General features: G+C 39.1%; 2 protein-coding genes and 1 long non-coding RNA gene across 3 annotated transcripts; 1 reads left to right on the top strand and 2 right to left on the bottom strand.

Annotated features, from left to right (window-relative positions):
* Positions 1-17,594: 17,594 nt before the first annotated feature.
* On the bottom strand, positions 17,595-35,856 carry LOC124605769. The gene is made up of 4 exons (XR_006978678.1): positions 35,689-35,856; positions 29,125-29,227; positions 17,902-17,994; positions 17,595-17,812 (listed from the first exon to the last, which is right to left on the bottom strand). It is a non-coding gene; the product is annotated as an uncharacterized LOC124605769 (long non-coding RNA).
* Positions 29,865-34,282, bottom strand: LOC124605767 (dynein regulatory complex protein 11). Its single transcript, XM_047137652.1, has one exon. It carries the CDS (start codon positions 34,055-34,057, stop codon positions 31,628-31,630), a length of 2,430 nt encoding a protein of 809 aa, XP_046993608.1. The 5' UTR covers positions 34,058-34,282; the 3' UTR covers positions 29,865-31,627.
* Positions 35,390-54,431, top strand: LOC124605768 (glycerophosphodiester phosphodiesterase 1). The gene is made up of 6 exons (XM_047137653.1): positions 35,390-35,970; positions 36,147-36,322; positions 36,433-36,538; positions 42,905-42,997; positions 49,509-49,738; positions 54,084-54,431. Exons 1-6 carry the CDS (start codon positions 35,641-35,643, stop codon positions 54,232-54,234), a joined length of 1,086 nt encoding a protein of 361 aa, XP_046993609.1. The 5' UTR covers positions 35,390-35,640; the 3' UTR covers positions 54,235-54,431.
* Positions 54,432-72,089: the final 17,658 nt, after the last annotated feature.

Here is a 72,089-nt window from a genome sequence, read left to right as displayed (position 1 = left end):
AGTATTAAAATTTCCACGTAGCCTTAGCGTTGGAAACTGTGGATAGCCTACACCTCTTGAAGCAGCACAACTCACGACACACAAATACCCAGACTACATTGATCCAGTGTTTCATAATGAGAGCGCTTGGCAGCTTTCAACAAATTTTAAACATACGGTACTTTCAAACCTTTTTTAAAAGTTTTTCTTACTTACATGCTTAACGCCAGTTACTGAAAAAAGGAACTCATTTGTAAAGTTATCAGAAATTTGATACAATTTTATATACTGGAGTTCAATTTTTAAATAATCGGGAGATTACCAGTTTGATTAGAAGCCACTTGCAACGTATGGTGCCAAAAGCCTTCTCGAAATACAGACAGAATGAACGAACCTGAGATTTTCTGTCACTAACACTCATTAATTTGTGTGAATAAAGAGCATATTGTGTTTCACAAGAAATATATTATCTGAATAGGTATATAGTGTGTACTACGAGCACCTTAGGTCTGAATACTCCAAGCTATTGCCATATATAGCAATGTGTGGTGAGGATCCGGATGGTGATAATCGTAATGGAATAATGTAGGCAGCAATTGCTTATAACGTGGACTTCATTACCAATCCTGCTGTGGACTAGAGACTGCAAGTGCACACACAGCTATAGTGCAGAATGAACTGTAAGCAAAAGATAGCGCTGTAGCAGAGCTCTGCCCTGCTGATCAAATAGTTTGCCAAGGCTGTCGGTGATGAGTCGCCACTTATTCACATTTAATACCACCAAAAGCACACTTTCTAACTTGCAGTTTAGCGTAAAATCCACGACACCTCCGCATTTCATCATTGCACTTTTATTGTTGCAATATGATCTGAACAACAAAACCAAAAGGACTGTAAAACTAAAACCACAACTACTCATAAAAGTAATCGTTGTGCAGTTTCTTTTGGAATTCGTGGATGTTTAAAAAGAATATTATGTTTGAATTAACGTTAGAAGTAGGGAGATGGGGATACCACCCCAATTTTGATATCAAATTGATATGCAAATTAATTAAATTGATCAACTAATCCTCCCTAACCACGTCCCTGGATGACGTCTCAGCGTGCACATGGGCCCCAGTCCCCTCACCGCCACCCTTCACCCTCCCCCAACCTACCCTATTGGCATGAATTTCAAATTTTGGCAGGAATTTCGAATTTTGGTGGGAGTTTCGAATTTTGGCGGGAATTTCGAATTTTGGTAGGAATTTCTTTGTCCCACCCCACCCACCACCCAGGAATTGGCGGGACATTGAAAATGGCGGTACTCTTTCCAGGACTCGAACCCTGATCCTCCTGGATGGACAGCTCGAGTGCACCTCCCTAACACAATTATACCATCAGAGGCGCTTGGAATTGATGGCGAATTAATAATGGTGGTGCCTTTTCCAGGACTCGAGCACTGGTCCTTCCAGATAGAAAGCCTAAGTGCACACCCCAACATGGAAACTGTCCAGATGCGGGAAAGGAAGGTTAGGTTAGTGTACTTTATTCATTTTGTTTGGGAAACTGACGTAAAGATCGGTCCTAATTACGCAATTAATCATAAAGACTGGGCCTAATTACACAATTATACGCATAGCACTACACGAGGACGACCTAAAATCGCAGTACAGCTCTAAATTGGAGATGCCATACATCTCGAGTTATCCTGCTGGGAAAATTTTTACAATACGTCTTGAAACTAGTGACAGACACATTCAAACTGTACCCTTCACCTACAAGGTGGCGAGAAAAACAAGGCTTGGGTTTAAGGTACTGTCTTTATTCTTTTCGGCAGGAAATATGTTCAGCTGACGAGATGCTGGTGTTGGACTGAGAGGAGTTAATAAGTGTATTATCTGTAGGCATGCAGCTGAGGACAGTATCTATAGTTATTTGACGTCAGAGTTCGCTACAGACGCCTGCTCAAAAACCACCCTGCAGGTAACCAGAACACTAACGGCCACAAGACAGAAAATTCCAATGGTGCACTCAGACCAAAATAGTTAATTGCACCGCATGGTGGCTAAATCTCAGCAGTAGAACCACACAGTGTTGCTCACCGGAAAAACTCCCCAACAGCAAACAATCAAAGTGAACCACCACAACATGAATAGACGAGGCTTGTTTAGTTGAAACCACTACTCAACTTGGCCGTCCTGAGTCGGCGAACCACAAAGCTCATGGCAATCGGACAGCTCCACACACACTCTGACACTGCACAGGGACTGCCAGTGGCCCCAGCCAACTGCACCGCGCAGAGAACTTCCCTTGTCCGCAACAACCGACCGACTCCTCAGAATGCCGACAACATCTAAAATCATCGTCAGTGGAAATAATGCCAACTACACATACAACCTGATAACACTTGCTTGAAGACCTGAATGATACTCAAAAGTAACTAAGCACGCATGAAGACAAATTTGGAGTCGATGTGCGCGCGCACACACACACACACACACACACACACACACACACACACACACACACAGAGCTGACTCATGAACAATCGGCGAGCCAAAGTGTGTCGTCCAGTAGGACGACCAACGGACGATCCACCAAGACTGCGGCCCAGCTCAAGTGATGCGTGGCGGCAATGGTTGGGCAAGACATGTTGATGCAGACCTCACTGCTGCTCCAACCCGACGGCACTAGTGCGCATTGCAACTCCCTGCCTGGCAGGTCCGGACTGCGTTCCAGACGCATTCCAACTGACTGACAGACCCGAACTCGCAACCCGAACTGTGACCAACCTTACAACAGACAATGAGCGGGAAGTAATAGTAGTCGAGCAAAGATACTACGAGAGGGGATATATCGATACGCGCTGCTAATGCCGCTCATGGTCAAGCAAAGCAGCAACTCAATGACAGTTGTTGTTGTTGTGGTTTGATGCAGCTGTCCATGCTACTCTATCCTGTGCAAGCTTCTTCATCTCCCAGTACTTACTGCAACCTACATCCTTCTGAATCTGCTTAGTGTATTCATCCTTTGGTCTCCCTCTACAATTTTTACCCTCCACGCTGCCCTCCAATGCTAAATTTGTGATCCCTTGATGCCTCAAAACATGTCCTACCAACCGGTCCCTTCTTCTTGTCAAGTTGTGCCACAAACTCCTCTTCTCCCCAATTCTATTCGATACCTCCTCATTAGTTATGTGATCTACTCATCTAATCTTCAGCATTCTTCTGTAGCACCTCATTTCGAAAGCTTCTGTTCTCTTCTTATCCAAACTATTTATCGTCCATGTTTCACTTCCATTCATGGCTACACTCCATACAAATACTTTCAGAAACTTAAATCTATGCTTGATGTTAACAAATTTCTCTTCTTCACAAATGCTTTCCTTGCCATTGCCAGTCTACAATTTATATCCTCTCTACTTCAACCATCAACAGTTATTTTGCTCCCCAAGTAGCAAAACTCCTTTACTACTTTGAGTGTCTCATTTCCTAATCTAATTACCTCAGCATCACCCGACTTAAATCGACTACATTCCATTATCCTCGTTTTGCTTTTGTTGATGTTCATCTTATACCCTCCTTCCAAGACACTGTCCATTCTGTTCAACTGCTCTTCCAAGTCCTTTGCTGTCTCTGACAGAATTACGTCATCGGCAAACCGCAAAGTTTTTATTTCTTCCCCATGGATTTTAATACCTACTCCAAATTTTTCTTTTGATTCCTTTACTGCTTGCTCAATATACAGATTGAATAACATCGGGGAGAGGCTACAACCAAGTCTCACTCCCTTCCCAACCACTGCTTCCATTTCATGTCTCTCGACTCTTATAACTGCCATCTGGTTTCCGTACAAATTGTAAATAGTCTTTTGCTCCCTGTATTTTACCCCTGCCACCTTTAGAATTTGATAGAGAGTATTCCAGTCAACATTGTCAAAAGCTTTCTCTAAGTCTACAAATGCTAGAAACGTAGGTTTGCCTTTCCTTAATCTTTCTTCTAAGATAAGTCATAAGGTCAGTATTGCCTCATGTGATCCAACATTTCTACGGAATCCAAACTGATCTTCCCCGAGGTTGGCTTCTGCCAGTTTTTCCATTATTCTGTAAAGAATTCGCATTAGTATTTTGCAGCTGTGACTTATTAAACTGATTGTTTGGTAATTTTCACATCTGTCAACACCTGCTTTCTTTGGGATTGGAATTATTATATTCTTCTTGAAGTCTGAGGGTATTTCGCCTGTCTCATACATCTTGCTCGCCAGATGGTAGAGTTTTGTCAGGACTGGCTCTCCCAAGGCCGTCAGTAGTTATAATGGAATGTTGTCTACTCCTGGGGCCTTGTTTCGACTCAGGTCCGTAAGTGCTCTGTCAAACTCTTCACGCAGTATCGTATCTCGCATTTCATCTTCATCTACATCCTCTTCCATTTCCATAATATTGTCCTCAAGTACATCGCCCTTGTATAGACCCTGTATATGCTCCTTTCACCTTTCTGCTTTCCCTTCTTTGCTTAGAACTGGGTTTCCATATGAGCTTTTGATGTTCATACAAGTGGTTCTTTTTTCTCCAAAGGTCTCTTTAATTTTCCTGTAGGCAGTATCTATCTTACCCCCAGTGAGATAAGCCTCTACATCCTTACATTGTCCTCTAGCCATCCCTGCTTAGCCATTTTGCACTTCCTGTCGATCTCATTTTTGAGACGTTTGTATTCCTTTTTGCCTGCTTCATTTACTGTGTTTTTATATTTTCTCCTTTCATCAATTAAGTTCAATATTTCTTCTGTTACCCAAGGATTTCTACTAGCCCTCGTCTTTTTACCTACTTGATCCTCTGGTGCCTTCACTACTTCATCCCTTAGAGCTACCCATTCTTCTTCTACTGTATTTCTTTCCCCCATTCCTGATAATTGTTCCCTTATGCTCTCCCTGAAACTCTGTACAACCTCTGGTTTGGTCAGTTTATCCAGGTCCCATGTCCTTAAATTCCCACCTTTTTGCAGTTTCTTCAGTTTTAATCTACAGTTCATAACCAACAGATTGTGGTCAGAGTCCACATCTGCCCCTGGAAATGTCTTACAATTTAAAACCTGGTTCCTAAATCTCTGTCTTACCATTATATAATCCATCTGATACCTATTAGTATCTCCAGGATTCTTCCATGTATACAACCTTCTTTTATGATTCTTGAACCAAGTGTTAGCTATGATTAACTTATGCTCTGTGCAAAATTCTACCAGACGGTTTCCTCTTTCATTTCTTACCCCCAATCCATATTTACCTACTATGATTCCTTCTCTCCTTTTTCCTACTCTTGAATTCCAGTCACCCATGACTATTAAATTTTCGTCTCCCTTCACTACCTGAATAATTTCTTTTATCTCATCATATATTTCATCAATTTCTTCATCATCTGCAGAGCTAGTTGGCATATAAACTTGTACTACTGTAGTAGGTGTGGGTTTCATGTCTATCTAGGCCACAATAATGCTTTCACTATGCTGTTTGTAGTAGCTTACCCGCACTCCTATTTTTTTTTTTTTTTATTCATTATTAAACCTACTCCTGCATTACCCCTATTTGATTTTGTATTTATAACCCTGTATTCACCTGACCAAAAGTCTTGTTCCTCCTGCCACCGAACTTCACTAATTCCCACTATATCTAACTTTAACCTATCCATTTCCCTCTTTAAATTTTCTAACCTACCTGCCCGATTAAGGGATCTGACATTCCACGCTCTGATCCGTAGAATGCCAGTTTTCTTTCTCCTCATAACAACGTCCTCCTGAGTAGTCCCCGCCCAGAGATCCGAATGGAGGACTGTTTACCTCCGGAATATTTTACCCAAGAGGATGCCATCATCATTTATCCATACAGTAAAGCTGCATGCCCTAAGGAAAAATTACAGCTGTAGTTTCCCCTTGCTTTCAGCCGTTCGCAGTACCAGCACAGCAAGGCCGTTTTGGTTAGTGTTACAAGGCCAGATCAGTCAATTATCTAGACTGTTGCCCCTGAAACTACTGAAAAGGCTGCTGCCCCTTTTCAGGAACCACACGTTTGCCTGGCCTCTCAACAGATACCCCTCCGTTGTGGTTGCAGCTACGGTATGGCCATCTGTATTGCTGAGGCACCCAAGTCTCCCCACCAACGGTGAGGTCTATGGTTCATGGGGGGGCAATGACAGTAGTAATTTAAATTAACGTAGTGAGATGAAAGTACGTTAAAAACAGGGTGTAAAATACATGATGGCGGGACACGAGCCATGCACAGCTCAGGTAGTCTTGCTCACATAAGATAATATAGTAATTTCATCCTAACACCACATCTCTTGAGTAAACGTCCCTCTCACTCTTGAAGGTGATATATGTGGCATCGACCCACTCTCCTATAGAACACTCTAGGGAATGGCTTAAGTCTGATGCTCACTCCTTCAGAGAGTTGGAACAGGCACGCCCCCAGTCGATAAAACAACATGTCAGATGCCACACAAAAATCTTGTGTCATATTAGAGTGACCCAATATTCCTGTGTACACCAGTGCATATTTTATATCCTCAAATCCTTCTGGCACTGATGTGACCAAACCTGTTGTTTATCTTTTCCAATAACCCCAATAGGGCATCACTGTTTAACAGCATGTGTGGAAGGCACTTTCAAAAAAAATAGCATAATCCCAGGAAACCCTTTAAGTGTTTTCTCATATGTAGGACGGTTAAGTTGCAAATTGCAGTTAGCTTGTCCAGATCAGGTATTATTCTCACTGGTAAGATAGCATGTCCAAGAAATTTTATTTCACCCTTTACAAATTCTGATTTTGCTAAATTAACTGTTACACCTGCTGATGAAAATTTTCCCAGAGCCCTTTCCAGCAGTTCTACATGTTCTGGCCAAGTAGATGCAGCTACCAAAATATCACCTACCTACATTGTGATATGGTCGAGTAGATCTGTGCCATGCACCATGTTGAGAGCTGTTATAAAGACACCAGTGTTGATGTTCAAGCCAAATGGTAGAAAACAGTATTGATAGGACCTACTAGCAAGAATAAAGGTGGTATACTTACTACATTCTTTTGTTAGAGGTATTTGTCAATAAGACCAGTCAGAGGTCTATAGTAGACATGTACGGTACTCCATGGAATTTGTGCAATTTTACCTGTAGATTGTCTGGCTGTGTCTGTGCCAGTATTATGATTCTGTTAATCTGGCATGTTTTGAGCACAAGGCGTACCATTCTGTCTGCTTTGGGTTCAGCTAGCAGCAGAATAATGAATGGAGGTTCTGGTGTCTCAATAATATTCAACATAGACATATGTTTACCAGAATCTCTTTGCCTACCATTTCCCACTTTCCCCATGGTACATAGTCTTAAAATATGTTTAGTGGGGATTTAACCATCATGTTACATCAATATGTTCTGATCATTCCTAGTTTCTTATTGAACACCAATTTGTACTTCAAAAGGAGTTACCTTAACTCGCACTTCTGTTGTGAAATTTCCGCACATTAGAATACCTTATCATCAATATCACTGCTGCTCATTCCTTGACAGAAGTGTTCAGATGCCTCATTAGGGTTGGATTGCTTTGCTTTTATGCGCTTAATCTGTATACTACGACTGAATTTCCCATATATTCCCTTTACTTCGATCAGATCCACGGTACTTTTATGCCTGTTAACAACTAAATGGCATTTCCCCATCTGTAGGTCAATCTTCGTGTTCTTTTCATGCAATATGGAGTTTTCGATTAATCCTTTGGCTATCAAGAAAAATACATTTGAACACCATTCTTTGCAACCAAACTTCAATTAGAGACAGAATTTTACTGACGTTTGATTTCCCTCCTTCTGTTCCTACCATGTCACAATTCTGTTCTGGGTATATTGACAACTTTTTAATTTCATTAATTTCCGTGAACAAGTAGTGTGAGATCAGAATCATCATTGATCCTGTGTTGAGTAAAATGGTTATGGGTATAATCCCTAGCACTACTTTAATGCTAACTTGTACAGTTCCCTGTAACTTCACTGAATGTTCATGATGTTCATTTATCAAATCTTCTCTAATACTGATAGCACTGTTATACCTTAACAGGCTACTCATCACATCTGGAGGGCCCCCACTTCCATTCATGGTCAGCATCGGAGGGTGTAAGGTGATCAATTCCAGTAAAATGTATCCGTAGCCATCAAATGTGTATTATTGGTGACCTCAATTTGGATTTCTGCATTATGGCTCCCCATTCAGTTTCTGGGCTGTATTCAATTGCTGGTGTTTCGTCCCTGATTAAATTGTGGCTGATTTACCTGGTGGTATTGCCGAGGTGGATTCTGAAAATTCCTACCTATTCATACTGTACTGCGAGTGACTATTTGGCGATGGTCCCCACTGACATCTATTGTTCTGATCACTCCAGTTGCCGTTAATGAGTATCTAATAGCCAGGGTCATACTTATCATCATTCCTATGTCTCCTTTTATGACTCAGAGAGCTGCCGCCAGCCGGGCCAAGCACTGACATCAAGATAGCATGCTGTGTGTCAACAATTGTGGGATGCTGTTCAGGTGCTCGCTTGTGATTGTTGCCATTATACTGCACCGAGTGGGCGTAGCCAGTCCCCTGCCTCCACCATTACGATACCCATTTTGGTTATTATTGTTGTTACTAACCTTGATATCTTCATTTTAGAATCAAGGATTGACAAAAAGTGTTCTGGGTTAGTTTCTGGGATCTGTACCAGATTTTTCTTTAATGTGAAATTGTATTTTTCCTTTCAGAATGTGTAGAACACCACAAAGAGCTACAGGTTCATCCCAGAAATGAGTCTTATTTATGTACTTCTTGAAATATTTGCTTAACATTCCATGCCTGATGTTGTATGGCTCTGGCCTAAATACTTCTTTTCTTAATCTTTTGTGCTTGCAGCATGGCCAATATTTTGCAAGAAATGTGTTTTCAAGTTGTGATAATGTGTGACAGCTCTCTGCTGTCTCAGATGCCCAAAGCGCAGCCTCACCTTGTACAAAACCTAATACCTATGTATCACATTGTTGTACAGACCAAGCTTTAGGCAACATGCTTCTAGAAGCTGTTATGAAAATAAATGGATGAGCAGATTTCTTTTCTGGGATGAACACTCGGAATTTTTGTTTTTTGAAGACTATCTTCTGGTGTAACTGATGAAAGTGTGGTGGCTGCCTCCCCCCTCCCCCCCCCCCCTTCCTCACATTTCATGTAAAGCGTTTTGTGGTACTACTTTTGTGCTGGCTACTGTTCCTTGTACACATACATTTTCGTGAAAAACTGGACTACGACGTTCTTCATTACTCTTAACTGTATAGCTACTATCATCCCTTACTTGCTCCTTAATGTTATTCCATTTTTCTTCTAATTTCTCCAATTTTGTTCCTATTTTTGATTACACATGATCTTTCCACTTACAGTAGCTAGATACTGTGTAAATGTTCTTTTTATCTCACCTAGCTTAGTTTGTATTTTAAATACTGATGTACTGTGCTCTGTGTACACATCAGTAATCATTTGCTCAACAGCCTTGTGTAGCTATTTCTCTAACCTGTTATCAATTCAAGTCTCTTTCGCTCATAAAAAATAATCAACTTCTTTTTTGTGTTTTGTTGTTATGTCGTCTATTTGTTTGACTACCTGTTGAACTGTGCACTGTAGAGTTGTGTGTTCTAAATGCATTGCATCAAAATTATTTCTCAGTTTTTAATCTGTTCCGATATGTCTTTTACTATAGCTTTCAGTGTTGAAATGTCATTAGTTTTTCCTTCTAAGTTGCCATGTATCACTTCAGTGATGTGATATGCAATGTCTGTTTTCAAAGTGTAATGCATATCAGTAAGATTACTAACATCATTAGTAAAAGCGTCTAATTTTACTGACATCTTTTATCAAGTTTTTGATGTTCTCATCAAGTTTCTGATTGAGTAAATCTTCTGTCCATTGATATAACTGTACAAAAGGATCAGGTGTAGGGTTTGCTACTTGACTGGTTTGGTTGATTTAGGGAAGGGGACCAAAAAGTGAGGTCATTGGTCCCATCAGATTGGGGAAGGAAGTCAGCCATGCCATTTCAAAGGCATTTCCCTGAAGTGATTTACGGAAATCATGGTAAACCTAAATCAGAATGACCAGATGCAGATTTGAACCATCTTCCCCCTGAATGTGTGTCCAGTGTGCTAATCACTGCGCCACCCCGCTCAGTGGTTTGTTACTTTGGAACTAATATTGCTCTCTGGCTGTGACGTTGCGTCACCTGGCAGCATGACCACAAATTATGTTCACTATGTAAACAGTTCACAGATGATGGTTAGCTGTAACTTACTGCTGCTACTGAAAAATATTTCCTCGCAAACCAATTGCACCATGCTAAACATGTTTGCGTGCTTGCAAGAATATGTTTGCTTTCTTGTCAAACATTTATGTAATGACAGATTACTACAAAAATAAAAAATTGTGGAAGTACTAGAAAATAAACCAAATTCTGTGCATGTCACACAGTGGGTCTCATAAAAAATAAATTGTACTCCCACATTTAACTGTAACAAGTGCTATGAATGAGTACTGATGTTGTTTACCTAACGTGCTGTTTTGCTGCCATCGGAAAAATATTTCATAGTTGGATTATTTCCAGATTTTTCTGTTCTGATTTTACTGCTCCAGAATCTTGGAAAAAATTTCCGTATTACTGTAACTTGCTTGGCATCATGCAATCAGTAGCATATAGCATGAAACAAACATACATTTATGTAACAGTAGTATTGTTGCTTTGTACATATGTATATGATAATTATGTATACATTTACATTGTGTAAATGGTACCCAGTGTAAAATCTCCTTCTGTCTAATTTGACTTACTGACAAGGATTGAAAAATTGTTGACTGCTTTGTTAGAGAAAAATAATTTAATAATTTTGAAAATCAGATATGCCCACAATTTGAAGATTATTCTCGAAAGAATTGTTAGTTGCAGTACATGAGGGATTTACATTAGTGAGAGAGGTATGAACAGGTTATTTCCTAGTGCCATTTTTCATGATTATGGTTAATTTTACAATCTAGAGAAAATACCTGTCTTGCTTCAGAATGGTATGCAAGAGGCAGAGGGTTTCTCTGATGAGCTGACCTGCAGAAAACTATTATTTCCTTTTATGTTCTGACCATGAAATCAGAAAGTTAAAGACTGCAAGCTACTGAAAAGGGTGAGAATTCTACTCGCTTAATTTTTACATACCATGCAATTGGGCATTTTGGCACAGGGCAAGCCAGTCAGGAGTTATTCCGTTTTCACTTACAACTTTTACAACCTCAAAGAACATTTAAACTCCTTCGCCATCTCTTTAGCAAAAGATGCCACAGGACAATAACAATTGTGTACATCAATTTCTTCACTTGAATGGTTGTTATTAAATAATGAATGGATATACTCCCATCTGCCCAAGCTCTATTCAACACTAAAAATGTAAAGATACCAGAATGTGACAAAATAAGACCAACCTTAACATATCTACTGTTTTCTACAGAGATCATAATATTCCATCTGGCACCGTAATTATGTGTTGTAACTCTTCGCATGCTGCCACCACATGGGTTTGCTGGTTAAAATAATACGTGACCCACTAACAGAGTTCCTCAAAGTTAGTTTTCTCAGCACTATTGGACAATAAAAAGGCATTCTTATCAGCTTAACTGATGATACCCATTATCTGACAGTGAAAAGAATCAGCGCAGATAATTCTCCCATGTTTCCGTAGACTCATCAAAACTGGCAAATGGTAACCGGGGCAGCTAGAACAAGGCTTCTTTGCAGGTGCCTGACCCATCACCAACGTGGCATGAGAGCGGATCAATTCTGAATTCTGTTTGTTCCTTTTACAGTTGATGTTGGTGTTGCTTCTGGAGGTACAACTCCTCCTGCCAGCATTGCAGAAATGGCCACAAATTAATACCAAGAAAAAAGCGGTACATGCATAAGAACCTCTTTTGTTGGCACCTTTGTACCAGTACAGACCTGACAACATCATGAAACTGTCCTGTCAGCACAGATATCACTAATCTAGCTGATGGTGGGTGCTCAATCGGAAAGCTGGGGAAATGGACCTCAAAAGAGAAAAAAGTCAATGTGCTGGTCCGACACGGAGAAAATCACACACACAACCAGCTCAAATGACAATCAGCGAGTATGCAGAACCAAGAGCACTGTTCGATGTGGAAGCCAGATCTGTGTTAGCCATATGAAATGACTTTCATAGCCTGTCGTTGCTGGTAAATAAACACGTGGGTCAGCAGTTCTGCTCACACAAAGCTGCATGCATACAATTTGTGTTAGCTGTCCATTCTACTCTAATGCGAGAATCACACCAGCTCATCTGCATCCATATGTATGTCTGCTGGTGGGTATACTGATCACTCAACATCTTTCATCATTACACAGCACGATGGAATTTCATCACATCATGAGCATCAGCAGAGCTGAAACTCGAGTAGTTACGTCTCCAAGCAGTGGTGGTGTCGTGCTGTCCAATGGTTTTGGTTGTCCTTGGTGAAAACATGCAATGGTTTTGTGACATCTTCTTGTACTGACAATTTGGTCATAGGTGTGATCCACACACATTGCGCAGCACACATGTGCCAAGTGCATGCACTTGCAGGTTGGTGGACTTCACTATTTTCCTGTAGAAGAGGTTCACAGTCTACTGACATCTCTCACAAAGGGATGGCACTTTGCTAATTCACATCAGATCATCTGTTGGGAAGCAAAGGAATAGGTAGAGGGCCAGGTGGAGTGTATGATCGTGAAGCTCCTGTAGATGTTCAATGGTGTGTCCATCACATTACCCCAGACAACTGATGTGTACTGGAAAATTGGATATATGAGTGTCAAGTAGACAGCTAGATAAAGTGAAACGGTGGTCTGTGTGTTCCCAGACAGTTGTCAATGGCAGTGCTGCTGTCACTGGTCATCCAGCAACCACAGTGACTTGAGTTTTGTCACCATTGAATTCCAGAGGCCATTTGGTGGCACATAGCATCAATCATTGATGACTTGTTGCAGCCAGTATTGAAGATGGGTGGCATTCTTGGTGTGGCTGTAGAGCACCATATCATTGGCACAGAGATCCAAGAGGGCTCATACTGTCATTAGAGTGTACATTGTGTACAAAGCATACAGCAATAGTCCAAGGACGACCCTGGTGTATGGCAGTACGAATGAGTATTCTGGAGACTTCACTTCTGCCCACATATGGAAACTGTGTCCATGCAGGTAGGAATGAAGGAGGCATACATGTGACAAGGGGATTCCCATGCCAGGCAGCTTGTGTAGAAGCTCCTGGTGCCAGTCAGAGTCAGACACTCTTGGCACATCAAGGAAGATGGCTCCAAAGCACTCCTGGCATTGAGCTTTGTTTGGAGCCTCTGCCATAAGCCAGAGCAGTTGGGGCATCATCTCACATTGCCACCAGAAACTGAACTGTTCCCATTAGTTGCAACAGAAGACAAGAGAGTTTGGTATAAAAGTTCTCAAATTTGACAGTGATGGGCAGGGGCTTCTGTTCTTTGCATACCTCACTAACATCCACGTCTATCATTTGAAAGGCATTAGCAGTATCTACTGGCATTGTGATGGAAAGTTCCACCCATCACATTGTCCTGGTGGCCCATGCAAAACCCACAGCATCAGGTACAGGCATCCATTTCTACTCCTTCACCTTCATTGAGCCCCAGTGGAAGGCAGCATCAGCAGAGGCTCTCCCCTTATTTGTCACACAAGTAGATGAAGTTGATAGGTGTTTGTTCTATGATTCTGGGAGAGGAACTTCTAATACAGCCTTTATTATTTCTGTAATCATGTCCAAAGTTGTAGCTTGGTTCTCCCGAGGAGATCACGAATGTAAAATTAGAGAGATTAGAGCGAGCACGGAGGCTTTCAGACAGTCGTTCTTCCCGCGAACCATACGCGACTGGAACAGGAAAGGGAGGTAATGACAGTGGCACGTAAAGTGCCCTCTGCCACACACCGTTGGGTGGCTTGCGGAGTATAAATGTAGACGTAGATGTAGATGAGGGGGGTAAGGGTGTGGGCAGATGGGCCCACTGACTGAGCAGGGTCTGCTGGACAGCAATCCACCAGGCCCTCCACAGTATGACATCTGAGCATGTTGACATCGCAGGGTGAACTTGACGAAGCTAGTGAGTGAGCAGTCAACATCTGACGCTGTTCATGCCCCTTAAACAATCTACCAGGACTGGTAACAACATTAAACATGAAGAACACTAAAGCACCCTGTTGGCAGTCCCATTTGTCCAGTCAACTGCAACTCTAAATCATTTACATACCTGCCAATGATGTGTACATGTACAAAGTAAAATTGATATCTGGCCATGTCTTCCAAGTGCTTCACTTTTTTGATAGATAGTGTGTGTAGAATTTATAATGGAGTAGCAGATAGGTCAGTCTACTTAAGAATTATTTTCATATATAATAAAAAAAGTAGTTTGGTGTAATTTCTTCCTAAACTGTCTAATGCATTGAAAATTCTTGTCGCATCACCAGTAACTTTGCCTCAGGTGAAAGATGATTTTCGAAAATCAGGCTTATATAAGATCAGTATTTCAGAACATCCATAACTCAAGACAATGACCTCGGATTGCTGGCTTGAAACTGTTGACATTAATTGGTGAATTGTTGAGTGAGAACAAGATGATTTTTTTTTTTTTTTTACTAAGTGACACTACTGTGAAAATCATTTTTGAACTCTCCTGTTTTGGACATGAATTAAGATATATGTATATACATTCATATCATATGACAACCGTATTGCCTCTGACATCTACTTGCAAACATGAAAATAGCATCCCAGGAGAAACAAAATGAGTAGCACGTGAATAATACGCTAGAACCAGCTTATAACTGCACTGAGTTGTTAAATGAAGGTGTGTCAAAAAGAGCTCAACATGGCTACTGAGAACTTTGTTGCATGCATAGTATGTGTGCGGCATGTTCTTGTACACTGACTTGAAAACGTCATGTGAGTGTAAAATCTCCATTGTCTTGCACACAAGCCATCCCTATTGATCTTCTGACTGGATGGGTGCAGATACACTCCATTGCAAATGGTTTTAAATCGAGATGTTGTGGAGTCCAGTTAACTGGTCTTCCTAGATCTATACACCCCATCCGATCATCAACTTGATATGACCTTATATGGGAAGTACAACATACACTAGGTGCAGCATCATTCTGAAATTACATTTTGTACAAACAGCATCCTACAATCCCAGTGCTACATCATGGAGGTAGGATAACTATGTACCCTCATGGTGTAGAGTGAATCATATCTCCCAATCATAGAAACACCTACAGCACCAGCCAACATACTGATGCTGACCTATGAACACCTATTGCATGAGGGTTTTCCTGTGTCTAGACAAGATTCTTCCAACTAATGACACAATCATGTAGCTTTGCCACAGAAAAAAATTTGGTGTAAAATCCACAAAAAAAAAAAAATCAATGAAATCAACTGAAGGTGTAGACAAATGTCTTCTGTGGATGAATGAGTGTAGTTGCTGCTCATGAAGGATAGTCAGAGTACTTCCTGAGATACACCCACAGAATGTAACATGTTATGTACTGATAGACAGTGTCTTTTTCAGTTCACGAAGCACTCTAACATCAGGAATGTAGTGTCTCCTTAGAGCATCACATTTGATCTTTCTGGCAATAGAGGAGACCATGTCTCTCAACCACTGATCAACTGTGACAAAAACTGTATGTCTTACATTCATGTGACATTGAAAAGGCTCTAGATAAATGCAGCTCTCCCATTTCAAAGCACTTCACTGTAAATTAACATTATATGCGAATAGAAAGCAAATGTATTTGTAGACATTATAAATCACCACAAGTTCACTAGTGGTTGAACTGCAGTTTCAAGGTATGAGAATTTGTGCAGGTTCGAAAAGTACAGTGTTCCTAGTATAGTTTTGTTTCCTCCTCCCCTTCGGCCACTTGCAGTGGCTGTGGCCGTGGCCGTGTTGCCAATTGGTACACACACAGCATATCCTGTGCTCAATTGATCAATAGTTGCACTTGCAGTGCAAACAAATTGCTGGAGGGGGGGGAGACAATGACACGTACTTGCAGATTGTCATCACCATCTTTGCCATTATTGGACAGAGAAGAAGAGATGAGTAGCTGAAGGAACAGCCATGAGTACATTAATATCATAATTACACCAACAACTACTCAACTACTATTAGAATAGTGTTCAGTCTTACAGAGTAAATGTCATAAAGTGCAAAGTTGCATATTAAACAAAACAAAAACTGTAAAATGTGAACAAAACTGAACTTTTGGTAGGACAAGCTGTACATGGGAACAATCCATGTAAATAATTTTCATTGTCGTCTGTTACGTCAGTGCAACTGTAGAGACCTACGAACACTGTCAAAGGATCTCCATGGCGAAGCCTCAGTATATTAGCTACAGATGGATTGTGGCATGGTGCCAGGTACAATTTTGGTGAAAAAGTTTACTGTATATGTTGGCTTTTCCATCTTACTCCTTTTTTCATAAGCTGTCAGCATTTACAAAGGTACAGGAGTTTCTCCCATTTACGCATTGTGTTCTGTAAATCCTATCGATGGATTCAGGTGTGGGTAAGGCTAGGGGAGCAGGCTTTGGTTCATTGAGAGAATAATGGGTAAATTGCACTGTAAAGTGCTTATTATTCTTCAAAAACCTTCATATAAAATTTCAGAAATTCGTTTCAAGGGATGACTCTTAAGAATGTTCTGCCATAGCCTGCTGTAGCTTTCACTTCCCTAGTAACTGGGAGGGTAGTACAATAAATAATATCTTAAGAAGAATAATGGAACAATACCAAACCTATAACACATGCTTTAAAGAACAGTATGCCTGCCATACACCTTACAGTGTTTTGCAAACTATAGATGTAGAGATGAAGATATGTTGGTAACATTCAGAATATTTGTAACAAAAGCTTTCTCAACAAAATGAAGGAGCCATTTGTCCATGGAAATTTCTCTCACAAACAGACAAGCGACCAAAAAGATAAACATTGGTTAAGTTATATGCTTGTGGCATGAAGTTGCGACGCACACAGACAATTTTCTGCACTGCCATTTGTATCTTGTATTATTGTGGTACAGTTGGTCTCCATTATTTTTATTGATTTGTTTATCATCCTAGAACCAGCAGTATGTCCAAACTGTTGTACTGAATGTACCTAGGATGGATGGATAAATAAATAAAAATAAATCCACAAAGGTGAACTATACCACAATAATACAAGACACAAACCCATGCCATCCACAGAACACATTAACCTTTTACTAGTATTCAGAGTATCATTTTTTGTTAATTGACATTTTTCATTTTAGAGCACCCATCAATTTGATTTCAAAGAATATGAGACTAAAAATTTGTAAAACTTGGTCGATTAATGATGTCATCCAACAGGTGTAACCTTTCATTGGAGATTTGTGATACTTTGTAAAAGGATTAACTGAAAACAGTTTCAAAATTTAAATAGAAATTTATATATTCAACAATTGTAGAATTTATAAATTGTAAATGTTCTACCTGTAAAACAATACACTTTTGCTTTTAAACCTGTTGTTCATTACAAATTTGGAACTGTTTTCTGTATATCACATCAAAAGGTCCAAAATCTAGAAGTTCTGGAACAAACCACATTGTATGTAATTAGTTCCACACAGGAGTGATACTTCGGTATACATGTGATAACCACGAAAGTTTTAGTTTCTCTTCATTGGTTTGGCATACTGGTATTCTTGAATTTCTGTAGAAACATATGTAGGAAACTAATTAAACAAAGGAAAATCTAGGTTGGAATGTAACAATATTATGAAGAAGAAAGTTGCCACTCACCATATAGTAGAGATGCTGAGTCTGTCATTAAAAGTATATTATAAAAGCAGCCAATGATAATATAGTTCATTGTTCCTTGATCTTCTCTCAGCACTTCCAGGAAAACAAAGAAAAAGTAAAGGATAGCAGCATCAACATTTTGACATGAAATATTGTTTCATACATCCCCACATATTGGAAGTGATTCTATATACAGTTTTAAATTTGTTACAGTGTCTCTTTGCAATGCATACTGACATACTATTTAAATTTTTACTTCAAGATATTCCTTAATAGCATAAGGGCAAACAATGAATGGATGGTTTTTTTAATTTTCTTTTTTAAAAAAGACATATTTTCTATCTTCTTTATACACATTAATATGAACATGATCCTAATTACATCAGTAGAAGTACTGTTCACCATAAAATCTTTAAAATCAAAGAAATTCTAATAGTTATGATAGATTGTCAACAAAGAATGTGCTTCAGGGCACCATATTAAGCTATTTATGTAACAAGTCATTTATCAGAGGAACATTTTCTAAATGGTTGAAATATGCTGAGTTAGGCATTTTTATAAGAAATGAGTTAAATTACATCATCAAATTTCCATTCATTTTCACTTTTTGCCAGGATTCTCAAAAATTTTAGAGAAGGTAACACACAGTCAGCTTTTTAACCATATGACTACACATAATACACTCAAAGGCAGAAAAAAATGATGCACCATGAAGGAATTGAATGGGATGGGATTGAAACCTGTAGATATGATGTACATGTACAAACAGATGATTGCAATTTCAGAAAATCTGGGTGATTTCTACAAGACAAAAAGCTTCATAATGAGTTTGTTCACCTCTGGCTCTTATGCAAGCATCTATTCAACTTGGCATTCATTGACAGAGTTGTTGGATCTCCTTCTGAGGGATATTGTGCCAAATTCTGTCTCATTGGCACATTTGATTGTCAAACTCCCGAGATAGCTGGTGGACCCTGCTGCCCATAATGTTTGACTCTTAAATGTGGAGAGATCCGGCAACCTTGCTGGCCAAGGTAGGGTTTATCAAGCATATAGACTAGCAGTAGAATTTCCCACAGTGTGAAATTTAAACCCAGGATGGTTTGCCATGAAGGGCAACAAAACAGGGTGTAGAATATCGTCAATATACCACTGTACTGTAAGGTTGCCAAGGATTACAATTAAAAGGGGTCTTGCTATAAAATGAAATGGCACCCCAGAACATCACTCCTGGTTGTCAAGCCATGTGGTGGGTGACAGTCAGGTTGGTATGCCACATCTGCTTCGGCATCTCCAGACATGTCGTTATTGATCACAGTAGCTCAGTTAGGGCTCATCACCGAAGACTATTCTACTGCAGTCAATCAGATTCCAGGACAAATGTGACCAACACTGCTGCAAATGTGCTCATTGGTGGAGGTCACAGTAGCACCATGAACTCAGCCCCCCTTTTGTGAGCCACCTGTTAATGGTTCTTGTAGTCACTGAAGCACCAATTGCACTTTGTATTGGTGATAATGATGAATCCGAATCTGGGACTGAGTGCCTCTTCAACAACTGTGTGGTCTTCAAGTTCTGTCATCTCTCTAGGTTGACTGCTTCCTTCTTAATGCTTTGTTTGGCCATGGTTCACTCATTCCTACCAACATTATTGAACAGTTGCATTGTTCCTATTGTAATGTTGAGTGACTGCCAATTACTCCAACTGGCTTCTTCTAGCACGAGACATCCATTCTCAAATGCTGACATTTGCATATACTGTTCACACATCTGTCTGTGAGGCATAGTTACTGTCCAGTAGAGTGCACAGAATTAAATTTGCAAAGACTTTATGTACTGGTACCAATAAGTCTCCAGTTTACTATCCTTGTCAGCTGAGCAGTGAAATTGCACTGTAATGTCACACATTCATCCATCAGCCACTGAAGTTTACATTTTTGCATTTTCCATTGATACCTGCACAAATATCAGTTTGTGACCAATTTGCATAACTCATTCATGGTGCCCCTTTTTTTTTAGAATATACTGTCAAAGTGACAGTTCAGATTTCTAAAGGCTTCTGATACTGAGAAGTCTACCTACACATACAGTAAAAATGTACTTAATTTGTTAGACAAGAAATTACAGGTTACTGGTATATTTTTTGATCTGTCAAAGGAATTCAACTATGTCAATTCTTTAAAGAAAATTAGAATATGACAATTTAACAAGAAATGCTGCAAGATTGTTCATACCGTATATGTCTAACAAAAAAAACAGTGCCAATCGAAACAGACTTATATTAAGTTATCAAGCATCATACAGTTGGGAACTACTTATATGTGGTCTCTGACAAAAATCCTTTTCCTTACATATATCAATTACCTTTCATCAGTAACATTACCAGATCCCAAGTTTGTTTTGTTTGCATTTAATAGAAACATTGCAATAAATTGCAGAGCAAGTATAGTTTTCGGAAGATTGGTTAATGCAATTTTCAGGGACATTAATATATGGTTCCTAGCCCATTCTGTGTCACTAAGCTTTGAAAAAACATGCTATATGCAGTTTAGAAATTGTAGGATTTTTACCCCAGTAGGTGCCTAAAATATAACTACAGGCGGATACATGTTGTCTATGTTAAATTCTTGGTATTGCAGCTTGATGGTAATTCATCTGGGAAGAGCATATCCAGAACTGCTGAAGTGCTTAAACAAACCCTCATTTGCAATACAGATGTTGTCAGACACAGGTGACATAAAAATAAATAAAAACTTGCATACTTTGATTACCTTCATTCAATAATGTCATATGGGATCAGTTTTGAAGTTTTCTGAGTCCAGAAATGTGCAATGGTGTGAACGCAAAAGTGTCCTGCGGAAATCTGTTTAAGGAACTGGGGATGCAAATAACTGCTTCCTGATACAGTTGTTTGTTAAAAAAAACATAATTTCTCATTACTAATATATTTCTTTTTCAGACCAATATTTCAGCTCACAGAATAAATATCGTACTAAAAATATGAATAATCTTCACAGTGATTTTCACTCATTTTGGTATTGTTCAAGAACACACATTTCTAATAACTTGCTAGCAGTCATAAAAAATTTAACTACCAATAAATTTCTATTTAAGAGGAACCTAAAGCAGTTATTGGTAGCCAACTCCTCCTACTCCATTGATGAACTTCTTAGTAGAACCAACTTTATATATATAAAAAATAATCCGAATATTATGTAAAACTGACTTTTGTACAATTTCACTGCAGTAATGTGATCTGTGTAAATAAATGTTATAAAATAATTATTCTTTGTGATGATGTGTGGCCACAATAGCCTAAGAATTATCATACGCACCTCAGCGTACTGAAAATTTATGTGTGTGACAAGTTCGTTATTACCATCTAAATGACAATATGTTTAAGATTTTTTGACTTATTCAACACGCATGATGACCATGTCACTCGGGACCTGTAGAAGGTACATTTATTGCGTATTCTTGTTTTTTGACATGTTCTATATCCTCATCATGAATCTATGGAATGAAAAGTACATCTAATCTAATCCAAAAACCCAGGTTTTTGTTTCATTATCTCTGTGCTGCAAATTTTCTGTTCACTAGATTGTCTGCAGACATGTTGAATTGAGTCCCCTGCCATACTGTTTGCGGCATTTAATCAAACTGTAGGAGACAGAGGTTACTGATGATGACTAGAGCACTAAACATAGTATAGTGTGTTAACTGTGTCATACATGGAGGTGAAGATCATTTAAAGTTTTTTCATAATCAAAACCACAGTCATCTTAGATTTGAAATGTTTAATAAAGATCCTAACTGCAATGATTACATACATTATTACCAGTAAATGAAACACTATGAAACAGAGAAGTACAACACAGCAGTAAACAAGGACTACCTCACACAGAACTGTCAGCTAAGTATCATTGGCTGCAGTAAAAAATAAACAGGTGTTTATCAACTTCTGCCAATTAAGAATTAGAGAGCAAATCAGCCAACTTCAAGTTAACACACTGTAGTGGCCTTGGTGGTTTTGTTGTGAACAGGTCAGCTGTTTTATTTTTATACTGTAGTCCAATGATTTTATTCTTCTTTATGACAAAATTGCATCCAGTTTTATATAAAGAAGGATTAGCTGAGTAGTTTTCTAGGAGCCACAAGTGAGTGTCCACAGTGTATGCAGTGATAAACTATGCTCCATATTATAAGTTATCTGGTGAAAACTGCATATGATCAAAAGAACTTTGTACAATAGAGACCAACCAAATGAGTCAGTACAGCCGTTAAGATGATGACCCTATATTAGGGGAGAACGAGTTTGCGCTGTATGGCCATCCAAGTTTAGGTCATCCAAGGTTTTTCTAAATTATTTCAGGCCACAGCTGATCACCTGTCCTATTCTTGTAAAAATGAACTTTGTGTTCTGCCTTATGGCAGGTCTTGTCATGGGGGAAGCCTTGTCAGAAAGGTCCACCGCATGAGCATCTAGGGTAGTGATTCCAGTGGTGGTTTCCCATTGCCTTCCACTGATGATGATGAAATGATAATGAGGACAACACAACAGCCAGTCTCTGAGCGGAGAAAATCTCCAACCAAGCCGGGAATCGAACCCGGGCCCCTTGGCGTGACAGACCACAGTGCTGACCATTCAGCTATCGGGTCGGACATTCTTGTAAAAACATACTTATAAATTCTATGTTTATGTATATTTTGAGCGATCTATTTTCATTTTTTTATGATAACAAATCCTATATCATCGTAAGATCATCTCTGGATGACTAAACAAATAATAAAAAAGTAGTTATCTTCAGGAGATGCAGCTTTCCTTGCAGCTCAAGGAAACAGCATTTAAGGAAGGTTGAACTTGGAAGACAATGAATTTCTTCAACTGTTCAAAGAGGAAAGAAAAAATCCCAGCCCTACTGCAGATTAATGCGGCACATTACTTGAGGAAGGTGCAAAAGCAAACATATATACCACTGATTATCTTTGCAAATAATTAGCTACTGCAATGTCTCCAATCAATAACATCACAAAAGACACGGATAACAAAATTTCTTTTTAAGTACTCACAAATGCTACAGACAGACATTGATTAAAATACCAAATTACTAAGTTACAACCAAAATTACATGCAGCCATATGTATTTATTGGTTTATTCTGGGCGAGGCACAATAATGATGATGGCAATGCTAGGAGTGTTAACAACAACAACATTATTATTATTTCTCTTTCCTGTCTCAGACGTTATGTCTGGTTAAAAATGGAAAGTGATGTGGACCTTGATCAAGTGTGACTTTCTTTTAACTGTATGGTGTATGTTACATTGCATTTAGGAACTTTCGGGTAATTGAACGTGTATCAATAATTACATTTGGATGTAGCTGTATTGCGTTGATGTACTGGTGGACATTGTGTGGTATGACTCCTGTAGTTAATAGTATAATTGGTATGATGTCAACTTTATCCTGATGCCACATATCCTTGTCTTCTTCAGCCAGTTGGATGTATTTCTCAATTTTTTCTCCTGTTTTCTTCTGTATATTTGTTGAATTGGGTATGGATATTTCTATTAGTTGTGTTAATTTCTTCTTTTTATTGGTGAATATGATGTCAGGTTTGTTATGTGGTGTTGCTTTATCTGTTATAATGGTTCTGTTCCAGTATAATTTGTATTCATCATTCTCCAGTACATTTTGTGGTGCATACTTGTATGTGGGAACGTGTTGTTTTATTAGTTTATGTTGTATGGCAAGTTGTTGATGTATTATTTTTGCTACATTGTCATGTCTTCTGGGGTATTCTGTATTTGCTAGTATTGTACATCCACTTGTGATGTGATCTACTGTTTCTATTTGTTGTTTGCAAAGTCTGCATTTATCTGTTGTGGTATTGGGATCTTTAATAATATGCTTGCTGTAATATCTGGTGTTTATTGTTTGATCCTGTATTGCAATCATGAATCCTTCCATCTCACTGTATATATTGCCTTTTCTTAGCCATGTGTTGGATGCGTCTTGATCGATGTGTGGCTGTGTTAGATGATACGGGTGCTTGCCATGTAGTGTTTTCTTTTTCCAATTTACTTTCTTTGTATCTGTTGACGTTATGTGATCTAAAGGGTTGTAGAAGTGGTTATGAAATTGCAATGGCATAGCCGATGTATTTATATGGGTGACTGCTTTGTGTATTTTGCTGGTTTCTGCTCCTGTCCATAATGTAGGTTTTTTATGTCGATAAATCCCCTCCCTCCTTCCTTTCTGCTTAATGTGAATATTTCTGTTGCTGAATGTATGTGATGTATTCTATATTTGTGGCATTGTGATCGTGTAAGTGTATTGAGTGCTTCTAGGTCTGTGTTACTCCATTTCACTACCCCAAATGAGTAGGTCAATATTGGTATAGCATAGGAATTTATAGCTTTTGCCTTGTTTCTTGCTGTCAATTCTGTTCTCAATATTTTTGTTAGTCTTTATCTGTATTTTTCTTTTAGTTCTTCTTTAATATTTGTATTATCTATTCCTATTTTTTGTCTGTATCCTAGATATTTATAGGCATCTGTTTTTTCCATTGCTTCTATGCAGTCGCTGTGGTTATCCAATATGTAATCTTCTTGTTTAGTGTGTTTTCCCTTGACTATGCTATTTTTCTTACATTTGTCTGTTCCAAAAGCCATATTTATATCACTGCTGAATACTTCTGTTATCTTTAGTAATTGGTTGAGTTGTTGATTTGTTGCTGCCAGTAGTTTTAGATCATCCATGTATAGCAAATGTGTGATTTTGTGTTGGTATGTTCCAGTAATATTGTATCCATAATTTGTATTATTTAGGATGTTGGATAGTGGGTTCAGAGCAAGGCAGAACCAGAAAGGACTTAATGAGTCTCCTTGGTATATTCCATGCTTAATCTGTATTGGCTGTGATGTGATATTATTTGAATTTGTTTGGATATTAAGTGTGATTTTCCAATTTTTCATTACTATGTTTAGGAACTGTATCAATTTAGGATCTACTTTGTATATTTCCAATATCTGTAGTAACCATGAGTGGGGTAAACTATCAAAAGCTTTTTGGCAATCAATGTATGCATAGTGTAGTGACCTTTGTTTAGTTTTAGCTTGGTATGTCACCTCTGCATCTATTATCAGTTGCTCTTTACATCCTCGTGCTCCTTTGCAGCAGCCTCTTTGTTCTTCATTTATAATTTTGTTCCGTGTTGTATGTGTCATTAATTTCTGTGTAATGACTGAAGTTAATATTTTGGATATTGTTGGTAGGCATGTTATGGGGCGATATTTAGCTGGGTTTTCTGTGTCTGTTTGATCTTTAGGTTTCAGATAAGTTATTCCATGTGTAAGTGTATCAGGGAATGTGTATGGGTCTGCAATGTAACTGTTAAATAATTTAGTTAGATGTGAATGTGTTGAGGTGAACTTCTTTAGCCAGAAATTTGCTATTTTATCTTTTCCAGGGGCTTTCCAATTGTGAGTAGAATTAATTGCTTGGGTGACTTCATGTTGCAAAATTATCACTTCAGGAATTTGTGGTATCATCTTGTATGTGTCTGTTTCTGCTTGTATCCACCATGCATGCCTGTTATGTTGTACCGGGTTTGACCATATGGTGCTCGAGAAGTGTTCCATGTCTGTTATGTTTGGTGGATTGTTTATTTTAATGTGTGTGTTGTCTATTGTCTGGTAAAATTTCTTTTGGTTTGTGTTGAATGTTTGGTTTTGTTTCCTTCTATTTTCACTTTTTTTGTATCTTCTAAGTCGTTTGGCCAATGCTTGTAGCTTCTGCTTCTTTTCATCTAATTGCTCTATCGCTTCTTGTTGTGAGATTTTACCTAACCTTTTTCGTTTCTTGTCTGATATTTCATTTCTTATAAATTGTGTTAGCTGTCCGATGTCTTTTCTCAGTTTTTCTATTCTGATCTGTAGCCTGTGTTGCCATGCTGGTTTTGTGGGTTTCTTCTGTGTGTTGGTTGGTTGGTTCTGATCTCTGCCTAGTGTGTATATTTAGAGTAGTGAGTGCTCCTACATAAACCAGTAGTTGTAACTCTTCCATAACAGTATTTTCATTTATTTTGTTGTGTATGATTGTGTTGATAGTTGTTACTGTTGTTTCGACTTGTGGCTTATTTGGTGGCCTATGCAAGAATGGTCTAATGTCTGTATTTGTGTCTTTGTATTCTATATGTCAACTGAAATTTTTCTTCTATATCTAACATGTGTGTCACTTCGTGTTCTATTTGTGCTTGTTCTGGTGGCTGTCTTAAGATTTCGTTTTACTCTGATTGTTTAATTGATGTGTGTTGTTCTTTGTTTGTTTGCTCTGGGATGTTTGAGTCCATTAGTGTATTTTCTTCTTCTTCTGATTGCACATTATTTTGTTCCAGTATTTGTTGTACTTGTTGTTTGATGTTTTCTAATTCTGACTGGGGTATCCTGTTATTTTTTATTATTACACGGGTATCTGGTAATGAATGTTGCGTATACTTGTGATCTGTATCCAGTTGTGTTTGTTCCTAAGTTTGTTGCTTGGTAATAACAGAACATGAGGTGTCGGTTAACTTCATCTGACCATATCATCCTCTGTCTTTGTTTTCCTTCTAGAGTGGTTGCAGGAAGCATATCCTGCAAAACACCTCTATTTGGATTTAAATCATTTTCCATGTGGCTAGCAGTGTCGTTACCATTGTGGATGGGCATAGGGTTCGAGCGTCGTCCCCGACTATGACAGCGCTTGTCTGAGGCTTCATTAGTTCTGTCCTGAACCAACTAATCACACTAAAAGGGGGGTTAGCCCTATTAGTGGTTTGTTCATTTCGTCGCCTTTTACGACTGGCAGAACATATCGGAGGCCTATTCTTTTCCCGGGCCTCCATGGGGGTTATTATTATTATTATTATTATTTTTTATTTTTTTTATTTTTATATTAATATTAATGTAACAAAAGGATGGTAGTGTATATTAATAAGAAGCTACAGTAATTTTAATTACTTCAGTACTTACAAAACTAACAGCATCATCATCATATCTTGCAGAGCATAGGTTAAAGTACATAACTTTTCTTTGTATCTGTTTTGCCTCTCCCATAATTCAATGTACTCTCCCAGTTCCACTTTTAGAACAATATTTTTGTAGCTCTGTAACTCTGCACTATATTCTACAGCACCAGTAACTAGCCAGCACCTTAATCCCTTTTAATATGATTTTCAGTGTGTGCAGTTACCAGTTTTGTTACAAATTTTTAAGTACACAGGTGTACACTAGGTAGTGAAGCATACCTGAATACCAATTGATTTTGATTGTTTGTTTTATTTGGTCCAATTGATTGTGTGGTTGTGATATTGCACATACACTGGAAGATTGTGTTTGAGATGGTCTTTAGAAATGATCACAAGCCCAGCTAGGACATGGATAGGGAAAGAACTTTACCCAGATCATTTCAAGGTAACAATCTTGGCATTCCTTTAGGGAAACCAAGGAAACCTAAATTGGACAACCATGTGGGAATCTGAACTTAACTCCTCTCAAAAGTTAGTCCAGGGTCCTAACAGTATATCACCCACTCAATTAATTTGTCCATGGCCAAGATGAAAATTACTTGCAACTATCACAGACATAACATTGATATCAATGTCATTCTTTTAAAATTTTGGAACATGTTACTTAATAATGTAATGTAATTCGAGTGTCAACTTCACCTGAAGAATAGTTCACTTTATATAGTTTTTTTAAGCTAGTTCAGTTGTGTGTGTTTTAAGTCAACAGGTAAACTGCAATACTGTGCTAATATGAAATTATTTATTTTGCATGGTACATCACCAATTAAAATTCATCAGAAATTGGTGAATGTCTGTAAACAGGGTTTACTTTCATTTTTAACAGTTAATAAATGATTATCTGAATACAAATGTTGAGTCTACGTGGGAGAAAAAAAGAAAGAATTGGGCCAAGTACATCAGCCTAAATGAGGAGCACATTGAAAAAGAAGTAAACTGTCAACCTAAACATCCATGGTATGCACACTCTTAACTCTTCCACTGTTTCCTGCTATGATGAAAGCATTGCATACACCAGAAAGCAATGTTGTTCTCTTGATGAATGAGTTCTGTGCTTAAACACAACTATGGTAACCAAGTATTATTGACTCTGATGGACTGTTGTGTTGCTGACCTCTGTACCTGTGCTACAAGAGACACAGAAGGCAATAGTTGACAGTGATGTCTGATGATTAGTTCATATAGCATGTTTTATAATTTAGCACTACCTATAAATTACTATTTTAGGCACATCATAGAAATGGTTACAAGTAATTATTTCCTGTCACTACCTCTCCACTTCACAGAGCAATGCTAACTAGCATCCAGGCAGATTTACCCAACTCCTTCGAAATATCTCTCTAATGGAATGCGAGAACTTCTGGACCCTTAAAACTCAACCCAATCTATTGGAGCATCATTACGTGGTGATTCTTTGAGGCTGCACACGTAAACCTTTCAATGCATAGCCTATTGCCAAACAGAGTATATTTACTAAAATGCCCTTTGAATTTGGCCACAAAGCATATACACTTTTATTGTTGTTTATATAAAACTATGATTCATTATGCTATGTGCATTGCAGTATGAGAGCCTTCAATTTTCAATTTTCTAACAAAATTGTTGGCAGACTGCAGAACATCACTCAGTCCACCATATTCAATTGAAATCTGTTTTCCATTGTTAGACAAACAAACCATTTGTGGCTAGGAAAAGTTTTAGGACAATAGTTATTTAAGAGGAACTGAGTGAAATTGCAAGGATTCAGGATTATTTGCACAATAAATCACAGCAATCTGGAATGAATCATTTTACATTCACATATATTTGAATACATACATTATCTGTGCAAATAATAGTTACTATGCTCGTGAATTATCATTCCAGAAAAGAATTGTAACATGGTGGCGCAGGTCAATTACTATGTTATGGATCCTTGTGAACTATATCCATTAAAATAAGCAAAATGCAAATATGTTAGAAATTTGGTTAAATATGATTTTCTACCACCACAGTCAGACTAACCAAAGAAAATAAATGTGATTCACTCAAAACTGTTGCATATTTACTTTATGAAACAGTTCAATATCTTGCAGACACATCAGTCGGGCTATTACACTGTTAAAAAAATATTCATTAGAAAAAGCTTTTGTTGATGGTTTTAGCTTCCAACAAACCTGTTACCCTTTTCTGTGTAATTGCTGTTCACTTCTAAGCACTTTGGCACTGCCTGTAATGTAGCACTGGGTTCCTCAGTCCTTCTGTATAGCAATTCTCCACCTGGAATGGAACCAATTGATAACAGCAGTCTTTAGTTCACTGTTATCTTCAAACTGTTATCCACCAAACTATTGTTTCAAGTGCAAGAACTGGTAATAGTCACAAAGTGTGAGTTTGAGACCATAGGGCGGGTGCTGAACAAGTTCCTAAAAGAATTGCTGAATTTTACTCTCGGTATGGCCAGTGGTGTTGGGACACACATTGTCATAGGGGAGGGCCATCCCATATGACAGTTACTTATGTTGTCAATTTTGGATGACATTCCTCAGTTTAATAAGTATTTTGCAACACACATCAGATGCAATTGTTGATTCATGGTCCAAGAAATCAGCTAAAAGAATGTCCTTTTCATACCAGAAAGCAGTAGCCATCTTTTTCAGCCAGAGTAAGGAGATTTCTTGAATATTTATGAGCTTTGTGAAGTTGAATATTGCTGCTGTGTTAACTACTGTTTTGATCTAGCATTGGTGTAAGATATCTGTCTCTCCTCACCTGTAAGAATGTAGGAAAATGACTTATCTCCTTATGGCCAGTAGTGGTATAGAATGCTCGTTTGCTTGACATTCTTTGCTCTTTATGCTGGCTAATAAGCATTTTTGGTCCACAGAAGCATTCCCTTGACGTTCTGTAAATAATGATGTGTCCAATATGAGGAATTTCATGAGTCAAAGCACAAATCATTGATTAGATTGCAGCTTTTGGTCTCACTGTCACATGATTTCATTAGTCTGGAAACTGGCCTGGTGCTATGTTCTGCATCATGCACAACTGTACAGCCACTTTTTAAAATATTGACATCATTATCTTACCTTTGCTCATTACTGTAGGTCAACTCCTGATGAATTAAAACACACAAAAATTGAATTACAGCATGCAAACTGCAGCGGGCATAAGCAACGAGTTTTGAAGCCACTGTTGTTTACTTTCACTCACAGTCAAGCCAATACTCAATCAAAACAGTCACTTCTGTGGCTTCATAATCAATTAATAGATGGCACTGGATTTATAAAATGCTGTTCTGAGCTGTCAGCAATTAAATATGAAATAGTTCTTACTTTTTGAATATACCTTGTATAATATTAATATGCACAACTTACTGTTCAAACCATATGAATATATTGAATAAATTAAAAAAATCACTTTTTTTACATAAATTCATTCCTGTATCATCTTTTACTGAAATATAGTAATAAGCATGTACTGTGAGATCACATACAAGTAAAAGTTTGACATACAGGACCAACAAATTAAATCATTTTAAGATACCATTTGTCACTTATTTTCTAAATACAAGACTTCAGTAGTTCCAGTCAGACAGCTTAAGACAGTCTATTACTGTATCAAATACACATTAGTGGGTAGCCTTTCCTTGGGACTACTTCTGAGGAGCAGTTGTGAGTTATAAGTGGATTGACTTCAAATTTACATAATGAACTAATGAACAAATTTACATAATGAGAAATACAATGCACTAAAATGGTAACACAAATTGCAATGAACTTAAATTACGTAATATTGTGACACACTGTATGTATTACTTCAACTGCCCCCTAAGACAGATTATCCAACAGTTTAAAGATGAGATTCCATTATGAAGTTAGTACAAGTGGACACAGTTATTTGGTGATACAAATGAAGATAAGATCAAACAATGCATCTCTGCCGCACATGAAAGTAATGTTAAAAAAGTAATTAGTAACAAGCAGCAATGATACAGAAATATTATTTTCAATTTTGGCATTCATATTTAAGAATCAAGAATGTCTACAGATTAAAACAGCATATTATTAAGAGTTACAAACAGAGTACATTGACAAATGGTTTACAAATAACTGATGCTAGTTATTCTAACATTTTAATAACTGTTTGCAGTTTGGCTAACTCATCTATTATCATTAGACATTTGTTTTTACATACAGAAAATGCATTTCTTGGAGGTATTTTTATGATACTGTCTTTTTTGGTTGTGATATATTGAATCCAGTGTAAGTGATTTTCAGAATAGTATCTAACAATCACTAAGAAATTTTGCGTATAGCATACACTATGACATGTCGAAAAGAGGAGAGAGAATTTGCAATTAGACACTGAGTTAACAGAGGTCATATTTCAAATGAAAAGTTGGTGCAATAATACAGTCGTGAACTGTGCAACATAAATCAGACGTTGAAACACATAAATTAGCTACAATAGTTAATGGTATGCAGAACATCAACTGTAGGATTCCAACTGGGTGGTTACTAATTGTTCCCAAACAGAAATGAGCTTGACACTTCTACTTTTTTCAGTTTAATAATTCACTATCTACTGCCTTGTTCTAGGCCATGAATGATGACTTATTTTCTTCCCACATACATTATTATAAACTTTTAGGCTCACAGCTTTATCAATTTTTACATTTCATTTTTTTGTTTGTTGCGTCTGATTCTCAGCCTTTAGCTCAGCTTCTATCTCTAGGGCTCGGGCTTTTCTCTTCCCAATAGGGGTTTTGGCATACCATTGCATAAATGATTCTTCCTCTTCTTTGTACACTGGCTCCTGTTTGCAAAGTTCATTAATAAGTTCAGCATGTGTAAGAGGTCGTATTCGAAGTTGCAGGACTCTTTTGCATGTCATAACATCTTGCACTACTTTTAATATTGACCCTACTGTGTAGCCATCAGACAGTTTAGTCATTGCTGCAGTGTCAAACTGACGATTTACTCCACTGAACTGAAATAACAGTTCTTTCCACAATGATGAGATACTACCATAATCAGGGCGTGGGGGAATCATAACAAATTTATTGTAAGTTTGTGCCAAGGCTTTTTGATCACATTCCCATGGGCAATGTGATACACCCAACAACATTATTTGATCCTCTGGTGCAATGCCTTTTACTAATTTTGGCAGATCTTTTTTCAAACGTTTTGGGTCTGTCTTATCTGTTTTGGGAACTTTTTTCAAAAATGGTTTCTCAGCACCATCCATATATATAACAGAAGGCTGCAACAGGCGAGAGACTTTATTAACTAAATGTACTAACATGATGAGACCCGATTTTCCAGGGTACTTTCCAACAATGTTTGCTGGAGACAAATCAAAAAAGACTGCACCAACTTCTGTACATATTGCATGAACTAACATGTCTTTTCCACTTCCATGGGGCCCAACTATCATTAATGATTTTACCAGTGGTGCCATTTGATGAATAATATTTGAGCCTAGAGGTAAAATGCAATACTCCTTTATAATCTGTCGAACATCACCAAGGGAAGGTGGTGGATCCTTTCCTTGTTTCCTTAAATCGTGTGCAGCTAAAGAATGTTCACCATGAAATGAAGAAAGAGGAATTTCTGGATATTTTTTTATAATACCATTTGTTATCAATTCTTCAAAAAGTGATTCCAAAGTTCTATCAGGTGTTAAATCCTTTTCTTTTTTCTTTTTGCTCTTTTTACCACTTCTTCCTTTCTTTTTGGCACTCTTTCTTGCCTTTTTACCTTTCTTTGCACGATCCCTGTCTAGAGCAGCTTGAAGAATTTCCAGTTCTTTTCTCATCAACTGGTCAACTATTTTGCGCAATTCACTCTCCACTTCAGCTGTTTTCTCCATTCTTATCATATCTATGTCAGCAGTTTGGCGAGGATTGTTTGACTCATCTCTGTCTTTCCACGTTTCTTGGTACTCCTCACTAGCAGACATTATATCGGACAGAAAATTGGATGGCGTCATTTTAAACCCTGGATCTTCTTCATCATCGTCCTTTTTTGGTTTCTTTCCTTCTTTTTCTTTTTCCTTCTTACCTTTCTTGCTCTTTACTGAAGAGGCTGTAGTGGATTTACTAATTTCACTTTCTGCTCCTTGGCGCTGGAATATCAGTGCAGAGCCTCCTGATTCTTCTGAAGGAATTTCAGGAAACTTCCCAGTCTCTTTCTCATACTCTATATACCAATTCCGGATTTCATCTGCAATTTCCTCCTTCATAGTGGCACCTCTTTTACTCATTATCTTTTCTTTCTCTTCCACAAGTGACCTTTCATAGTCCTTTTGATACTCAGATTGCAGCTGACGCCTAATTTCTTTAATTTCTTCGGCTCTCTGTCGTTTGCTGGTCTCAGTAAAACTAGGCTGCAACATCCCTATTAAGAGCATCTCTTCCAGTTTTCTTTGTTTCATTTTTCTCCGTGTGATGTAACCCCGCCATACTTTCTGAATTTTCAGAGCGGCTGAACCACCATCAGTGGCTTTCCCTTCTTGTGGTTCCACTTTCCCTTTCTCCTTCATTAGCCGAATTTCTTTCATGAACTGAAAGCGGAGTCGTCCTTGGCGTGCCCTTTCATGTCTCTGTAACAGGCGAACAGCTTCAATTTCTGTCATTGGTTCTTCAATTACTTCTTCTTCATAAAAACCTAATTTTTTAAGAATGTCATCCATATCTTTTCTTCTCTTTTTAATCTCATTTTCTCTCTCTCGTCTATAATGTACTGGTATGTTTACTTCTGCTTCTGTGGGAGACAATTTTAATTTCAGTAAAACATCATCATTATAACTGAATTCTGATAAGTCCAGGTTGACAAGCTCATGTTTCAATTCCAACAAACGCCCAATTGAAGCATCTAGCAATTTACGAATGACAAGTCTCTTCTGTGGCTGTACTATCTGATCATAACACTGGTCTAATCTATTTACCACAGTTACATACCTGAAGTATAATTCAGAAACAGAAACTTGTGCTAATTTCTTGTCTTTCTGTGGCTTCTCAGCACTCAACACAATATCTGTCTGGGTAGTTTCATCTACTGTCCTCTGAGTTTCAGACCACAGATAATTGTAAGTTTTATGTGACATTCTTTCAGATTGCAATGAAATGTGTATTATGTATAAATTGATAATTTTGTAGGTTTTCACAATGAAATAACTATGAATCAAAGAAATTCCTCCTGAAATGTGGTAGCATTGATCATAGTTACAACATGGCAGATGTGTGTGCAGTAATATTACTCTTAACAAGCTGCATACCAGAAACTAAATGTACACTGGATTATGAGTTCTGCAAACTGTAAAACGCTGCTAATTCTGAAGATCTGCCAGAGAACTACAGAATATTACATATTTTAAAAAGTCATACAGATGTAACATTACACAGTTAATTCAAAACAGTGTGTTTCTTTTTCTTTCTATTTCCATATGTGGTACAAGAGAATGTTGAAAATATCCAGTGAAATATTGTAAATTGAGTACTGGACAGGTGATAATTTCAAAATACTGCAACAGAGATAAAAACTAAACACCACATTTACTGATTTGCTTACACATTTATGACAATACTTAAACATATGTCCTGATGGCACCATACCAAGTAAAGCACCGTTCTCCAATCACAGCAGTGGTTCATTATGTGTGCAGATGCTATGTTGCATCAATAACATGTGTTGCTACAGTAACAAGAGTAGTAGCCTGTTCATTGCCCTTCCCAGCTGCTGCTGATCAATAATAAATTCTAAGTGACGCCAACTTTTCTTACTAAATTTATAACTAGCTTACATGTGAGTGATCGTGTATGGCAGATACCAGCAGGTTTTTGACAAAACATTGGGAGCCAAATTTTTGTAAAATTAAAATTCGATAGTCGCTGTTAAATGTGAAAGGCAGTCAAGACTTAGCAAAGTACCTAGTAATTTGATGAAAGAAGTGTGGTGCCAAGATTTTTTAACCTTACTACGCATATAAGACGGTAAAACGTGTTGCTGATTGTTAAATTTCGAACTAAATGATTAAACATACTAATTATGCGAATTGCTAAATTTGCGCACATTTACCCTAATGCATATTTGTGAAACATTTTCTTAGTTCGAAAATGCTTCCATTGATAACGTTGTGTGCCGTCAAAACTTAGACTACATTTTAAAGTTGCTAGAAATTAATGGTAAGCTAGTATCGATATTATGACGTGGAAGCCATTAGTTGTATAAACTTCCTTCCCTGAAAAATTCACTTATGAAATACAGATACTTATGACAAAACTAAAGAATTAGTGCTATTGTTAACCTACAACTACTTTCCACCTCTCGGGAAATGTACTTTCTGTAGTAAGATAGACAGCCTGCTGTTTAATAACACGTGTAATTGACGATTCTATGGACTACATAAGTTGTTTCCGTCTCATTATTCTACGTGGATTTTTCGTATTTCGCGCCTGTTGAGGAATGTGTATACATACAAAAGCGCACATGGTTGCCATAAATAACTTTTATGTGCATAATCTTTGTTGAAGCCAGTGCAGTGTGATCTTATAGTAACTAATTATTTGCGCTCAAAGTGCGTGTGGTCGATGGCGAGAACTATAAAAGCGTAGGAATCCACGTGTAAGAGGCAATTACTGTCATACTGCATAGTGCCTAGAGTACGCCGGTGCAGTTTGTGTTGCTGCCATGAGCTTGCCGGGAATGTTATTGAGTTGCTTTAAATGTTGGACTTACTTGTATGGTCTCTATTTGTGTTTATCAGAAGCAGTGTGTTGTACAGTACCAATTTCATTTCTCGCCCCTATACTGTTGGCATTGTGGATTAAGTATTTACGAATTCCCCCACCTGATGCAAAACTAGTCGAAGATGTATTAGGATGCGATCCGTGGGCGTTAGCTGAATGCAACGGCAACGGAACAAATGAATCGAATAATGAGCGGTATGTTATGAGAACAGTTGCTCACCGCGGAGCGGGTTTAGATGCTCCAGAAAACAGTTTGTCTGCTTTGAGGAGGGTAAATATGTGTACTTCTTAATTTTGTATGTATGCAGATATGTAAAAACTCAAGATTACCCGTTATTAATAAAAGTTCGGATTAAATACGCAGATTGGCGTAATGACAATTATGGTCCACTCAGTTTGTGGATTATGTTTACTCTGGACTAGTAATGTGCGTTGTATATTTTGCAGGCTAAAGAAAAAGGATGCAGTGCTGTAGAAATAGATGTTGCTCTTACATCTGACGGTGTTCCTATTGTTTTTCATGATGATACTGTGGATAGAATAACGACAGCCACTGGTGAAGTGAAAGATATGACTTGGGCCCAACTGAAAAATCTGGATATTTCTTCAAAACATCCATTCAGGTGAGCCCCTATTGGACAATCCTGATAAAATCCTCAACCTGTAATAGATATTTTACAAGTATGAATTTTTCGTGGATTCATGTATAGTTATTAGTTTATTAATTTTACAGTGACAGATACAAGGGAGAGAGAATTGCCCTGCTAGATGAAGCCATTCAGGAATGTATTAAACTGGGACTAAGAGTATTTCTTGACTTGAAAGGAGACGATTTAAAGGTAAGATCAGTTTAAGGCTCTCTCAGTAAACAACCCTCAAATAATGTTTTGCAGTGACAATTTCAGTTCCATATGCAATTTTTAAAAACATCTGTGTACTTTGTGCACTCTGAATTGTAGCAGGTTAGTTTTATGTTCTTTGTTGTATGTAAAAGTCATATGAATGTGAATTACAAAGTGATAGTGAATAGCTGCTCCACCACACCAGCAGAAACCATGTTGGCACATGGTATACTACTCTAGGGCTTTCTGTTCCTTTCAGTTTGCCTTTGAGGACACACTGAATTGCCATTCTTTCACATTTAATGGTATGCAAAGCTGTGTAAAATAAAAGAAACTAGTTTTTAATAAATATGTAAACTGAGCTTTGTTTACTGTGAAATAACAAGATGTTAACTCTGTGTATAGCATATCCCTACTGTCAGTCCCCCCCCCCCCTCCCTATCTCCCCCCCCCCCCCCCCCCATTTTCTCATAATTGCTTGTCACTTGTCAGTGAGTTTTATATACAAGGAAAGTGTGATGCTGGTCCCTGGTCTATGTTCCCCATGAAACAATTGGTTCCTTGTAGCTTGAATGAAGGCAAGGGCATGCTGAATAATATGACTACATAGCTAAGAACAGTAGCATTGAAACAAACTTTGAATTGGCAGCATTTGTATCTATCATTCAAGACTTAGCAACTTCTGTCAACTTTCTCACGTGTATCTAGGAAAGGCTTATTCCAAAGGTTGTTTAATCATTACAGATAAATAGTTCCTGTATTCTGTACATCTGATTCTGAGTTCAGCTAAGCCCGTGAAATGACTAAGACATGGGGATGTAGACAATCTTTTTAATCATTTAGTGTAATTCTTTGCTGGTACTTTGATCCCAATTTAAACTCTGTTAATTTGCTTTTATTTGAGAAGTTTTTAAAAAGAACTGTGCAGAAAGCTTTAGTTGGCTAAGTTTTCAGACCTTCATTGCTCATTAACCCATTTGATACTGTTCACTCCCTTCAGTATGGCCTCATCTTTAATCGGCAGAGTGCTTGGAAGGCAATCAGCAATTACTATAATAAAACATTAAGAAAAATACCTGTAAAACTCCATGTTACAAATGTTTTTGGATCTGAAATGTTTCTGGACTAGCAGGAAAATGAATTTTTACAGCCCCCCCCCCCCCCATGGAGCAGTCAGCTTGTACCACTCTGTACTCAAATTACTCATAATGTTTTGTGATAAGTCACATTTTATGCTTCACCGAGCTGCAGAGTTGTTAAGAGTATAAGAATGTTGTTGTTGCTGGTCTGAAGACTGTTTTCCTGCAAGTTTCCTTGCTACTGTCTTCTGTAAGTATTTTTCTTTCTGTGCAACTGCTGCAACCTACACATATCTGAGCCTGCCTACTGCAGTTGAGTCTTGGTTTCCCTCTTCAGTGCTACATCCTACACTTCCTTCATTAATACATTTTATAATTCCTTTTTCCAGTCAAGTTGTGCCATCAGTTTTTTGGGTAAACTAGGTGATTCAGTATACCTGTTGGTACCTCCATACCAAGCCCCCAAGATACCACACACACTATTTAAAGTTAATCAATAGCCGTACGTGTTTCCATGGCATGAAAATATAAACATCAACTACAGTTTCACACAAATCTATGATATTTAGGTTTTCCTGTCATTGGAGTATTTGGAATATTTCTCATATATTCAGCTGGGTGGTAACTTCCAAAATGCGTGATATTTCAGCAAGCTGATATTTTTTCATCTTCAGACATACTTGATGACTTGTCTCCTCTTGGCACCACATTTATATCCCACATCGCCTACTGCCTCCATCCATCTGGTTGAAGGATGTGGACTTGGTGCGGTGGTGGAAGAGTGAAATTGGGGCTTGATCTAATGTCCTCAGGTGCGGGTCTCTGCCAGTATAGCGACAGTGCGTTCCCTTCCTCCTAAATTGCCATGACAGGAGCAGATTTAATGTAGATTGACACTGTGCTTTGACTGTGCTCAAAGCTGGTTTCCATGCCATGCTTTATTGAAAGCTGTGGTCTTTTGTCAAATAGTCAGGTGTCTAAAGGATCTTTCAGAATTAAATCCCAATAGGTGTTAGACTGTTAAAACAACTTCGTGTCATCATACCTCATGTCATGTCCTTGGGGGACGCAGTGTTCTGTGGTAGAGCATCATTTGTTAGTGGTCCGTTGTCTGTGTGGTGTTTAGGCTTGTACTTTACAGGTAGTATGGTCTACACACCTTTTCTCACACTGGAAAAAGATGTGATAGACACCGTTTATGATGTTGTAGGTCATTGTTTACTGATTGCAACAAGGTTTTTGCCTTGGCTGGTGGGTGGGATACTCACTTGCCATGATAGGTTTCCAGAGTAGCACCCCCCGCCCCCCCCCTCCCGAATGTGCTCACAACAAATTGGATAATCGTCATCCATTGCAACAGGTTTCTCTTTATCTTCATCAGACTGTGATTCACCCACCCCACCTCACCCTGTCAAGGGGCTCACCACTCTTTGATGACTTTGTGCTTGGCTACCAAGAGGCCCCAGCCTTTACCCGTTCCATGCTGCATGTCTATCTTCCTGCTATTTGTTTTCCCCTCCCAGGAGAACATGTCTGGGATATTTTTTGGAATGTGTTCTGAAGTTGTAGTAGCCGGACATCAGAACAGTGCCTCCACTGCTTTTTCTTTCTTTTTCTGCTCATCTCCTATCCTTCCTCCACATTGGCATTTGAGGTTCCCCTGTGTTGCTGCTTCCTCCCTGTGTACTCATGAAGGCTGCCCCACACATCTGATGTGTAGCAGGTGACGGGGTAATGCGTACTTCCCAGCCTCAGGTCGATAGGTAGGGTTCACACATACCCCTGGTACAGGCCAGGCCAAGGGAGTGGTGCTGTTATGTTCCCAAATTGCCAATTGGTCCCTCTGTCAGGAGATCAGGTGTGATCTGAGGTATGAACCTTCATCCAAGGCGTGTGAAGCCCCTTCTGGGGTGGAGGGGGGGCATGGGTGAGGGTGCAGTTGGAAAGAGCACACCATCGGAGATGCCGACAGTCATGGAGGATTTTTTTTGCAATGGGCCAATCACCATCTCAGTCTGTGTCTACTAAACATAAACAGAGTGAGGCTAAAGATTCCAAGACTCTCCAAACTGCACCTTGGTTCCTTGTGGCATCATGTACTAAAGGTCAGTCCTTTGCTACTGTTAATCCATTTATTATTCAGAAAGGTGTTGTTGCAGTTGCAAACCCTGTGAAATCCTGCTCTCGTTTAAGTAATGGAACTTTGCTTTTTGAGACCACGTGTGATCTTTCAAGCCCAGAAGCTGCTTGCAGCTTCGCTCATACGTGGCTATACTGTTAGTGCCGGCCGGAGTAGCCGAGCGATTCTAGGCGCTACAGTCTGGAACCGTGCGGCCGCTACACTCGCAGGTTCGAATCCTGCCTCGGGCATGGATGTGTGTGATGTCCTTAGGTTAGTTAGGTTTAAGTAGTTCTAAGTTCTAGGGTACTGATGACCTCAGAAGTTAAAAGTCCCATAGTGCTCAGAGCCATTTGAACCATATCCTTATAGTGTCGAGTCCCATCGACCGCCGAATTGTTTGTGTGGTGTTACTTACTCTAGGCTGATTGATGGAGAAATCTAAACTTACCTCTCTGATCAGAGTGTTACAGCAGTCCATCTGATGAAGTGCTTTCACCAAAGATTAAAGCTGGGTATGAAGTCATCACAGTCCGCCCATACATTCCAAACCTGATGCGCTGTGTTCTAAGCAGTACTTCCTGGAGAGTGAATTCTATTGTCCTCCACCGTTTGTACCGATCCATTGTCCGTTCAAAACTAGACTATGGCAGTTTCGTTCATGCATCTACATGTCCGTCCATCTTACAGTCTTGGAATCTGTTCAGCCACTGATGTCTTTTACACTAGCGCGGTTGAGAGTCTCTATGCAGAAGCTGCCGAACTACCTCTGTCATACCAGTTCTCTTCAGCAGATGTATGTGCTGTTCGTCTGCCATGCCCGGCCACGCATCCTATGCCTCATTCTTTGAAGACTCCTGTGACCACCAATATGGGGCACGACCTTCTTCTGTTACCTCCTGGGGTTTGTTTTTTACTATTGCTCTGGTAGTTTAACTTCACACTACCTGCCACATTCTCGATGGTTTTGAATCCTTCATCACCTCATCTTCCTGCGGTGGTTTATGTACATCTTGTAATTCATCTGCTTCCTAAGGAAACTACTCTGGATTCGATCTATCGTAAGTTTCTCAATCTTCGCACGGAACATAGGGATAGTACCTTTGTGTGCACTAATGGCTGTAAGACTGACTGTGATTTGTTTGCCTTTGTGTTTGGCACTGACCATTTTCAGTATTGGCTGTCAGAAAACTGCTCAATGTTTACAGCAGAGCTCTTCGCCCTCACATCAGGCCACCCAGTACATCAGGTGACACAGGCTTTTTCATTGTGTCATGTACTCTGATCCTGAGAGCCCCTGTGGGCTGTACACAGTCCATCCCTTAGTGCAACAGGTCCAAGAAAGCTTCCATTGTCTCGCTCTTGAGGGAGCCAGTGTGATGTTCATGTGGGTTCCTGGTCACAACGTTCTGATGGGGAAATGAGGCTGCTGACACTACTGCCAAGGCTGCAGTCCTAACTTTGTCCGGTAATTCTTTCGTCCCTTCGGATGATATGTGTTGCTGTCTGTCAGCAGGTGGTGTCACTGTGGCATCACCACTGGTATTCTCTTTGCAGGAACAGCCTCCGACGAATTAAACATCATCCAGTGGCTTGGCTGACTTCATCTCGGCCCTCTTGCTGCAAGGTCATTTTAGCTAGGTTGCATATTGGTCATCTTCATTTTAGCCGTTGCCATTGATTAAGTGAAGATCCCCCACCACATTGTGCTCATTGTCAACCTTTAATGGTTTGCCATTTGCTGACCGAAGGCTCATTTTTTAACCACTTATATTCTCATGTATGTCTGCTGTCTGAGGTAACTGTTGTTTCAGCGAATGACGCACTGGCTGTCGACCATGTTTTACTTTTTATCTTTCGTAGCAATATGGCAGAGGACATTTAATCTTTGGTACAAGACCTGTGGTGTCTTTACAGCATATTTTGTGGGCCTTTCTGTACATACAAGTCCTTGTTCTTTTACTTCTTGATGATATAAAGTTGTGACGTGCGCTTATGGTCTTAGTTGTTTTTGCACACAGCCTGTAGGACCTGTGATTCGGCTGCTAGATGGTCATGGTCAGAGGTTTCATATGCTCAGTGTGCTAGGGTGCTTTGGACATCTTTGTGTTGTGAAGGGGCAGGACAGCTGAAGATATACAAATATGAATCTGTTAGTCAGTTTATGGTAGGCACAGTGTTCTGGTGTGTGGTCTGGTCTTAGATTGGCGAGCTCATCCAGAACTCCAATGTGAATTAGATGTAATAGTTTGTTGATCTCTGGTATTGCAGGAAGTCTTGTAGGCTGTACCCCTTGTGTAGTCACATTGTGAACATATCATCTATATATTGAGAAAAGCGTGAGGTCATGTTGACTACCAACTCCAGGGCTGCTTCTTCAGATGCCTCCATAAACATAGTGGTCACCACTGGTGACAGTAGGCAGTCTGTTGCTATTGTCTGTCCATAGTAATTTCTGCTGAATAGAAAGTAGGCGGACTAAGTACGAATTCAGTGCCACTAGGGCTGACCAAAACTTTCGTCCTATGGTGCTTAGGAAGTGTCCTTGAGATACCATTGTAAGAAAGACACCACATCGAAGCTAACCACGAGGTCGTCTTTCTGTGATGCTGGCATTTGCCCATAAGGGGGCTGAGCATTGCTGTTCGGTGTTTTGCTAATTCATATTTTGATGCATCAGTGTTGCTAACAGTCAAGTGGGGTGCCATTCGTACCTAGTAGACATTATGTTGCCCTTTAAGTCTAGGTGGTGCAGCTGCTCGTGGATGAAGTCTCGTCACAGTCTTACGATCTGGGAATATGTGTTGGAGTAGGTAGGTAGTCTTCTTCATTTAGTTTGCAGGATCATCTCCAGTTCTCCTGCAGGTGTCATACTTCAATAGGTCGTACGTTTTTTTGCTTGATACTGCTGTGTTAACATGACCATACTGTTCCCTTCGTTTGCTGGTAGGATGGCTGTTAAAAAATCTTTCCAAGACTGTTTAAGTGGTTCCTTCTCTTCTTTGGAGAACAACTCGGAGAATATTCTGAGGCTGTCATTCTCCCAGCAGACAGAGGGAATTGCATCTGATTCCTATTTTTAGATTCTCTATCCTAGTTATCTGATCAAGAAATGATGCAGTTAGTTGTAATGGTAATTTGAGTTGGAAACATTTGATGTTTCAGCTTGTTCCAGTTGTGCTGGATGCATTTGATAAGAACAGTAGACTGTACAAGACTGCAGTTGTATCATCATTTAATCCATACTTAATCTACATGGTAAGTAAAATTATGTTGATATTGTTTCTCAGTATTTAATTTCAGTTTGATAAAATAAGCTAATCCAATATACTTAACCATTAATGTTTCATGCGTGATGACTGTAAGAAAAGAGAACAATGCATTTTCTTCTGTAAGCTAAAACTTTAGCTAGTATTTTACACATTTTGTGTTGGGATTGGTTTTAAAGATGTGACTTTGCAATATTCCTCTACAATCTATGGTATAATGTTTATTGAATTGGAAAATGATACTTGAGACACTAAGTAGCAGTTCCAGAGACGTAACAGTAATGCAGTGCCACATCCAAGCAAAGGAACTTTGAGAGAGGATGTGGGTTTTGATGGCACTTTACCAGATTGTAGCGTGTTACAAATTCTGTTACAATGCTGCAGTTGTTGGTGCTTCTTGTAATGATTTATTTACTGTTGATGTAACGAAAATCAAACTGGTTAGCTGTTGGAGCAGTTAAAGAGGAAACCATATTTGTTAATGGTTGTCAGCATTCTCTGTCTGTTGAAGAGAAGCTAAGTCAGATCATTGTAATGCCATGTGCTCAGTTTTATACTATGTTGATGCAGTAAATACAGTTTTTCATTATTATAGAAATTAGTGATCATTCCATTTTCATTGTTGTATAAATATATACAAGTACAAAATCAAGTGGTGAAAAATAAGGGATGGAATAAAGACAAAATTATGAAATGGTAAATGGGTAGTTGCTACTCATTGTATAGCGGAGATACAGAGGCACAGGTAGGCACTGTCAAACAAAGCTTTTGGCCAAAAAGGCCTTCATCAGAAAACACACACACACACACACACCTCTGGCTGCCAAGGCCAGAGACATCAAGACATAAGTACATTCATTGTAAGCTGGCACTGTATAAGGAGGAAGTTGGTAATTTAGTGTATTAGTGATATCTGTGCAGTAACTGAGCAATCCCTCATTTGTTTTGTATGTAAATGGTATTTATTTATTAATTATTTATATAAAACATTCACCTTAGCAACTTGAAAAAAACCACGCAAACTTAAGTCATGGTGGCAGGATGGGGTACGAATTTCACTCCTTTAGAGTGAGAGTAGATTGCATTAAAACTGGCATAGCCACCTCACTTGGTATATCATTGAAAAGGAAGCCACTTACACATGGTCTACAAGGAGGGGGGGGGGGGGGGGGGGGCAGGTCCTCAGGTCTGTCTGCTGCTGTGGTCCTTCGTGTGTACCTTTGAGAGGATGTGGAAGTCCTCAATCCCTTTTGCAGCTCCTCTCGCTTTCTCATAAACTTTGCAGAGTTATTGGCTGCCATAATGCCCAATCCTATTGCCCCATTGGGCACTGCATGTTGCCATGTTGTTAGTTTGTTGGTTATGTTGACTGGCACTACTGCCTATCAAGTGACTGCGTTATCTTGATGTCATGCTGTTCGGTGATCCTGCCATTCAGCAAGTTACTGGTAAATTGGAGGCAGCGATGTTACAGCAGCTCGTGCTCCGGCTCGGTATTGTGCTGACAGTCTACTCAGTGGCTTGTTAGCAGCAGTTCTCATTCTGGTCTTTAAAGACAGCTCCTCGCAGCTCATGAAGATGCTGTCATCCTTGTCCATTAGTGTACAGGAGAAATGGAACAATCTTGCACAACTGTTATCTAACAGTAAGCAGAGAATTGGCATGTGACAGGGAAAACACCATTGATCCTTCTGATCAAGTGACTACCTGTCTGTTAGCTGACATATTTGTTACGGTTTTTTGCTATTAGATGTTATTCATAACATTCCTCCTCTATTCCTAACTGCCAGCATTTTCTCCCACTACTACATTTGCATAACAATTCCTTCCTTTTGGTATCAGAATGAGATCATCACTCTGCAGCGGAGTGTGTGCTGGTACGAAACTTCCTGGCAGATTAAAACTGTGTGCTCGAGCGAGACTCAAACTCGGGACCTTTGCCTATCGTGGGCAAGTGCTCTACCAACTGAGCTACCAAAGCACGACTCGCGCCCCGTCCTCACAGCTTTACTTCTGCCGGTACCTCGTCTCCACAATATCCTTTCTTTCAGGAGTGCTAGTTCTGCAAGGTTCGCAGGAGAGCTTCTGTAAAGTTTGGAAGGTAGGAGACGAGATACTGGCAGAAGTAAAGCTGTGAGGACGGGGCGCGAGTCGTGCTTGGGTAGCTCAGTTGGTAGAGCACTTGCTGCCATAGGCACAGGTCCCGAGTTCGAGTCTCGCTCCGGCACACAATCTTAATCTGCCAGGAAGTTTCCTTCTGGTATGTTAGCATTCACGACAAACTCATGGTGAATGAAGATGCAGATCTTGCTTCATGCGTAATGTTACAGAGGCATGGCAAACTCTGTGTAACACGCTTACAACTGAATTGCTTGCGTTTATACCCTGCAGTGCTGAGCTTGGTGTTTCCTGTTGGCCTGTTCACCATGTGTACTTGCTTAAGATGCATGCTGTGGCTGTAGCTGCACTGGCCCCACTGCAGAGACAATGCTCAGCTCGTAAACTTAAAAAATATCTTGTCTTCCCAAACTAAACTGTTCTGCTGTGAATAAGTGTCACGTGACTAGGGCCTCCCGTTGATTCGCCGGGTGCAAGTCTTTCGATTTGATCCCACTTCAGTGACTTGCACGTCGTCGATGATGATGATGATGATGATGATGATGATGATGATGATTGACATTGTCGCGCTGACCACTCAGCTACTGGGGGGCGGACGTTCTGCTGTGGAACAACGGATATTGGTAACAGTTCTATTATGTGTACTTGCACAAGAAAGGATTTATATTCTGAAAGCTAACAAGTTTTCTTTTTCTTTTGTGTGTGCTCCTCAATGACTCAATGCTTCTGCTGTTCTGTGATTTGTCCCCATTGATCGTAAATTATTTGCATTCTGCTGTAACTTTACTTACTAAAAATATTGTGTAAATCTGTATCCAACAAGTTATGGAGGAAGACCCATATGGCCTTCCTGCAAATAATGTGGAACTAAAGTGCGCGTCATTTATGTTGGCGGCCGAGTTTAGGTTCGTTCCGCGCATCTGACGTCACAAAACAGTCAGCCAATGAACAGAGAACGAAGTTGCCAGATCTCGACTGCAGTGCAGAGCATGGACGAGTGTCTTCAGTTTTAGAAACATTCAGTCATAAATAAAGTAATAGAACAAAAGCAATGTCTTGATAGCAGACTTTCTTTTATACTGCTTTTTCGCAATAAAGAACAGCGGTAATTGTTTATTTTCTATTGTACTTCGACGAAGTGTGAGTAATTCATTGTCGTACCAACAGTGTTTGTCAGTATTTTGCGTGACGTGTTAGTCCTCATAGCATCCTGTAGGCGGACAAGCCGCGATAGCGTAACGGCTAAGGTGTTTGGTTTCTATGTGAAAGGTTATGAGTTCAAACCTTGTGTGGTGCTTAATATTTTCATTATTTAAAAACAATATCGAAGTGCCTTTCTTCACGAATTATATTCGTTTGAATGCAATTTTTTGAAATTTCTAGTGCTTTGTCTCTCCATTAACCCTTTCGCTGCTGCAGACACGTGCTCCCCGCAATCTGCGCTATGGGCGATTTTTGTCATCACTGCACTGCTTGCCTGTGCAGACACGTGGTGTTCCCACTGCTTTGACACGCTTATCATTAGATTTCACAAGAACTACGTGGCCCAAAAATTTGATTTTTACACGTCTTCTTGACTGATACCTTCCCCCCATAAATGACTTAATTTTGTTTCGATCTTCAACTCAGTTATTATGCAGCATTAAATGTAGTAAACCATTGCACGAAATTTTGAAGAGTTTGCAGAGGTAGAAGTCCATAGCGTATACTTTCCGTATGGTCGATTTTAGTTGCCACAGTGTTGAGAATGAAATGTGGACAAGATACCTATATTTCATATAAAATTTACTGTATAACAATATCTCATTTAAGTACCACATAGGTGTCGGATGTAATATTGAGAAATATTCCGTCTTTTGCAACTGTAATAAAAGTTTTATTTACACCGGACGCGTTTGGCTTTATTTTAAAGCACTTCAATCAATGAAAGGTATGGCACATACACAATGATACTCATGTTCTCTTTCTTGTTTTTGTTCCACAGTCGCAGTTTTACCAATGGTACTGAAATATAGTCCTCTTCTGCAACTGTAATAACCGACTTACTTAGACCAGATGCGTTTTTCTCTTTTGAAGCATCTTCAGTGGACTGTATTTTGTCTCCTCCATTGCCAAGTCACCTTTCGTAGTTTTCTGCTGCTGTAACACAATATTCAATGTTTGTGTTGGCTGATCAGTGTTTTAGCAAATAAATGATGTTTGTGTGTGCCACACACAAAAATTATATTTGACATAGCTCAGACCACTTCACTGATAGACGGTGTATTCAAGTCCTAATGTTTTTGTAAGTCCACAGTTTTGTTTAATGTATTTTGTCTACTTCCCTTTGATTGATTGAAGTGCTTTAAAATAAAGCCAAACGTGCTCAGTGTAAATAAAACTTTTGTTACAGTCGCGAAAGACGGAATATTTCTCAATATTACATCCGACACCTTTATGGTACTTAAATGAGATATTGTTATACAGTAAATTTTATATGAAATTTAGGTATCTTGTCCACATTTAATTCTCAACATTGTGGCAACTAAAATCGACCATAATGAAAGTATACTCTATGGACTTTTACCTCTGCAAACTCTTCAAAATTTCGTGCAATGGTTTACTATATTTAATGCTGCATAATAACTGCATTGAACATCGAAACAAAATTAAGTCATTTATGGGGGGAGGTATCAGTCAAGATGATGTGTAAAAATCTAATTTTTGGGCCAAATAATTTTTGTGGAATCGAATGATAAGTGTCAAAGCAGTCGGAACACGATGTGTCTGCACAGGCGAGCAGTTCAGTGACAAAATCACGCACAGTGCGGAATGCAGGGAGCACGTCTTTGTAGCAGTGAAAGGGTTAATGCGGCCATGGTGGCTTTACTTCATGAACTGCGCACTCCCCCCTAAATGTAAGCTTGCGAACTATGCTATACTATGGTGCTGCTTCTATTGGCGCGTGCGTCGTGTGCAACTGGCAACGCAGCAATGTCCCGCGTCTGGGCGGGCATGCGCGAGCCGCCAAGATAAAAGAATTGAACTATAGTTGTGTTTACTAATGTACTTACCATCATGTGGTCATTACCTACTACACTGTGTGATAAAAAGTATCCGTACACCGGGCTGAAAACAACTTAAAAGTTCATGGTGCCCTCAATCAGTAATGCAGGAACTCAATATGGTGTTGACCCACGCTTTGCCTGGATGACAGCTTCTACTCGCACAGGCATACATTCAATCAGGTGCTGGAAGGTTTCTTGTTAATTGCAGCCCATTTGTCACGGAGTGTTGGACTGAGGAGTGGTATCAATGTCGGTCAGTGAGGCGTGGCACGAAATAGACGTTCCAAAACATCCCGAAGGTGTACTGTAGGAGTCAGGTCAGGACTCCATGCAGGCCAGTCCATTGCAGGGATGTTATTGTCGTGCAACCAGTCCACCGCAGGCCATGCATTATGAACAGGTGCTCAATTGTGTTGAAAGGTACAATTGCCATCCCTGAATTACTCTTAAACAGTGGGAAGCAAGAAGGTGCTTAAAACATCAGTGTTGGCCTGTGCTGTGATAGTGCCTCACAAAACAACAGGTGCAAGCCCCCTCCACGAAAAAGAGACCACTCCATAACACCACCCCCTTTGAATTTTACTGCTGGCACTACACATCCTGACAGGTGATGTTTACTGGGCAATCGCCATACCCACACCCTGCCATCGGATTGCCACATTGCATACCGTGATTCGTCACTCCACACGTTTTTTCCATGGTTCAGTTGTCCAATGTTTGCACTCCTTACACCAAGCGAAGCGTCGTTTGGCATTTACTGGCATGTGTGGCTTATGAGCAGCCGCTTAACCATGAAATTCAAGTTTACTCGCCTCCCGCTGAATGTCATAGGACTTGCAGTGGATACTGACACAGTCTGGAATTACTGTGTAATGGTCTGGATAGATGTCTGCCTATTTCGCATTACAACCTTCTTCAACTTTCGGCAGTCTCTGTTAGTCAACAGACGAGGTCAGTCTGTATGACTTTGTGCTGTACGTGTCCCTTCACATTTCCGCTTCACTATCACATCAGAAACAGTTGACCTAGTGATGTTAGCGAGTTTGGATACCTCGCTTACAGATGTATGACACAAGTGACGCTCAATCACCTGATCACGTTCGATGTCCATGAGTTCTGCGGAGTGCCGTATTCTGCTCTCTCACGATGTCTGATGACTACTGAGGTTGCTGATATGGAGTACTTGGCAGTAGGTGGGAGGACAATGCACATAATGTGAAAAACATGTCTTTTTGGGGGGGGGGGGGGGGTGTATGGATACTTTTGATCAGTGTGTATGCATATATGTGTAGCTTCTATTATTCTGGTTTGAGACTCTTTACCTCATTTTTACAGATACGACGAGCAGACCCAAATATTGTTTGTTCCATGGCTTGGAGACCAAATTTTTATGCGTATCAATCATATGATGGCACTTTTGGTGAGAGCCATCCACGTTTCAATGGCCTAATTTCTCATATCTTGGCTTTATTAGTTGATGCTGCCAGTGACTGGGCACTTCATAATGTTACATATTACATTCTTGGCCTTTCTGCTGTCCTCCTGCAGAAGGACAATGTTACACTGTAAGTTCACAATTACATTTAAAATATTAACGATGTGTTGCTCTGTAACTTTAAAATGTGAGACACGTGTTGTAAACTAGTATCTGTCTGTTTAGTGTGTGAGTGTGAGTGAGTGAGCGGGCAAATGGTTTCAGGGCTAGCCTCACAGAAAGTCCACTTATAAAAAGGTTGCAGGGACAGTTGCAATAAGTGAAGCCAGTTAGGGCGAGCTATGCAGCTTATGTATTCAGGTAGTGAATTGGCATTTGAAAAGACGATATTGCCATGAATATAAGACATGAAATGTTTCACCCGTAAATGATGACCGATGTCAAAATGAAAGCTATTGCCGCTGTGTTGGACGTGAGCTAAAGTATGAACCATTGCAGAGATTGGAGTTAATATTGAGAAATGGGAAAAAAATGTTTAGAAAAACACTCAGGCCAATTAAAATAAAAGAAATTAAACCTGGTCTTCTGGGACTTTTAGCAGTTTGCCTTGATTCTTTTCTATATGATAACATGTATATGTATTGCATTAGGGATTGAACAGCATAGTGAACGCATTATTGTAGCCAACATCGACACGAACCTCACGCTTACCACAGTAGTACAAGTCCATATGCCAACTAGCTCCGCAGATGGTGGTGATGGTGATGGTGATGGTGATGAGATTGAAGAAATGTACGATGTGACAAAAGAAATTATTCAGATAGTTAAGGGAGACTAAAATTTAGTAGTTGCGGGGGACTGAAATTTGATAATAAGAAAAGGAAGAGGAGGAGAAGTAGTTTCTGAATAAAACTGAAGAAGCTGCAAAAAAGATGGGAATTGAAGGAGATGGGACTTGGATGAACTGAAACAATCAGAGGTTGTAGAGTGTTTCGGAGACAGCATTCAGCAATGATAGACAAATACAGTAGAAGAATGGGTAGCTTTGAGAGATGAAATAGTGAAGGCCGCAGAGGATAAAGTGGGTAAAAAGATGAGGGCTAGTAGAAATCCTTGGGTAAAGGAAGAGATATTGAATTTAATTGATGAAAGGTGAAAATATAAAAACGCAGTAAATGAAGCAGGTGAAAAGGAAAACAAATGTCTCAAAAATGATATTGACAGGAAGTGCAAAATGGCTAAGCAAGGATGGCTAGAGGACAGATGTAAGCATGTAGAGGCTTATATCACTAGGGGTAAGATAGGAAAATTAGAGACCTTTGTAGAAAAGAGAACCACCTGAATGAACATAGTGCCAATGGAAAACCAGTCCTAAGCAAAGAATGGCAAGCAGAAAGGTGGAAGGAATATATAGGGGGCAATGTACTTGAGGACAAAATTATAGAAATGGAAGAGGACACTGGTGAAAATGAAATGGGAGATATATTGTGTGAAGAATTTGACAGAGCCCTGAAAGACCTAAGTCAAAAAAGACCCCAGGAGTAGAAAACATTCCATTAAAACTGCTGATAGTCATTGGAGAGCTAACCATGACAAAACTCTTCCATCTGGTGAGCAAGATGAATGAGGCAAGTGAAATACCCTCAGATTTCAAGAAGAATATAATAATTGCAATCCCAAAGAAAGCAGGTGTCAACAGGTGTGAAAATTACCAGACTAGAAGTTTAACAAGTCATGGTTACAGAACACTGACATGAATTATTTACAGATGAATGGAGAAACTGGTAGAAGCCGACCTCTGGGAAGATCAGTTGGGATTCCGTAGAAATGTTGGAACACGTGAGGCAATACTGACCCTTTGCCTTACTATGAAGGAAAGACAAACCTGCATTTCTAGCATTTGTAGACTTAGAGAAAGCTTTTGTCAGTGTTGACTCTCTTTCAACTTCTGAAGGTGGCAAATACAAAATACAGGGAGTTAAAGGCTATTTACAATTTGTACAGAAACCGGATGGCAGTTATGAGAGTCGAGGGGCATGGAAAGGAAACGGTGGTTGAGAAGGGAGTGAGACAGGGTACAACCCTCTCCTATGTTATTCAATCTGTATATTGAGCAAGCAGTGAAGGAAATAAAAGAAAAATTTGGAGTAGGAATTAAAAACCGTAGAGAAGAAATAAAAAGTATGAGTTATGCTGATGACATTGTAATTCTCTCAGAGATGAGAAAGAGCCTGGAGAGAACGGAATGGGCAGTGTCTTGAAAGGAGGATATACGATGAATATCTAAAAAAGCAAAATGAGGATAATGAAATGAGGTCGAATTAAATCAGGTGATGCTGTGAGAATTAGGTTAGGAAATGCTACACTCAAAGTAGTAAATGAGTTTTGTTATCTGGGGAGCAAAATAACTGATGATGGTTGAAGTGGAGAGGATATAAAATGTAGACTGGCAAAGTCAAGGAAAGCTTTTCTGAAGAAAAGAAATTTAACATAGAGTATAGATTTAAGTGTCGGGAAGTCTTTTCTGAAGGTATTTGTGTGGAGTGTAGCCATGTATGGATGTGAAACATTAACGGTTAATAGTTCAGACTAGAAGAGAATAGAATCTTTCGAAATGTGGTGCTACAGAAGAATGCTGATGATTAGATGGGTAGTCAATGTAATTAATGAGGAGGTGCTGAATAGAATTGGGGAGAACAGGAATTTGTGGCTCAACCTGACTGAAAGAAGGGAAGAAGGGATCGGTTGGTAGGACACAGTCTGAGGCATCAAGGGATCACCAATTTAGTACTGGGGGGCAGTGTGGAGGGTAAATATGATGAATACACTAAACAGATTCAGAAGGATGTAGGGTGCATAACATCTGAGTAATATGTAAGAGGCATGTTACCTACTAAAAGGTACAGGGATGTGTGTTAATCATTGTGTGCTCCTAATTTCAATTAAATTTTAGTTAACTGTATGAAATAAGTCTATCTAAATGATTAGTGGTGTATTACTATAAGTATGCTCCAACTTAGGTTATACTTAGTTCATCATCAGAATAAACCTGATGTGAATAAATATAAATGCAGTGGCTGGCCAGCAGTTGTAGCACAAGTACATTGTTGTTGGTACGACCTTGGAAGTAAGTCCTACTTATGTATTAGATACCTTATTACTATGTACTGTCAGTGAAAATCAAAAATATTCTAAAACAGTAATCCACAATTTTCTTAATGATACTTCAGCTATGTAGTTTTTATTTTAAAATATTGTGTAGTCTCACGGTCTCTGTAATTGTATGTAGTGTCCTGATTGTTGTTGTGTTAATACATACCTTATTTCAAAGAACTGCATAGCTGCCCATAACCAAATAAAGATTCCCACCACAAGTACCTGAAGACACTAATCCAAATTCATTTCATCTGACGATAAAACCGTAAAGCACTGGGGGAAGAAAGAACTGTAGCAAAAATCTTCAAATCGGCAAGCTCAAATGCCGTAAAAGAAATCGCCAAAATCACGCAAGACGTTTGACAAACAACAAATTCCAGACGACTGGGAAATGCGGTAATTCATCAGTTACACAAGAAGACGGACGGAACAGATGTAAATAACTGCAAGGGAATCTCACTAGTATCAGTTGTATCAAAATTCTGTCTCTTCTCGATAGAGCACATAAACAACTTGAACAAAAAATTGGTGAATATCAGGTGGGATTCAGGCCAAACTTTTATTGTCCAGAGCAAATCTCAAACCTAAGGCAAATAAGAAAATTTGTGGCAAAAATGTGGTGTGCACTTTTTCTTTTCTTCCAGAAAAGTGTACCACTCCGTTGATTGCGTCTTTAAAATATTATTTCGTCAGAACAGATCAAAAGGATTCATCCCTGTTATGATTTTAACCTAGATACCCTCAGAAATGAAATGGTTGCCATCATGCATTAAGTATTTCTCCACTTGCTCCATCATTGGCAGTTATTCTTAAAATATTAACTGTTTGCAGTAGAAATAACAAAAGTATAAAGTTGTGCTTCCCCTGATATCATTACTCAGAAAGAAGCAGTTGTAAAGACTTGCAGATGCTCATTGAGACAATGTACTTCACCATTGATGAAGTCTATTAATTGTGATAGATTATGATGAAATGCACAGTGAGTGATGTGCTCCAGACTTATTTTACAATTGTTCTTAGAGAACAGTGTGGCATCGGTAGTTGGCTAGCTGTGTGTGTGTGTGGAATGTGGAGTAGTGTGTAAGGCAGAATGAAAAAGCCAGTCACCAGTATTTGAAGGCTACACTTCTGCTTTGTTCTTATTTATCTTTTTTTAAACATCTGGGAATTGTTCTTGTAATTTTGGGAACAGTAGTGCATGAAATTAATCGGAAAAAAAATTTGTTTCTTAGGCAGTGTGAGAAAAGTTAACTGTTTCATGAAAGTTTATATGGACTTACTTGTTCAGAAATTTAATTAGTTTTTAATAATTATTGCAGTGAGACTGTCCGCAAATGGAAAGAACGAGGAGTCCGTGTTATTCCATGGACTGTCAATCATCCACTGGAGAAGCAATTTTTCTCTAGAATACTGAAGGTTACATATATGACAGATACACTTGATGGTGAACCAAACAGACTGACCAGTTAATATTTCTATTCAGATTTTTGTGCATTGGTTTTCATGGTAGTAGTCAAGCATGTAGTGAGAGGATTTCATATTTTTGATTTATTTATAATTATACACATGTATTAGTTTATGAAGCCATGTAACTGTGGTTCAATGAAATGTAAGTTTATTTCTTATAGAAATTGAAAAAAAAAAAGATTTTTGTGGAAAAAAGGAAAGACCCTATTAATAGGGATGGAGAAGGCTAATCAGTCTGATGCATGATTCTTTGGTGGACCAGTTTTTTTGTTAAAAATTACACTCTTAAAATGTTCATTTTGAATGTTTAGTTGCTTAAAAAGCATTTTTGTAGGCTGTAAATGATGCATTTGAGATGTGCCTTGAATTCTGCACGTGAGTAGCTATTCTTGAGTGATGTCTTTCTCTTTATATGGCAGCTCAGACCTGTTTTAAGTATGGTGTTAAAGTACCATAATAAACAGTGTGGCTTTTTAGGGAGGAAAAATTCATTTGTCACAAATCGAAGAATGGAATTGTATTTAATTTTAATACTTAATTTAAAATTTACAGCTGAGCTTAGTATCATATGTCTTCAAAGCAGAAGACTGCTTTTCGCATTTTATGTGATGAATGATATTGTTTAAAATAAGTACAAATTATTGTAGTCCTGGCTTTGGAGCTGTATAAGATTATTTTTCTACATAAACTCTTCAGCAAATTCAGGGAGAATTACGGAACAAAAACTGTGCTTAGAAGCACAGATAACCATGTACAAAAGACTGCCATTAGTTACCTATGGAAGAAAGAATTTAAGTATTTATTATATATTTGCATAAGTTATAATAAAAAACAGAACAACTTGTACTTACCCAGCAGCAGCACCAACAAAAACAGTGTACTCATACACAATACACAAAGAAGGGCTCGTTAAGTTCTCTGCTGTTTACTGAGTGGGAGTTTCTTCCTTTTTTTGTTCTAATTTCGTTGTGAAGAATGATTTTTGCAAAGCTAAAATTAGAATTGTAGTTCCAACAGATCAAAGCAGTTATGGAGACATTATCCACTCATTTGAAGCCAAAAAAGTTACCATTATAATTAAGAACATGTGTTTGGCAATATTATGTGCATTTAATCTTATTTACTTTTAAATATGTTCATTACTTCATAACTTACTTTAAAACAATTTAAACTGCATATAAAAAGCATCAAAAGTGCAATTTCGTCAATCATCGCATTTGTGAGGAAATGCGCATCAATATGTGCATTTAGCCTGTCTTTCTTTATTATTATTATAGCAAACCAATAAATTTTTGGAGCAACTTTAACCATTATTAATTATTATTGACCTATGACATGTACCTCTTCCAAAATTTTTAATTGAAAATGGTGTAAACAAGAAATGTTGAAGCTGTTAATTTACTTTAGTCTGACAGCTGTGGCTGATAACATGGGCGCAAATAAATCAGTTTCATGTACTGTGTATAAGAGTTCAGGGATGTTTCATTGTTTGTCAAACACAGAACTATTGCAGTGAGAGTTTTTAGTTCCATTTTTCTAGTGGTGGTATTACATAATCGACTTCAGATAACATTTTCAATATCTGTGAGGATGTTCTCACTAATGAGGCTTCAGTCAGATTAATGAAACAGTATAATTTGAAGCCGATCAGTGTTTATAACTTGTTGGCTCATTAATCGCTGATTGTAATGTGCCATTTTTTTCATAAAATTTCATTTCCCTGTATTCATGGGAATGCCTCTGAAATGATGAGTCATACAAAGAAATGTGCATGATGCAGGTGCAGTACCCAAATTAAGGAGCATGTCTACAACATGATTCTGTAAACGTCTCGTAGAACACCTCTTTAAATAGCTCTATATACGGGTATAGTTTTTGCCTATAGCCATTTGCTCTTAGCAGTTCAAAGCTGTCAAGTGTTGCCATGTGTCAGGGATGTCTGTAAGTTGACTCACCTCTTGGAGTATCTTAGTAGTAAAGAACAAATACATTAAAACGTCACGCATGATGTGGCATTTTAACATATCCTCAGTCTTTGACTTCATATCTGTTGAACAGTGATAGGTGGATAGTTCTTATCCCACGGTGATTGTTGCCTGTTGTGTGTAGAAAGTTTGATTGAAATCAGTCCAGTAGTTCAGGAGGAGATGTGACTCATGAGCGCGCGCCCACACACACACATATATATATATATATATATATATATATATATACACACAATATAATGGAAGGAAACATTCCACGTGGGAAAAATTATATATAAAAACAAAGATGAGGTGACTTACCGAACAAAAACGCTGGCAGGTCGATAGACACACAAACAAACACAAACATACACACAAAATTCAAGCTTTCGCAACAAATTGTTGCCTCATCAGGAAAGAGGGAAGGAGAGGGGAAGACGTCTTGCGAAAGCTTGAATTTTGTGTGTATGTTTGTGTTTGTTTGTGTGTCTATCGACCTGCCAGCGTTTTTGTTCGGTAAGTCACCTCATCTTTGTTTTTGTATACACACACACACACACACACACACACACACACACACACACACACACACACACACACACCTACCTTTACAATATATGTGGATTGTATCGGAAGACATCTGTGCCTGACAGGCACAAAGTGCAGTTAACCAAACAAAAGCAGGTTAGTCAAACATTAATAAAGAACAATCTGCAACATAGTTTTCTTAATGTTACTTAATTTTTGTTGACAAAGGGGTTTGTTTGATTTAACAGGTACTGCATAACAGTACCGAATGTTACTTACTGAATTTCAGTCTCTCATGTGTCTAAAAAGCTTACACAACTGAAAGGGCATGTACCCCACTATCATGTGACATGTACCCCGCAAGTTCAGTAGTGCAGTATTTCGGGAAATTGCAAACTTTGGGGAATCAAGTGACACTGCTCACTGCTTCTTCATTTCACAGTCCCAGCTCCCTTGCAGCTGCAGCAAGTTGTTGTTCTAAACATACTGCTCACATATGTTTCTACCCTTGTGAAAAAAGCAAAAAAAAAGTCAAATTTGAGGATATTAAGAAGCAGAAAATGAAATTCCCCCTCCCTCCCCATACGTACCATTTTTGGGTCAGTGGACTACTGACTGCTTCTCATTTGGAAATCAACTGTTCCGAGCCTTGTTGTTACTAATAAGTTTTAACCACTGTTGTATCAAAAATGCAAGCTTCATTCTGGGGCGTAATTGATGGCGTCAGTGGGGGAAATCAGGGGATCTCGCATATTTCATGGCACTCCTATTGGATCGACTGTTATATTGTAATGAACTTGGCAATCATTCTTTGTATTACAGATTTAACACATTGACTACTGCACACATAAGCGTGTAAGTTTCACAGTCATCCCAGGCACAGGATGTTAGGTGTGAGGCTCTGCTGTGGCCACATGTCGGTAAACATGTTTAGCACTGCATTTGTAGTGCGAACTATATAGTGTTTTGGATCTCTCTCTCTCTCTCTCTCTCTCTCTCTCTCTCTCTCTCTCTCTCTCTCTCTCTCTTTCTGTCTAAACAAAAACAAAAAAGAGGATCAGTGGCCTGGCTGTGGATTGAAAGGTCTGGGATTTGATCCCTGGGCAGTCCTAGGATTTTTCTCTTTAATAAATTTTCACTTCCGGCAGTGTTCGTTAATGTGAAAAATACTGAAATGCACTGAGGTTCAGAATCCACTGTAAACTGTAGGTTCCCATAAATCAATTCAAAGGTTGGAGGGAAGCAAGGACATACCATCTTTGATGGGGCCACGTCTGGTATAGCACTGAGGAGTTCAAATCAACCATTGGGTTGAGGACCACTTTACATTTTTAAACAGTCAGAATTAAAGGTATTGAATAAAAATAAACTAGATCACAGGATAATTCAGAGGAAGAACTATGTTATTTAGTGACACACATTACATTTGTTTCTGAATATCAGCTGAACTTTGTTTCTATGCCTTAGTAACTTAAATGAACATTGAAATCAGATGTTATGCATGTGTCACTGCAGAAAAACAGAAATGGCATTGATTAGAACAGAATTAGTGATGACAAGATTGTTTGTTAGAACGTGGAAGGAGAAGAAATGGGGACATCACACAAATTATGGAAGAATATGATGGTTCCAAATTTATATAAAAATTTCGTACTACTACTTTTCGATGTCAGGCTTCAGAAGCTAGAGCGTATGAATGGAAATGTGAAGCTATTTCCTAACATGAAACTTTTTGCTTGTAGTAGGCCTAACAGGCACTTGATATTGGTACTTCGTGATTATATTCTGTTGTGTTATAAAAATGACAATTTGTGCCAAAACAGTGTCATGTATTCGGTGTGTGTTACAATTGCTGCAATATTAGGCAGACCTATTTCATGTTATCGAGCAGGCAGTGACAAAATACATGTGATCAGATCGAGAAACCACACCAGTATTGGACGACGACATTTGGTTCTTTCATGTATCAAAACGTTTGACGAACTTTGATGAGCTAATAGATTCTTTCCCAAAAAGGAAAGCAAGTCATGTAAATCTGTAATAAGGTTAGTGAGAAAAGCAATGCAAGGACTTGAGGATTGATGAAATGTGTACTGTCTTGCTCGTTTATTGCTCTCATGTCGAATGAAAACAAAACTGATTTCTATTAAATGAATTACGGAAGGCTAAAAAATGTTAGTTTCAGATTTTATTTTATTTCCCCTTTCTGACAGTCAAGCATTAATAGCGTTGCAGAACAACGAAGTTATTTTTGTCGATTTGCTAAAGAAATTTAGCATTTATTAATCTTTTCCGCTGAACCAGCCAATTTACTGCCAATTTATTTGAAACAGAGTGTTTAATTCCACACTATTGGCTAGTTTCAACTGTTCGCTGCATTTCAAGTGCGTGTAGAGCATACGGCGTTATGCCATAATAAAGAACCAAACTTGAGGTAATACAGTACTGGCATTCCAAGAAAATTTGCATCCGAATTTGGACATATGAATGTGCACTTAAAGCCGAATTATGCATTTGAGTATGGTTCACGAAATTCCCGTGCTCTTGGAGTATCCTCTAATGTCTTGTTTCTTTTATGACATTAAGTAAGACTCTTGTTATCTGTCACTCTCTGGGAACTGCTGAAACGAACCTATTTCTAATAGGTTGCGGGAAAATATTGCGAATGATGGTTTGAAAAGCGTTACTTTCAAAGTAAATTTCCTTTTACGCAAGATGATCTATGTGCGAGAATGTCCGATGAATTTCTTAAATCGCAGAGCTTTTGACTCTCATTTAAAAATCAACTCTTTGAACCCAGAAGATCTGACATCTATGTCGTTCGTAAACATTTTACTAGCACATTTGTGTGATGTATCATAAAGTGTGAAAGGCGCAACATTATATGTGAAAGCTTTTCTTGTAGCAAAACTGTGTGTATTAATTTAAACCATTAACTTTTCCTATTTGTGTGTTGTGTTACTTAACAGTGATGTTGCTATTGGCTGACAACATCATGTGTCCTATGTTCTGAATATCCGTTGTCATTGGCTGGCGAGATCACGTGACGTGAGCGATGCCTGGCTTACAAAAGCGCATCGCAATCACAATTTCAATGCTTCGGAAAGTAACACGCGGTGTTCGGTGGAATTCGAATTCATACTTTCGTAATACGAAAATATGCAGTGTACACATTGCTGCACATCAGACATCTTCCCAAAACCTGTTTTGTTCCCTCAGTTTCGTTTTCAGAAGTGTTGGGAAATTCTACGCTGGTGTATAAAACTATATCCATTCAAAAGACATAAGTTTTACAGTTCCTAGGAAAAGTATACTCTCACTTAACACGGAAAAAGTGTGTTTTCACCTGGGAGGATCTGTACTTTTAACCGGGAATTCCGGGGAAAAACTGGGAATTTTTTTCCCTCGTCCACGTATACACCCTGAAAATGTCTTCCAATACAGGGAGTAACCAGATGCGTAAATTAACCCTTGAGTGGACGAGCTTGTGTATAAAGTGTGCCAACTACAAATAAAATTATTTTGCTCTGTTGCATTGTTGTTGTTTCCCAACTGTGAGCCCATACCTAATCCTTCATTATTGCTTCAGCTAACATAGTGATACATTTTGTTGTCATATGACCAAGTGAGCAGCAGTAATAGAAAATAAACAGCGAAGTTGGTGAGAAAAAAAATTAACGATCTGTGCAAGGAAATGACCCAGATTACGAGCTAGCAGCACAATCCCCCAATGATTCAGATAATTTGCAATCAAATAAGTGCTTGGCTGGGACCTGATGCAACAGCGCTGTATAATGCTTTGAGTGGGTCATTACTGTGGGGTAACACCTGCCTTGGCTATGGAGTGGGACAAAGTAAGTTATTTCATTATTGTTCTATTAGACAGTGCTTTAACTCATATTAAGTAAGTTTATTTTCGTGTTTTTTAATTAAACTATGATTAAACTGTGATTTTGGTCAAATGTGTTTACCTTGGTAGCACAGGTACACGTGTACAAAATGCACCGCATGCCTGCTTAACGATTAAGAGGAAAGAAATCATAAATCAGCTATAATAAGAAGCTACAATATCTTAAAGGGACATTGACACTACTGGTGAGATGAGATGGTTAATGTTGGAATGGCCATCTTTGCTAGCAACTCAACTTCTGTTTCCATCACTGCAAGCTTTTGCTACTGTAATATTCTCCCATACATAAGCTGATATTCAATTTATTTACCACTTCATGAAGCACCCGACAGAGGCACTTACACAATCGAATCTGTAACTCCTCACGCCCATTTTTTATTGCATGAAGTGCTCTGGGGCGGCTTTTACTCCTGCGCCTCCTAACGTTTTTTGCACGACAAGAGATAATGTGGTATTGGGTTGCAAGGCACACAAGTCTTTCAGTTCAGTTAACTTGCACATTGTGCGTGGCCGATCCTCTTCTCTGGGTAATCAGCTCCGCTGATCTCCCAAAAGCTTCTTCTCCAAAGACTATAGCTGGTTAAAGGAATTTATTAAAATACTTCTCTATCCTTCAAATAATTTTGGTAGCCGTAAAATACTTTTCAGTTCAATCACTACATATTTTCAACTTTCATAGACAATAACTTCTGCAAGCTAACTTATTCCTTAAACATTAGAGTCATTTACACATATTCAAATAGCATGCGTGTGTCTTGCTTCGTTAATAGCCAAGACTTGAAGGAATTCAAAAGTCTCTAGTCTCAAATGAGTCCAATACACGAATGAACATAGAAATCTATATTCAATTGTTCTTCAGTCTTTTGACAGTGAACAGACACTAAAGAGCACAGAATACTACATAAAGTTTTCTTGTTGTTCTCCTTTGGACCGTACAGCAGGTACTTGTCTGCCGCCATTTGGCCACCGGGTCCATCTTTTTCTCGTAACTGTTTTTCTTTGACTTGCACATACAAATACGCAATGCGCAATAGGGCGCATTCGTTTCTCCCACTCACCCCTAAAATATCGGGTGTTTGAAACGGTGAAAGGCCAAGTGATTCTAGAATTTCCTCCAAAATCCACGAAGCACTATACCATTGATTGAGTAACTGGGAATTTTGCTTTACTAGATAATTTGAGTGCTTAAAAATAAACAAATAATAACAGTAATGAAAGAAGCATTGTTATTTGCAGTGACTAAATTCGTCTTTCTGTGTACCAATACTTTTCGATAGTGCTCTGTGGTACGTGATCCATGACCTGTATACCAGTGATGACTTTTTGCGAGAACAGTATCAGAAAGCCTGTTACCCAAATGTATGCTCAGTTGGATGAAATTGACATTATACAGCCAGTTGCTTTGCATCTGTTGCTGTGTTTCACCTTCGTCCTCAATTTGTAAAAAACAAATGCTGGTTTCATGAGAACGAGATGTGAAGGTGATGTACTCCCAGCTTGGCTTAGTCGGCTGGAACACTTAATTTTACGGAAAATTTAATCTAATGAATTTTAGAAGAAAAATCTGACATGAATAAACCAATGTTTTTGTTAAACTGTTTTGTAAGACAAGTCTCCTTGTCACAAAATGCCACTTGTATATCTAGAAATACTCAGACAAAATACTGTGTTTCTGTTTACCACCACATTTTTTCGATACTGCTCTGTGGTACTTGATCCATGACCTGTATACTAGAGATGGGGGATCCGCTCCTGAACTGATTCATAAAGTTGAATCTTTCAAAGGAGTGAAAAATCAGTGATTCAGAAAAAAAGAACGGTAGCTCCAAACGTTTCCCACAGCAGAGAGAGAGAGAGAGACTGCACGCCACACAACACAGCCAGTGCCGGCCTCTGCCTGGCTGCCTGCATTGTGCAGTGCCCCATTGGATTTTGTGTTTCAGATATGCCGTGCCGTCTCTGTGCTTCCTCTGCCGCATGCAGTGTCTGGCGCACCTTAACTTAGCATCGCACTCCGTCGGCGATTGTTTCAGTCGCACGTCCTACCCTCTGGGCAGTTGATGCGAGCAACAGGACAGAGAGCCTCCTAGCGGAGAACATAAGAACTACTTGCAACAACCTGCTCGCAAGAGAACGGACGATTTGTCTCGGAGCGGGTGACTGGTAGCCGTTCACCGCTCCCCCCACCCACGGAACTCGCCCGCTCAACGCTCACCCCACCGTTCTCGACTCTAGCCAGAGCGTTGAGCAAAGCAACTCAGGTGTCACTCTGGTCTCTGTGGTCTTAGCTCACGCAGTAATACAGCTCGCGGCTCGACCTGCTTGACTCAGCGCCTCTGCATTGGAGTTCGTCTCTACTGGATATTGTTCTTCGTAGTAATACCACTATGTATATTACGTTATTATGTTACGTATACATCATTTGTTTTTATTTTATTTTTATTTGTTTAAACTGATCAGATTAGGTTCCTGATGGCTCCTCTTACTATAGGATTTTTATTATGGACACTCGAATTTACGCTTTAATTACGAGCGAACCAATAAACGTATCGCAAAATGTGATACACCAATATTTTCCTTGTTTTATTCTGCGTAAGGCTATATGCAGCACTTTAGTCTTACAGTCAAATTTATATTTGTTTTTTCTTATTCTGGTACGGATTTTGCAATTTTAGGCGTCTTCAGAAGGAAACGTTCACTTTAAAAATATATGGCTTGCGATGTATGTGTACGAGGTTAATGAAATTTTAATACATTATAGCCAAATATATTGTTAATGTAAATCTCAAGTTACAACATTTTACGATCACCCAAAAAACCACAATAGTGCAAAATAAATCAGTAATCAAAAACTTTGTCATATTGTGGAAATTTCAATAAACAATACAAAATTCTTACTCATTATCTGTATTACTTCAAAACAGGATCAAATAAGATCAAAATACAGGTATAGTACTGGAATAAACCAAGTTTAAAGGGCAATGTGCCTTCCATTTATTTTCTATTGTGAATGAGTGGTGAGTCATGAAAAAGAGCTAGTTCATTTCAGGGAGTGAACAGTTCTGATCTGATCTCTGAAAAGAAGTTTTACCCATCTCTACTGTATACCAGTGATGATTTTTTCTGCAAGGACATTGAACTGATTCATTTCCATCGAGACCAGATTGGTTTTACACACAAACCATGAAAGTGTGCAGTACACAACACATAACTTGCCTGTGACCTATTATGCTGTAAAAGCTTTCACTGATAATGTTTGAGGTAACTCACAAAGAAGCCTATTGCGTATCGCCTTTGAGGAAGGGGGATGCAGACCTGCCAGATGCAGATGCACATTTCTGTAGATATCTCAGTGAAGATTGTTAGCCATTTTCTGTACTGACAAAGGGTTGACAAAGTGTGTGAATGATGACTATGAAAGATTTCCTGAAATTTGTAATTACAAACACCAGCTTCTGGATTATGGAATTTTATTTGGAGGGTCACAGGAATTTAGTGTTACTTTATCACATGTCCCATGATGAACTTCATGATGTCTAATGTGTCAGTGGAACAAATGTTGCTCACACTTCTTAGAAATGTATGTTTGTATGGCTACATACTATTACAAGGTTTGTAATTGACTATATTTTTGTATTCAGGACTACCCTCATGAAATAGAAAAGAGTTGCGACAGAGGAACAACTTTAATCTTCGTATGAAAATACAGCTGCTGTGAGTCGGGCATTTTATTTTTGTGGGCAGACTGTCAAGCATTTTCTTAGCTGTGTACAGCACTTCTTTCTGTACCTAAGTTAGTTACTAGAGGGCAGTGCTGATCACTTTTTAAAAAAAATCTAGAATTGGGTATCTGAACGTTTGTTTCTCTTGACTCTCAGGTGAGTTGTCGACCGCAAATTTCATCAGTGAATAAAGTGCTGTGAGGCCGTAGTTAATTTTCCCAACAGGTTAAACATATGCAAACAAGGTACACATGTGCAAATTCCACATACAATATGAATTAGTTTGTTTTACTTAAATAAGTGTAGCGTTATCTCAGAATATTATGGCATATGAATCAATTAAAGGAAATATGTTAACTTGCTGAGTTTTATCTCTCCGAAGTTGGCAATTATCCTCATTGCAAAAGCAACTGATCATAATTTTAACATATCTACTGTATGGTTTCAGTATCCACGTTCAATAACTTGCTCTGCGAAACTGGATGACCTATATTTTATCAATGTTTAAAGCTAACCCATTTGTGTGAATCTAATTAAAATGATCACAAAAACCACAAAATTTACAGGAAAAATGCAAGGGATGGAAAGTGAGAGGTCCAGGCTTCTACTGCACAGAAAAATAGCTGTGAAAACGTCTTGCTTAAAGAAAAACACGTGTGTGGCGTACTTGTGGCGAGATGCCTATTCCACAGTGAAAAGTAATGTCAAAAGATGACTGCTGAAGCTACAATAAGCCCAGAAAGCCATTGGTGGATAATCCTTTTGTTATGAACACTCAAGTGAGCCTCAGAAGTTTTGCATAGTTAGGAGCAGCAACTAGTGAAATATTTCAATTTTCCCTCAAATCACTAAGTTTTTCTCCATTACCCGGATTACTTTCAGGCAACTGAACATTTTTTTGCAAAACTAGACGTCGAGCTAGTCAGTTTCTCCATTTCCCACTTTTTGATTGGCTATGAGAATTCAGACTAAAATTTTCCTTGAAATCATAATTAAGTTCTTCTTAATTACCTTTATGTAAAAATAGAACTCAAGGTGTTCAGTTTGATACTCCATTTGTTCATTTCCTTTGTTCGGCTATGAAAATTCGGGCAAGTTCCGCTCAAACATTTGGCCAAAAACAAACCAGAACAAAAGTCTCTGCAAAAGTGTCGAAGTAAAAATTAGACTGATGTTGGCTGACACGTACTGGATGATTCTTGTTAACGTTTATCAACCTCCTAAACGATGTAGGTGACGTTAAGACAAGTAATCAGTGTACAATTGTGCGTACCGCTAAAACTCAGAAACGAGGGCCGGCACGATCAAGGTTACATGGTGGTAGCCCTCTATCGTCCATCCGCGAAGAAGGTTCCCGTTTGTACCCGAAGGGAGTGCTTTTGGCGATATAAGGTCTGGGAAGTTTCGCCCTTTAGAAATTTCTAGAACTTTCAAGAACGTTCCTCGACATTCCACAATGTTCGGAATGCTCATCAATGATACAGGAATATCTGGAACATTCGGGAAGATCCCAGAGTGTTCAGGAACATCCCAGATCATTGTGGAACATTCCAGAACAGTCTCGAATGTTGTGGAATGTTTTGGAACATTGTGGACCATTCGAAGCCGTTTTATTATGTTCTGGAATTCGCCACTGGTGGGGCTACACAATGGTAAAGATACATAGTGGGTTCGAACGCCGGTTTCTTGTCAGTGATGAAGGGAGGAATCGAAAAAGTTGTGTAATGAGTGAATAAAAACAAACAGTGAAGTGTGAGTAGTCAAAGTGATACAGTGACTGAATATAAATCAGAATTGAGTGTGAAACGTGAACTTGAGTATTTGTTAATAAAAAGTTGATTTGATTTATATTTTAGACAATGCCCAAACGTAAAAGAGTGGGAGATCTTGAGTGTTCTGAAGCAAAACGGCGAAAGACAGCCATCTGAAGCCAGCCATGAAAACATCACCCTACGAGAAGCGCGGACGAGGACATGTAAACAGTACAACGTAACAGATGAAGCATTTCATTACGATCCGACTAACACAAGCGCGTCGTAATCGGGAAAATGGAAAACACCTGCCAATTTTGCAACGCGAAAAAAATCAGTGGTGGAACACCATGATTCTGTTGCACGAATGGAAAAATTCGATTACTACCACTAGGAAGCACCTCTGCAGGAATTTTCACGTTACATGACCGAGGAAACTCCAGAATCAAAACACTTTCTTCAAAATATAAAGCGCACAGTGCCTGGGTTCCAAATGACATCTTTCGGTGTCACTTCAATCAACACTACAGGAAGAAACCGATTATGTTTTTCCATCCAAAGACAAATCTATCACCACATTGCATCATTGCTATCAGTACCCAACAAAGACCATAAATTTCTGCAAGTTTATTTAATCGGAAATGAAGAAACAGAAACTGTTTCAACGATGCACAAATAAACTGTATTGACAAGAGAAGTAGTTCAGGATGTACAGAGGATCTTAAAAAACAAAAAAAACAATCAAGTGATTAACATATTCAGAACAGCACTAGATCGAATGTTTTCTGATGACAATAAGTTACAATTCCAGCCGACAGAAGTCCACTTGGAGAATAAGAACGTCGATTTAATGCACTTCATATAGACGAAGTCGCGATCATAATCTTAGACAATGAAAACACAAGCCGTGACATTATTGTACAACGAAGAAGAGAAGGGACTACAACGGGAGACACACCGTTTATATGATGTCCTACACTAGCGCGTAATATTTCTGCACGCAGCGGATGGATATCATTTTAATGTGAAACAAATCCGGCCCGGACAGGCGTAGAAACAAACCAAAAAGTCACTTCCAAGGAGTTCTGTGCTTACCGCTTAACCTTCCGATAGGCGCGCCTTGTAGTCGGACAAGGGCGGTCGCGCATATACCGCAGATACCACTTGTTAACAAACTTCATGTCTTTTAAAACATTAAATTTTAGTCACAAAAGTAATATTAGCTATTATTCATGGGTTATACTAACAAAAGCCAAGTAAAGTTTTATTTAAAAATGAAGTTATGTTTCAAAACAAACGGCAACGGCCTTGGCGCAGGGGCTACACCGGTTCCCGTGAGGTCACCGAAGTTAAGGTGGCCGGCACGTGGATGGGTGACCCTCCAGCCGCCATGCCATTTTTCGGGGTGCACTCAGCCTCGTGATGCCAATTGAGGAGCTACTCGACCGAATAGTAGCGGTTTCGGTCAAGAATACCATCATAAGTGTGCTGACCCCACGCCCCTCCTACCCGCGTCCTCCTCTGAGGATGACACGGCGGTCGGATGGTCCTGGTAGGCCACTCGTGACCTGAAGACGGAGTGCTTTTTTTGAAAACACACATTTTCTTCCCACAGTTTTTCGAGGCACTGATACTTTCCGTGTATGAATGTCAAATTTATACAGGATTATGCTTGATATTTTGGTTTCTCAATGTACTAAAGTTATTTAGAAGTTGAAATGCAATCAGTGCAAACATTTCTTGAATGCTGTAAACAAATAAACTGTCCACATATTTCACATTTGAAACGGGCGATTCTCGTTTTCTTACTAACTAAACATGGCCTATATCTTTTCTTCAGGGGCTCCTGAGGTTGATCTTCTCCTCTTCCTTGTTGCTATTGTGTTCGTCTTCCGTGTGCGACGCATTTAAAACTTTTTTACGGAAGTTTCCAGTTACTTTAGTACTTCTCCTTTTTACATGTTCCTGCTCAAGTTCGTTCGAAAGATAGTTGAGATATTTTCTTCTCTTGAGATTATCGCTGGTGTTTCCTTTCCAGATTTTAAATGAATTTGTGGCAGCAACCTCCAGAGGCCATCACTTTGTATTTCTCGCAACATTGAAAGAGCCGCAAAGTTTGTCGTTGATTGTAAGAAGTTATAATTTTTGGTTTCTTGAGATCACCTGTTCCTCCATAGATTTTTCCATCGTTTTGAAGGCTGGATATCAACAAAACATTCTTGTACTTTTTTGGCACATATGAAACATGTGTTGCCTCTTCGCGAAAACCAAACATACGTGAGTGGGGCTGTCGCTTTTTGGTCGCTGTGAATTCTGGAGGAATCCGAGGCTTACTTTTAAGTAACGTGCCAACGTATGAAATTTTTTTAATGCCAATTCCTTTACCAAATCGTTATCCGTAAACCAACTGTCGGCCGTGATATTTCTCCCACTGTAGAAAATGGGTGCTGCTAACCATTTCACAACGTTGGATAGTTTATTGCTTACACTAAATGGACCTTCTGGCTGGGTTCCAGCGTAATTTCCATATTATATGTGTAATATAGCCGAGAGTAGACCAAGGCATAAATTTTATGTAGTATTTGCTTGGTTTTTTTGGCATATATTGTATGAAACCGCATCTACCTCGCAAATCCTCGAGTTTTTCACCGATTGTGACATTTTCACCAACTGAATAGCATTTTTGGCAGTTCGCAACGAATTCTTCAAAAATAATTCTTATATGAGTTAGACGATCAGTTTTTCTTCGTTCTTCTCTTGTTTCCACATCATCAAAATGAATAGATCGCATTAAAAACTGAAATCTTTTTATACTGATGACGGTTAGGAAGTCATCCATTCGCCATAAGTCGTCGAGGTTGAGATGATTCGCGTGGTTCACCCCAGCAAGATAAAGCAGCCCGAATAAGTCATTTCCACTGTGTCAGTCTGTGGAGCGTCCCTTGAAGGAGAATAGTTATCTTGTATCCTAAGAATACAAGTTTGGAAGGTAGGAGACGAGATACTGGCAGAAGTAAAGCTGTGAGTACCGGGCGTGAGTCGTGCTTCGGTAGCTCAGATGGTAGAGCACTTGCCCGCGAAAGGCAAAAGTCCCGAGTTCGAGTCTCGGTCGGGCACACAGTTTTAATCTGCCAGGAAGTTTCAAGAATACATTTGTTTGTATTTTATACGATCATTGCGTCAGAGATGAGGCATTTCCATGAATCTAGAATATTAGTCACGTTTTTCGCAGGTCCGATTACTCCGGGTAGATGAAGTAAAATATTTTGTGTACCTCGACTTTGCCTGTTCCTTGGCTTTTTTTGCCATTTCCAAACCTCGATTATTATTTTATTTTTCCTTTAAATAGCTTGAAATGTCGATTTGGTGCTCACATCTTCATCGTCTTCTGAGCTGGACTGAGCACTTAGTTTCGTATAAGAACCTCCGTCTCTTTCCGATACGTGCTCTTCATCGGCAGTGTCACTGTCCTCTATAAAACTGTTGTCCTGATCATCCTCATCGTCGGTATCACGCAGAATTGCATTTATCACGGCTTCAGCATCCGAAGGATCGTTTCAATTATACATCTCTTTGTCCCCCACAGTACCTAATAAGTAAATATTAAACGAAACTGACTAAATAACATGATGCAAGGATTGAAGGTCGCTTCTATCTGGCACAATTTCCTTTAATTTCATTGTCGATTCGAGATACATGTAAATTCACCATGTACACTACTTTAAATTGCTAATAAGCATTAAACATTTAACGATAAATAATGGAAAATGAAAAGTTAAAAACTTACACGGAGAGTCGCGCATATTCTTCAGATACGAAGCACGTGTTACTAGCTTGCTGTTTGTAAGTAGCGGGCAGCAGCCAGGACTGAAGTAGGGTGGGCTCAAAAGAGGAGGCTAGAAAGAAGGGGGGATCTCCCTCCCTCCCGCTTTCCAAGAAAAGGTGACGAACAGTGTCGCTGCGTATCTGACACGTACGCGAGCCTGTCGGAAGGTTGATGGTCAGAGAGAGGAAACGTACAATCCCATTCTCAACACTCGCAGTTTATTCCAACAATTCCTGGTATATATATACGCACAAAAATAGAAGCAGTACGGATGCTTTACATAAGAATGAATCAGAAGAATCTACGCATGGAAGAATACATCCACCTTCGAGATGAAAATGACGGAAACATAGACGACATTGGAACAATACTAATCTTACCCACATCGTACATAGGAAGTCCGACACATATACATGAATACACTCAACATGGTATGACCTACATAAGAAAATATGGACGACCTGACCTCTACATAAGATTTACATGCAGCTCGTAGTGGCCTGAAATCAGGGAAAAACTAACTGTAAGATACGGACAAGCCCCCTGCATAGACACGACATAATAACACGAATTTTCCAACAAAAACAAATGAGATTTATTGAAGTCATCCGAAATACCGTATCTTTGGAACCGTTGGATGCTGGGCGTACACAATTGAATGTGGACTGCCTCACTCACACAATCTTACATTGATGATGACAGAGCGTAGGGGACGATGCGACGACATTGGAACAATACTAATCTTACCCACATCGTACATAGGAAGTCCGACACATATACATGAATACACTCAACATGGTATGACCTACATAAGAAAATATGGACGACCTGACCTCTACATAAGATTTACATGCAGCTCGTAGTGGCCTGAAATCAGGGAAAAACTAACTGTAAGATACGGACAAGCCCCCTGCATAGACACGACATAATAACACGAATTTTCCAACAAAAACAAATGAGATTTATTGAAGTCATCCGAAATACCGTATCTTTGGAACCGTTGGATGCTGGGCGTACACAATTGAATGTGGACTGCCTCACTCACACAATCTTACATTGATGATGACAGAGCGTAGGGGACGATGCGACGACATTGGAACAATACTAATCTTACCCACATCGTACATAGGAAGTCCGACACATATACGTGAATACACTCAACATGGTATGACCTACATAAGAAAATATGGACGACCTGACCTCTACATAAGATTTACATGCAGCTCGTAGTGGCCTGAAATCAGGGAAAAACTAACTGTAAGATACGGACAAGCCCCCTGCATAGACACGACATAATAACACGAATTTTCCAACAAAAACAAATGAGATTTATTGAAGTCATCCGAAATACTGTATCTTTGGAACCGTTGGATGCTGGGCGTACACAATTGAATGTGGACTGCCTCACTCACACAATCTTATATTGATGATGACAGAGCGTAGGGGACGATGCGAGAGACCCGCACCGCAGTATCGCAGTACTTCCTTTTCCTGCTCCTACTCGATTTCTACATTCGGCCTACCCTTCAGTTTACATGAGCAGACCCACGCGCCGTCTTCCAGGCGGTATACAAAACACCCTGTAGCTCTATGTGGCTCTGAAACATTTACATTAAGGAAAACAGGTGAACAGAAACTACTAGTGTTCGAGAGAAAGATACTAAGGAAAATATTTGGGCCCAAAAGGGACACTCAGTCACAGAAATGGAGGTGATTAAAAAACCAGGAACTAACAAACCTCACCTCACAAGCTGATATTGTGCGATGGAGGAAGAAAAGAAGACTAATGTGGGCGGGACACCTTGTTGGGATGGAAGATAGAAGACTGCCACGAGTAGCATTCTCGGGATCTATGGAAGGCAGATGGGGCCGAGGGAGGCCACGGACAAGATGGAAGCATGAAATAAACAGGGATAAGGAGGCGATGAGACGCCATTCACTAGCACTCCATACTTCTCAGTCACAACACTCCAAACACAGCCGTTTGTGGTTTGGTTTATGGCAGCCCGCGTATGGGACGAAAAATCCCTAGTTGGGCTGCTGCTAGTCTGCGACCAGTGTTGCAGGATGGCACAGAATGTTGCAGGGAGTCCATTATTGGTGCAACATAGGGCCATCCTCCCTTTTGGTGGTGAGACGTGGTTGACCAGAATCTTG

This window comes from Schistocerca americana, chromosome 3 (assembly GCF_021461395.2).
Source record: "Schistocerca americana isolate TAMUIC-IGC-003095 chromosome 3, iqSchAmer2.1, whole genome shotgun sequence".
In the NCBI taxonomy this organism is placed as follows: domain Eukaryota; kingdom Metazoa; phylum Arthropoda; class Insecta; order Orthoptera; family Acrididae; genus Schistocerca; species Schistocerca americana.
This window is presented reverse-complemented; position numbering and strand designations above follow the sequence as displayed.

What these genes read in the sequence shown, in the direction of transcription:
- LOC124605767 (XM_047137652.1), bottom strand. Translation starts at nt 34,057, where the DNA reads ATGTCACATAAAACTTACAATTATCTGTGGTCTGAAACTCAGAGGACA.
- LOC124605768 (XM_047137653.1), top strand. Translation starts at nt 35,641, where the DNA reads ATGAGCTTGCCGGGAATGTTATTGAGTTGCTTTAAATGTTGGACTTAC. An exon ending in ATCCATACTTAATCTACATG is followed by an intron (nt 42,998 to 49,508) that starts GTAAGTAAAATT and finishes TCATTTTTACAG; the next exon opens with ATACGACGAGCAGACCCAAA. An exon ending in CAGAAGGACAATGTTACACT is followed by an intron (nt 49,739 to 54,083) that starts GTAAGTTCACAA and finishes TAATTATTGCAG; the next exon opens with TGAGACTGTCCGCAAATGGA.